The following is a 72,089-nucleotide window of genomic DNA, read 5'->3' as shown; positions in this document are numbered from 1 at the left end:
AGTGCTTACATAAATTTTTGGATGTCCGGATGTATTCAGAACGTAAGTTATGCGCGAAAGTGCAAACTTATGCACTTTTTGACACTTTTAGTCCCTGAATGAGCCAAACGTTTATTTTAGCACACCGAACCCCTCAAAGCCTATTTCTAAGCTATTTAAAGGATATTTATGGTATGTTTAACTTATGGTCATGTTCCGGAATGTCTGTTACAGTTCAAATTGGCATACTTTCGAAGTTTGTCAAGTTTAGTCCCGGTAAGCGAATTAACTAGTTTTTACCATACCAAAGCCTTCAAAATTTATTTCTAAGTTATGTAAATGTTATTTAAGGTATGTTAAGTATATGTTGATGTTCCGGAGTATTTGTCGCGTTAAATTCAGTACGTTTACGCACCAGTTTGCGTATCATTCTCCAGAAAGCGATGTAGAGTTTGAAATTGAACAAAAGTCAAAACATGAAAAATGTAAAACATAACCAAACAAACATTGGGATCAAATAACATTGTTTTATTGATAACTGAACTATTCACAATGATTACAAGCACAGGTGTTATAGTCTCCCCTACTTGTGGAAATTTCGTCCCGAAATTTATTTAGAGGAAACTCGTGGGAATAGATGTGGATACTTCGCCTTCATTTGTTCTTCACGTTCCCAAGTAAACTCGGGTCCACGTTTAGATTCCCAGCGAACTTTGACCAATGGAATGCGCTTGCGCTTGAGCCACTTGACTTCACGCTCCATGATTTCCACTGGCTTCTCAACAAATTTCAGCGTTTTATCAACACGAATTTCGTCAAGTGGTATGTGGAGGTTCTCATCAGCTAAACACTTCTTGAGATTGGACACGTGAAAGGTTGGATGAACATTTCCAAGTTCAGGAGGTAACTCAAGTCTGTAGGCTACCTTACCGATTCTTTCGACGATCTTGAATGGTCCAACGTATCTAGGTGCAAGTTTTCCTTTCTTTCCAAATCTGATCACACCTTCCCAAGGTGAGACCTTAAGTAATACTCGATCACCGACTTGAAAATCCAAGGGCTTGCGTTTTGGGTCCGCGTAACTCTTTTGACGGCTTCTAGCTGTCTGAAGGTTATCACGAACTTTTTTCATCTTATCAGTTGTCTCTAAAATGAGGGCAGGTCCAGTAAGCTGAGCCTCGCCGATCTCATTCCAGCAGACTGGTGAATGACATTTTCAACCATAGAGAGCCTCGAAAGGAGCCATGTTGATGCTGGAGTGATAACTGTTGTTGTAGGAGAATTCAATTAACGGAAGATGTGAATCCCAACTACCACCAAAATCGATCACACAAGCTCTAAGCATATCCTCTAGAGTCTGGATTGTTCTTTCAGATTGACCATCCGTTTGCGGATGATAAGCTGTGCTCAGATTAAGTTGGGCCCCCATAGCAGATTGCATGGTTCTCCAAAAATGAGAAGTGAAACGAGCATCTCTGTCAGAAATGATGTTCAAAGGAACACCATGTCGAGCTACAATTTCATCCACATAGATTTTAGCAAGTTTGTCAGCCGAAAAATCCTCACGGATTGGCAAGAAATGCGCTGACTTAGTAAGACGATCAACAACTACCCAGATGGCATCATGACCTTTCTTTGTGCGCAGGAGTTTAGTAATGAGATCCATAGTAATGTTTTCCCATTTCCAAACTGGGATCTCTGGTTGCACCAATAAACCAGAAGGACGTTGATGTTCAGCCTTAACTTTAAGATAAGTAAGGCATTTTGATACATATAAGGCAATGTCTTTCTTCATACCAGGCCACCAATACTGAATACGAAGATCCTTATACATCTTATCTGAGCCAGGATGAACAGAATAACGAGACTTATGGGCTTCATCTATAAGCAAGGTATGAAGATTATCTTGGTTTGGGACCCACAACCGGTCCATGAAGTAATACGATCCATTGTCCTTCAGTTCAAGAGCAGGTGTTATGTAATAAGGAAATTCCTTATCCATCAAACCTTGTAAAACACAAGTGTGTTGAGCCTGAGAAATGCGGGTTTGGATATCAGATTGAGCTTGAATAATAGATTGGACACGAACATAATGAAGCTTAGTACGTTCCTTGCGACTCAAAGCATCGGCTACGACATTCGCCTTACCAGGATGGTAGCGAATTTCGCAGTCATAGTCGTTTAGAAGCTCAACCCAACGTCGTTGCCTCATGTTGAGTTCTTTCTGATTGAAGATATGCTGAAGACTTTTGTGGTCCGTGAAAACCACACATTTTGTACCGTACAAATAGTGTCTCCAGATCATAAGAGCGAAGACAACTGCACCCAACTCAAGATCATGAGTGGTGTAGTTCTTCTCATGTATCTTCAACTGTCTTGATGTGTAGGCTATGACTTTGTTCCTTTGCATCAGAACACAGCCAAGACCCAATTTAGATGCGTTGCAATAAACGACGAAATCATCATTGCCCTCAGGCAAAGTCAGAACAGGTGCGTCGCAAAGTTTTTGTTTCAAAGTCAGAAACGCTTCCTCTTGCTTGAATCCCCAATCAAAGAGTTTGTTCGTCTGAGTTAGAGCAGTCAGAGGAACTGCAATCTTCGAGAAATTTTCAATGAAGCGGCGGTAATAACCCGCTAGACCAAGAAAAGAACGAACTTCAGTAGGAGTAGTAGGCGTATCCCAATCCTTAATCGCACTGATCTTGGAGGGAACTTCATGAATACCTTTTCCGTTGACAATATGTCCTAGGAATTGAACTTCTTTAAGCCAGAATTCACACTTGGAGAATTTGGCGAAAAGTTGCTCTTTCTTTAGGAGTTCCAAAGTAAGACGAAGATGTTGCTCGTGATCAGCTCGCGTCTTAGAATAAATCAAGATGTCGTCAATAAAAACAATGACGAACTGATCCAAATAAGGCTTGCAGACCCTATTCATTAAGTCCATGAAAATAGCAGGAGCATTAGTCAAACCGAATGGCATGACTGTGAACTCATAATGCCCATAACGAGTGCGGAACGCTGTCTTGGGAATATCTTCTTCATGCACACGAAGTTGATGATATCCAGATCGCAGATCAATCTTTGAAAAATAAGAAGCTCCCTGTAACTGATCAAGGAGATCATCGATGCGAGGTAGGGGATATCGATTTTTGATGGTAAGCTTGTTAAGCTCACGATAATTGATACACATCCTAAAAGATCCATCCTTCTTCTTAACAAAAAGAACGGGAGCACCCCAAGGTGAAAAGCTAGGACGGATAAAACCTTTGTCAGAGAGCTCTTGGAGCTGCTTAGACAACTCTTGCATTTCAGACGGTGCAAGACGATATGGTGCTCTGGCAATGGGATTTGCACCAGGTATGAGATCAATACGGAACTCGACTTGGCGTGCTGGAGGTAGACCAGGTAACTCTTTAGGGAATACTTCAGAATAATCCCGAACAACAGGAATATCTTGAATAGATTTACCTTTGCCCTTATCTGCTACAACATGTGCTAAAAAGGCCACATAGTTCTTTCGTAGATACTTCCGAGCTTTAAAACAAGACATGAGTTTGAGACCACCAGCAGGTTTCTCACCACGAACTTGTAGGATCTCGCCTGTCGAAAGTGGCACACGAACAATCTTCTCAAAACAAACTACCTCTGCGCGATGCTTGGCTAACCAATCCATACCCATAATAACGTCGAAGCTTCCAAGTTGCATAGGCGTGGGGTCAATGGGAAAAAGATGGTGGTCATTCATCCGCATCGCAAAGCAAACAAGCGACTCACAGTGACTAATCAAAGTAAATGGGTCAAAAATAATGTATCTCGAAGACATGCTCGCCTATAAGTGAACACTCACCCCAAGAGTTCCCAGGTAAGAGTGATTGGTCCAATTATGTGGATTTGTACGAACACTCTAGCCTTAGACAGAAAACCCAGGGTATAGGCATTCACTCTTCCAGTTTACACGTGTTCACACTATTAAAAACCCAAAACTTTGACGAGATTTTTGAAAATTCAAAGGGGTTCAAAACCTTATAACGGAGGGTTCAAAACCTTGTAATAATTCATTCAAAAACAGAAGATTATTTTTCAAAAATCGTTTCGGAAAATTAGGTTCTTGTTTTGATAATCACCTAAGGATAGGTGATGTGCATGTTTTAAGATCTAAACACAAGATAACTTGTGTTAGGGTCCTAGAAAGGTTACAGTCTAGGTCAAAGTATTACTAATAACCTAATGTCCTATAACCTTTAGCTCTGATACCAACTCTTCTGTCACACCCCGACCACGTAAAACATCAAATCGTGGCAGAAACGTCGGGGAGTGTTGTAACAGAATTATTGTTTCACAACCATGGAAATTAAAGTTACATTTTATTTATCAAACAAGAGTGTTACATTGTCTCAAAACAGGAAATAAAGAGTTCAGAACATAATTAAACTAGTTCTATCTTTATTTTAAGTCTCTAAGGCACAGGTTCGCCCTAGTGTCACGATCATCATCCTAAGCGACAGCTCCTGAAAACACATGTGAAAATAGGTACGTCAGCATAAAAATGCCTGTGAGATACATAGGTTTTTTGAAAATAGGATTCATGACTTGGGTTTTAGAAGAAAGGTTTAATAAAAATTAGTCATGAATCTTGTTAAATGTTTTCCTTTATAAATCGTATGAAAACTCGAAAAGAAATCAGATTATATAAAAGAAAGGTGTATGGTTAATGAAATAACCAAGTAAAATGAGTTGTATAAAATAAACTGTTTTGTAAAACAATGTCTTGTGAAGAATATGTTATTTGTGTAAAATGTAATATGTTTATACTGAAATGAGTTAAATAACGCTACGATATGTAATATTATACAAACACTTATATATAGGAAGTACCAGCGGCGTATCCACCATGTTTGTATCATATTACACACGCCTCGTTACTCAAATCATTTACCCAAACCAACCACCAATGTAAATTTGTTCATGTATAAATCAATTGTCAAGTGTTATTGTGTAAACCATATCAAAATGTCCATGTCTAATGTAAACCACCAAATGTGTATATCAATATCAAAAATGTTTATGTTTAATGTAAATCATATAATGTGTATCCAAAATATCATGTATGGCATGTGAAATATATCAACTAAGCCATAGGTAAAATGCACAAAAACAGGGTATTGAATTATACATAGTTTAAGTCAAAGTTATTTTTTGTGGAACAAATGCATGCTATACTGATACAAACATCTATGCGGTATTGTGAAAATGCATACATTCAAGCCTTGTGACTATGGTGATAGACCTTTAAACAAATTAAAGGTTTATCTGTGTTATGTTTATCGAATTCGGTCATTCCTTCCACCCAAACAAACCTAGGGTTCAGGAACGGGAGTTGTCAATTCCTATGGTACCACTACCTACTAACGAATGGCGTGATCAATGTTAATGAATGTATTTTTGTCCCATTTAAACAAACCAAATGTCATACAAAAAATGTAAGCATGTGAAAACAATGCACTAAGTATGTAATCAAATGAACATAGATAGCGTGAAATGTAATGAAAAACGATGTACTAGGTATGCACACAATGGACATACATAGCATAAAATGTAATGTAAAACGATGTACTAGGTATGCACACAATGGACATACATAGCATAAAATGTAATGAAATCATGTACTATAATGTACTAATGAGCATAATCAGCATATGATATGAAAACATGAAAGGCACGAAAGTAACAAGTAGGCACATGTGTTTCACCCCAAAATAGTTTGAAAACAGTAAAAGAGGGGTCTATGTATTCACTTGAGATTGCTTAGTAGTCCTTGAGTAACAACCAAACAATGCTAGAGATCACGGATATCAAACGGCACCTAATATAGGTAACTATGTTAATATACCAGACCTAAAATCAGAGGATTGGATAGAATGAGGGTTCGTAAAACCAAATGACTATGGAAACTCATGTAATATGGTTTAACAAAGCCCACATACTAAAATGAAACCTAACCTAAGTGCTTACGACCCATTACGACCCGTTTAGGTAGCTTATGCTACTTTAACGCGTCGTTCGCGTAAAACGCGTTCGGAACGCCTAACTAGCCCTATGATAAGTAAAATATGCATTAACATGTCTAATATTGTTGCCAAATCAGTTTAGATACCAAAAGTTATGTTACATATGCTTAAAATGAATTTTGGTGTTCAAAGGGTATTTTGGTAATTTACCTAAGGCATATATACTACCTATCATACAACTACTCAAACGATGTGACCATAAGGTATAACCTCGGAAGGTTATTCCCTATACAACTATGGTCACCCCTAATGATCGACCAAACGGGTCGGGTTCGAAAGTATAAGCGATTGTTTAGATCGCTTACCTTACGACCCTATATAAGCACTAAACTAAAAGTGACGAGCTAAGCATGTTAAAACATGCTTAACTAAGTTTAGAAAATAGGTTTGGTATCAAAACAAACGGTTTTGATACCTATGAGTAGTTTGGTTACAAAATACGCAAGAATGCGCATTTTGGTCGAAACTACGACTCGTCACTGAGCCTAGATAACGTGGTAATCAGTAGGTATAGTCACTAGGGACAATAACCATCGTGATTACGCTCACGTTATGAAGTTCAAACGAACTTCGCATTGACCATAAACCAGTCAATGCAGAAAGTCAAACAAAGTTTGACTTTAATGCTAAAAGAACAAAAGAACGAAGGAACGCTTACAAAGGGTCCAAGAACGGAAGGTTTGAATCCGAATACTCTCAGGTATGAAGTGTTAAACACAACAACTTAGAGAGCAAATTCAGATTTCAAAGGTGTGGGTTTTTGCAAATGAAAGGGTTGGGTATTTATAGGAATGTTGGAACCGTTAAGATCGTTAATCGAATAACGTGCTTCAATCTCAACCTTACACTTGTTGCAATTTCCATGGAACACCACAAATTGGCCCTTCATTATCCTGAAGAGACAAGTGCAAATTGGCCCCTCATTATCCTGAAGAGGCAAGTGCAAATTGGCCCATCATTATCCTGAAGAGGCAAGTGCAAATTGGCCCCTCATTATCCTGAAGAGGCAAGTGCAAATTGACCCCTCATTATCCTGAAGAGGCAAGTGCAAATTGAACTGATCTGCTATTCTGGGGACCCCCTTACGGACCGTAAGGGTCATGGCTTACGGTCCGTAAGCCATTAACTTTGGCAGAGTTACATTTTCAGTCCCTGCACCTTGTTTCGTTGCGTAACGGCACTTCTAACACCCGTCAATCACAATTTCAAGCTCCACAATGATGTTAAGACATAGGGAACATGAAATATGCTTGAAAACATCTCGGATGTCGGTTCATTTGGCCGCACGGTTGCAAGGTTCGCTTAATTACGACGGAATGCGCATAAGCGCGAAAAACGATCCAAATTGCGTGACGAATGGATTTTTCTCATGCCAAACACTAAAATAAAATATTTTAGTGCTTACATAAATTTTTGGATGTCCGGATGTATTCAGAACGTAACTTATGCGCGAAAGTGCAAACTTATGCACTTTTTGACACTTTTAGTCCCTGAATGAGCCAAACGTTTATTTTAGCACACCGAACCCCTCAAAGCCTATTTCTAAGCTATGTAAAGGATATTTTTGGTATGTTTAACTTATGGTCATGTTCCGAAATGTCTGTTACAGTTCAAATTGGCATACTTTCGCAGTTTGTCAAGTTTAGTCCTTGTAAGCGAATTAACTTGTTTTTGCCATACCAAAGCCTTCAAAACTTATTTCTAAGTTATGTAAAGGTTATTTAAGGTATGTTAAGTATATGTTGATGTTCTGGAGTATTTGTCGCGTTAAATTGAGTACGTTTACGCACCAGTTTGCGTATAATTCTCCAAAAAGCGATATAGAGTTTGAAATTGAACAAAAGTCAAAACATGAAAAATGTAAAACATAACCAAACAAACATTGGGATCAAATAACATTGTTTTATTGATAACTGAACTGTTCACAATGATTACAAGCACAGGTGTTACAGTATATATATATATATATACACTTGATAATTCTATAAGTTGTGTTTCTTGGAAGTTTGATTTCTAGTTCCGCACAATATTTTCATACTTGTTGAAATCTATTGCCATACTTAGTCAAAGAGCATCTTATATGGGATCAACATTGCAACATTAAAGGTAGAACTATTTTGTTTCTCTGGTAACATTATTAATTTTGGAACTTATCTGCCTTAGTCTAAATACATGTGTTGATGCGTAGCGACATTCCTCCGTCGTGCGACCTGGAGTAGGACATACGAATGACGAAGACACCAGAGCAATCCAGTTGAATATTGATGACATCATCATGACATCAATATACTAAGTAGAAATGGAAAGATAGAATCTTTGCCATGTAAGTATCAAAATAGAAAGATGAATTTGAAATAGACTATGAATTCGAAATAGACATTTTGAGAGTCTATTTCGAATAATGAACAAGGATATTTTGCTTTATTACATATATCCTATTTCGATACATACATAGAAGTGTATTTCGATACACCTGTGAATGTATTTCGACGTGTTCCGTGTCTGTTTCTTATGTTTCGATGTACTTTGCTGGTTTGCGTATAAATACCAGCAGAGGCTTTGTTTTAGAAGTGAGAGCATGTTTCAGTGAGAGTGAGAGCTTATAATGTACAACCTTGTAACGTTACTCTGCTGAAATCAATATCATTGTGCTTTGAAGTGATATTAAGTTATTGATTGTGCTCTTGCTTGATTTATATACAAACTTGGATTCCGCACTTGTAAAAGTTAGAAACTACATGGACTATATGTGTTAAAAAACCAAACTTGTTAAATCAAACAAAAAGAAAGCCCGCCTTTCAGGGGGTCTTCTCCCGAAAAGTCGTCGGATTCTGGCCTTATCGGATCCATAAAAACTGTCCATTTAACTCGTTTTTTTTTCGTTAATATTTATCTCCATCATAATTAAAACTAACAACTCATTTGTGTCACGTGTAAACTGCAAGTTATGCTTATTTGCTAACCCGTTTAACTCCGAAATTCCCATCATCCTATCGATCTGTTATACTTTCAATTCGAGTATAAATATACGCCTCTTGACCTGTTGTGACCTCATTCCCACACAATTTCACAGCCAATATCATCTCTACAACTGATCGGACCCGCAAAGGCATACCGGAACTCCGGCGATGTAATTCTTGTATATTACATTACAAACTGATACGAATATTACATGCTATTTGTTTGGTTTATCATACAAAACCAAAGCCCCGTATATATTATAACTTACAGAAGTGTTATATTCGTAGATCAGAAATTTATTTTAGTTATTTTTATAAATCTCAACTTCATTTATTATTTAGATTAAGTTGAAAAGTTTATTTTACTGGCATATTATTTATAAACTCAAAGTTTATAAATAAATAAACTTCAACCCGTTTAATTTTATTAAAAAATTATAAATAAAACAGAAAACAATACTTTAAATTATTTTCGTCATATATAATTAATTAAAAATAGACCCTCTAGTTATTAAAGGGCATTTTAGTCATTTTTGTAAGAAATAACAAAAAAATTAACAAGGTTTAGCCTTAATACTCAACAATGTGACAAGGTTTGGTCTTAGTACTCAACATTATGACAAACTAGAATGTTAATACCTGATTTTGCAACAAAAAACTATTAGTACCCAATATTGAAATTTAGCAGAAACCATAAAGACTAACGGTATAATTTTTTCTATTATATTATATCAGGATCTCTGGTTGTATAAGCTAGAATGGTCTTCATGGTTTAAATGACCAAAATATAGGGAACTCCTCCAACTGATTTCCAGTAAAAAAATTTAATTTGGATTTCAAATATATTGATCGAGAGTCTGCTACTATGCAAATTAAAATTTCAGTAAAAACAAATAAATATGGGTACAATCTGCATCTTGTATTGTTTAACTTTTAGCTCTTTAACTATAGAGTACACCACTTACTACCATAACGTTCCATTGGAGACACTCACAAATAAATGACTTGTTAATGTTGAGAACTATATGAATATAGTGCCTCCTAATGGGACGTATACAAATAATAAGGTGGGCCATAACCCACAGGTGAGTCTTGTACTGTTCCCCCTTGTTTTATATATTTTTGGGATGAATACATGCTAACTTAAAATACTTTAGTCGCAAAATTAATTATGATATGAAAGGATCATGACTAGAGAGGCGTCAGAGGTTGCAATATTAAAGGAAGAACTATTTTGTTTATCAGGTGAAATTATTAATTTTGGAACTTATCTGCCTCAGTCTAAATACGTGTGTTGATGCGTAGGGACAATCCTCGGTCGTGCGACCCGAAGTAGGACCCACGAATGACGAAGACACGAGAGCGATCGGGTTGAATATTGATGACATCATCATTATGTAATTGTGACATCAATATACTAATTAGAAATGGAAAGATAGAATCTTTGCCATATAAGTATGGAAATAGAAAGATGAATTCGAAATAGACATTTTGAGAGTCTATTTCGAAAAATGAACAAGGCTATTTTGTTTTGTTATATATATCCTATTTCGATACATACATAGAAGTGTATTTCAATACCCCTGTAAATGTATTTCAATGTGTTTCGTGTCTGTCTCTTGTGTTTCGATGTACTCTGCTAGTTTGAGTATAAATACCAGCAGAGGCTCTGTTTTAGAAGTAGAGGCTCTGTTTTAGAAGTGAGAGCATATTTGATTGAGAGTGAGAGCTTATATTGTACAACCTTGTAACGTTACTCTGCTGAAATCAATATCATTGTGCTTTGAAGTGATAGTCATTTATTATTGATTGTGCTCTTTCTTGACTTACATACAAACTTGGATTTAGCACTTGTTTGTGTGTTCAACAACAAGGAATAGGTTTTATAAGATCCTCCATTTTAGGAACCTTCAACATGGCGTGGAAATGCTTCTGAGATGGAATTACACTTATCAACGAACAAGGCTGATGTCTCAATTTTTCCAAGAGCACAAGAACATCTTGAACATGAAAGGCAATTGCTTTTCTATCTGAATTCGAATGTGAGCTTGTGCAATAGATGATCAGAAAATCCATATGACGAACATAGAGGATGAGCATGTCTTAACATGCGTCTTGGAGCTGTGGATACGTGAGATCTTGCTACCATTCGCATCGGCAAATTCCACGTTGTAGAGCTACTATAGGTCGACTACGAATCCTAATTTGCATCCCCTTTCGGTCAGTAAGCCCAAAACAATGGGTAGTTGGCGCCTAGTTTCTCGGTTAACAAGATAGTTTGTTGCATGTGGCCTTACAGACCGTTAAAGTGGACATATTGGTCGGTGATGCACGTATTTTCGGAATCTTCACTTTAAGTCTTTGGAAATTGCGCCTTTACAAACAACCACAATATTGATCCCTTAACTTATCAAATTTTAATTTTGCACATTCGAAAGTTGCACACGTGTCATGAATGTTGGTAGTATATACGAATATACGTGCTTACAAAAATACGGGATGTCACAACAAGTAAGCTTCTTTGGGTATAAGCTAAATCCTTAAAAGCCTTTTTACTTCCATTATTCTTTGTTTTGCTAATATGACAATTTAATTCATATTCCAGTAATCTTGTACCATTATGTAATAAAAATTAAACTTATTTCTTAACATTATGTAATAATAACTAAAGTTATTTCTTAAACTGAAATGATAGAATTCCATGGTTTACTAGATAATGCTTTTTAAAAAGTGTGATTAGATGTAATAAATATTAACTTTGATCATATGTACTAAATATTTTCACAAATGCATTATATTGTCTTAAAATGGACTAATCATGTTTAAATTCATTTGGGATTTCCTTTGACCAGCGGTAGCCTAAATGTGGGTGGAGAGGGCTAGAGATGGGTTTCATTTGGGATTTTCTTTGACCAGCGGTAGCCTAAATGTCGTCAGAGAAGAATAGAGAGAAGCAGTGGAGAAGAAACAGAGAGAATGAGAGAGAAAGGTAAGAGTGAGGGTATGAAGGTCATTTCACATACAATTAACTGAGAAAACTAACTCCATCCGTGCCAGGGACTATTCGGGAACGAAATTGCAAAAGTTGGGGACTATAAATTTAATTTTAGAAGGTTAGGGAATACAGGTGAAAAATGGGGAAACTACAGGGACTCTATCTGGGCAATTTTCTCTAATGCTTTTTAGAAAGTGTGATCAGATGTATTAAATATCAAGTTTATATGCATAAAATATTTTCCCAAATGCATTATAATGGATTATTTATATTGAGGTTCACCCACTCACGAGATAATCAGCTAGTTGTGCATCACTTCCTTCTTCTCGAACATGTTTCAGATTTTTTAAGCTCATGAAGTTATTGTTTACTATTATTAATGAAGTTACCATATATTAGTATTTAAATAATTCTGATTAATGGGTCATGTCACCTTTTTACATCTATATAGGGACACAATAATGTCGAATACAACGCTAAAATACGTCATCTTCTTATCAGAATCAGGGGTGCAACTTTGGGGGGTGGGGGAGGGGGCGCCCGACCCCCTGAACTTTTCTCTCACTAGTGCAGTGCCCGATATGTATTTTTCGTATATAATTTTTTAGGTATATACGTTTTCGAGCCCCCAGTTTTATAACTTTTTAGGTACATACGTTTTCGACCACCCGGTCGGAAATCTCAAGCTTCGCCACCATTCATCAGAATACAACTTGTTTGTGAAATATTGTATTAAATTTTTTTTAATTACAGAATCCACATTAATAATGCAATTTAGAGGATATATGGATGTTGATAACTGGTGTATTTAATGTATATAGTTATATATGTAAGGATCCTGACTCGTGTAGCCACATAAACTATCATTTTTTTATTTTTATATAAAAATTATTATCACTCAATATCACTGTTATGACGTTCACATTGAAGTATTCTCTTCTCTTGATAGTTTTGTTGTTTGCATTTCTTCTCACATTGAAGTATGAGAAGTTTCTTTAATTTCCAGTGATCAAGACAAAAGAAAACAGTCAGAAAATGCCAGTCTGATGAGTTTGAAGATAAATCCAAAATCTTGTAAACCCGCTCACTAGTTAATCAATCGGCAAGTTGTGCATCCCTTCCTTGTTCTCAACATATTTCAGATTTTTTAAGCGTGCGGCCAAAGATAAATAGTCATTTAAGATAAATCCTCAAATTAATTTAAACTATATAAATTTGTGGTTCGCTATAATGTATCATGACGTTATTGTTTACTATTACTAATGAAGTTACCATTTATTAATATGCACCCATGGCATTATAGCCTAGTGATATCTTGGGGGTGGGATAAGGCTTATGACCATTAGGTCATGGGTTCGATTCCCACAAAGGGGATTTTTCCCAGATTTATTGAGTTTCTCCTGAATTGGTGTATAGGCATTATTGTCTAGTGGAGATGGATATGATCGGGTGGTTCTGCTGGTGGCACAATGATACTCCAGTGGTCCATCAGTGATCCAAATTTGCCGTTCAAAAAAAATTTATTGGTTTTCTCCTGAATTGGTGTATAGGCATTATTGTCTAGTGGAGATGGATATGATCGGGTGGTTCTGCTGGTGACACGATGATACTCCAGTGGCACGATGATACTCCAGTGGTCCGTCAGTGATCCAAATTTACCGTTCAAAAAAAAATTATTAATATGCAATTAATTCTGAGTCACATCACCTTCTAACATCAGGGTGTGCTATGGGGACACAATAACGTCAAATACAACGTTAAAACACATCTTCTTCTTCTTATCAGAACACATCTTGTTTGTGAAATATTGTGTTAATTTTTTTTTAATTACAGAATCCACATTAATAGTGCAATTTAGGGAATATATTGATGTTAATATTTCATGTATTTAATGTATATGGTTACATATGTAAGAGTCCCGACTCGTGTAGCCACATCAACTCTGATCTTATTGATCTTCATATAAAAATTATTATCACGCAATATCACTAGAATGGTGTTCACATTGAAGCATTCTCTTGTCTTGACATTTTTTTGTTGGCATTGCTGTTCACGACAGTTGTTCCGTCTTATGGTATGAGAATTTTCTTTAATATTCCATATATCTTTAAAATTCTAGAATTATTTCATAAACATTACAATGCTGAAATGCACTAATCGAATGTTTTGGTATGCAGCTCTTGCTCCAGCATGTCTTGGAAATTGTAACGTATTAAAAGAGGATTGCAAGTTATGCTTATTTGCTAACCCGTTTAACTCCGAAGTTCCCATCATCCTATCGATCTGTTATACTTTCAATTCGAGTATAAATATACGCCTCTTGACCTGTTGTGACCTCATTCCCACACAATTTCACAGCCAATATCATCTCTACAACTGATCGGACCCGCAAAGGCATACCGGAACTCCGGCGATGTAATTCTTGTATATTACATTACAAACTGATACGAATATTACATGCTATTTGTTTGGTTTATCATACAAAACCAAAGCCCCGTATATATTATAACTTACAGAAGTGTTATATTCGTAGATCAGAAATTTATTTTAGTTATTTTTATAACTCTCAACTTCATTTATTATTTAGATTAAGTTGAAAAGTTTATTTTACTGGCATATTATTTATAAACTCAAAGTTTATAAATAAATAAACTTCAAACCCGTTTAATTTTATTAAAAATTATAAATAAAACAGAAAACAATACTTTAAATTATTTTCGTCATATATAATTAATTAAAAATAGACCCACTAGTTATTAAAGGGCATTTTAGTCATTTTTGTAAGACATAACAAAAAAATTAACAAGGTTTAGCCTTAATACTCAACAATGTGACAAGGTTTGGTCTTAGTACTCAACATTATGACAAACTAGAATGTTAATACCTGATTTTGCAACAAAAAACTATTAGTACCCAACACTGAAATTTAGCAGAAACCATAAAGACTAACGGTATAATTTTTTCTATTATATTATATCAGGATCTCTAGTTGTATAAGCTAGAATGGTCTTCATGGTTTAAATGACCAAAATATAGGGAACTCCTCCAACTGAATTCCAGTAAAAAATTTTAATTTGGATTTCAAATATATTGATCGAGAGTCTGCTACTATGCAAATTAAAGTTTCAGTAAAAACAAATAAATATGGGTACAATCTGTGTAAGGCCTCCAATCCAAGATCTCACTCAGCTAAAGCAACCAACAGGTGTGCGGAATCCACCTGATGATCAACCACTGTAGATGAAACACAAGAATGCAAGGATTTGAGAGAGAAATCAAGAATACACTGAGTATTCTTGATGAAGATGAATGACGTCACTCACACAAAGCGCCGCCAGACAAAACACAATGATTAGGGCACAGAAATTCACACAGAAATCGTTACCTTGTCTATTCCATATTAAAGTATATATACAAGGTGAAACCCGGACTTTCAAGACTAACTAGAAAGCCCGGACAAACATAAAGCACAAAGCTCAGAGCTTTTGCCACAAAACTCAGACAAAAGCTATAACTATACAAAACTCTGACTAAACAAAAATCCTTCCAAACCTTGGACAAATTGTCCCTAGGAACTTCTTGGGACCAAACTTTACATAAAACTCTGACCAAGAAATTCCTTCCAAAACTTGGACAAATTGTCCCTAGGAACTTCTTGGGACTAAGTTTGGACACTTGTTCAATAATGACCCTAAACTATGGAAGCCTTGCACTTATCACCAAAAGTGCATTAACAAACTCCCCCTTGATTAGTGCATGGTCTTCATTGAACTTGAGATCATCAAACTCTCTTCGAGAAGCGGCTTCCTGCCCAGACCTTGTTCTTCACACAGAACTGAACCACCATGATGAACTGGTCCGCAAGAACACGATCTTCTTCATTGTATTTTAGGGGCAGGCGCCGGAGCTTCTTCAACTGAGCTTCTCCAAATCTTCCATCTTGTGAAGAACGATCCAGATGCACACAGCTTCTCCAAATCTTCCATCTTGTGAAGAACGATCCAGATGCACACAGCTTCTCCAAATCTTCCATCTTGAGATGAACGATCCAGACCTGAAACACTTAACCCCGGATTAAGAAACTTGACCTCGGAGACATCGGCCCAAACCTGGATCCCAAGAATAAATTCCAATACCCCAGAATAAACAATTGAAATATTAAACAACCAACATTTAATAACTTATATAAACAATTTTCACAACCCCAGAGTATTCTTAATAAGATAACTCGCACATAGAAACAAGAAAGCGAAATCTTTTTTGTGGTTTTTTTTTTTTTCAATTTGAACTAAATTAAATAGGTTAAACCTAAGAACATATTTACACTAATTATCTTTTTGTGAAGTCGGAGCAAAGGAATCATATCGGTTTTACTGTCAGTATCCAACACAAGAACCATAGCATTTAAAGTTAATCTTTTAGTATGATGTTGACAGATCAAGACGTTCAACGGTATTGTGGTCCACTTAAGTTTTAGCACGCTTTCGAACACTGTTTTCGAGATATGGAATTAAGTGTATTAAGCTGACAGTAACTATGTTTACCCACCTCAGAATATACTCCCGTATCAAGGTATGCGCGAGAGATCATCTTACTGGTGAGTATACCATTTATCATCTGTTTTTGACGTATAAGCTAATGTGAGATGCTCACTTATTTGGATTTCAGATGCAAAGGGCACAGGAGCAAGTCATTTGTGATAAAATCACTTATTGAAGATAGACTTGACTCCCGCAAGATTTTGTGGGACATGTGATTGTTTATCACTAATTTGGGTCGGATGCATCATGTATTGAAGATATTTACACGTATGTATGGTATCATGGAAGATCTAGACTTGCGTCCCCGTTGTTTTCCGGTAAAAGAAACAACCATGATACCCAGATGATAAACAGCATAAAGACCACGTATCTCAGAACCTCGGCAATCTATCAAACGAAATTACGGTACCAAGACCATATATCCAAGAGATGCGCCACACTAGCTACGCAGTTCATTATGTTTATATACCAAAGACAGGTTCTTATTTACGCGTAAAACCTACCGAAGCAACGTATAAAGAAGCTGTCACATTTAACGGTTAATTTTATGCATATAACCATAGTCCTGCACCAGACACGACTAACCGATGTACTATCATTTTCCTTATATCTCAACACGACTTCATTTTAAATTTTTATATGTTTTTTGTATTTTTCTGAAAATTATCCTACAACTAAGTAAAATATTTTTGGAGTTTTTCAGTTTTTCGAAAGCGGTAACAACTATACAGAAAAGATAAAATAAAGTTTCTATGCGAGTTTAGAAAGCATTTTACTCTGGGTTGATCATGCCAATCATTCGGACCAGATTTTCAAATCTAGCCCGATCGAATGTTTTCGTAAACAGGTCGGCAAGATTATCCAAGGTGTCTACCCTAACCACTTCTATTAAACCCTTCTCAGCATAGTCGCGAATAAAATGATGCCTAACATCTATGTGCTTAGTGCGTGAGTGATTTACCGGATTGTTTGTTATGGAAATGGCAGAGTTATTATCAACAAGGATAGGAGTTCGAGTAAAATTCAAACCGTAGTCCCTCATTTGCTGCTGAATCCACAAAACCTGAGCACAACAGCTTGAAGCAGCAATGTACTCGGCCTCGCACGTGGATACAGAAACGGCAACTTGCTTTTTGCATTGCCAAGAGACAAGACGATTTCCAAGAAGTTGTGCGCCGCCAGAGGTTGACTTTCTATTCATCCGGCACCCTCCGAAATCTGCATCAGCATACGCCATCAAATCCAGACCACCTTCAGCTGGATACCACAATCCAAGCTTAGGCGTCCCTTTCAGATATCTGAAAATACGCTTGACAGCTTTCAAGTGCGACTCCTTCGGAGTTGATTGGTACCTAGCGCACAAACAAACAGAGAACATAATATCTGGTCGAGAAGCAGTTAGATACATCAATGAACCTATCATTGCTCGATATAGAGTCGGATCCACTTCAGGATCTTTCTCATCATCGGGTGAAAGCTTGAGATTTGCTGGTAGAGGCGTGTCATAGGGTAAGCTATCTTCCAATCCAAATCTTTTGAAAATCTCGTGGACATACTTTGTCTGATGCACGTACGTCCCGGTTTTTTCTTGACTCACTTGAAGACCTAAGAAGAATGATAACTCGCCCATCGCGCTCATTTCAAACTTTGACTTCATCACCGTCTCAAACTCACGACACAACTCTTCATTTGAAGAACCAAAGATTATGTCATCAACGTAAATTTGCACGATCAGAAAATCTCCCCCTTTCTTCAAAATGAACAGTGTGGAGTCGATTGCACCATGCGAGAACCCATGCTCCAAAAGATGCTTTGACAACGTCTCGTACCAAGCTCGAGGGGCCTGATGGAGACCATAGAGAGCCTTGTCCAACAAATAGACCTTGTTGTCTAACCCTGGAGCTTCGAAACCCGGTGGTTGGGACACATACACAGTTTCATGGAATTTCCCGTAAAGGAAGGCGCTTTTCACATCCAACTGATAGACTTTGATACGCATGTGTGCAGCAAAGGCTAGAAACAAACGTATAGCTTCCAGTCTTGCCACCGGTGCATAAACTTCGGTATAATCAATCCCTTCCTCCTGATTGAAGCCTTGAACAACCAACCGTGCTTTGTTTCTGACAACGACACCCTTATCATCTTTCTTGCACTTGAAAACCCATTTCGTGTTGATTACATGTTGGCCCTTTGGAAGATCGACCAAATTCCACACTTTTAACTTGTCGAACTGAGCTAACTCTTCTTGCATCGCCTCACACCAAGAATTATCCTTCAGAGCCATTTGATAGTTCTTCGGCTCTACCTGAGAGATAAAACATTCATGCAGGCTAAGATTGTAGATTTCCTCTTTCTTGATAGCAGAGAACAGACATTGCATCTCTGAAATACTCCTTCGCGTTTGCACTCCCGCATTTGGATTCCCAATAATATTATCAACAGGATGATGAATATTTGTTCTTGGAACTGGGATTGCCGGAGCTTGAAGGTTGTTTCCCAAATTTGATTGAATCTCCCCCTCAGCATTTGCATTACTAGAAGAAGCTTGATCATTACCAGAAGACGCATTAGCATTTGGATATGCTGAAAAGTCAACGTATAGATCACCACGTGTAGTTTGAGCCGCTGCATTGGGGATCTGCTCAGCAACAACATCATTTACGGTCGAAGAATCAGCGACTGGAACATTCGAAGACACATTAGTAGGAATACTTGCTCTGTTGGTGCAGTTGTCTGTCGACTACATCTTCGTTCGAGTCTTAGGATAGGGCTGATTGTATAGTGATAGGAAAATGAGAAAGCTTGTATAGAATTAAAGTAATTGGACCGCTCTTAAGTCCAATTAGAGATTAGGGTCGCTTGTGTGTCAATTAGATTAGGACCGTTTTTAGTGCATGATGATGGACCGCTTATGTGGTCATCATATGTGAACTGCTTATATGGTAGTCATGTGGATCGCTCATATGGACATGTCCATATAAGCGGCCCATAACTTCTATATAAGTGGTCCCTATGAGCGGTTCAAGTTAGAGAAGTGAGCATCAGAGTACGGATGTGTGTGTAAAAAGGTGTAGCTCTGTCCGTTTGTCTCCACATTCTTGTAACTTGTTAGCGGATCAATAAAGGAGACAGTTAAATAGTGAAATCAAGCTTTACGAAGACTAATTCAATGAATTCCGCCTCTGAACTAGTCTAAGTGCTCTTCTGATCGACTCATCGGGTCAGCAAACGATCCTACATGTGGTATCAGAGCTCAGTAAATCAGTTGGACTATCACAGCACGCTAAAGAAATGTAATGCAAAAGGTGATAAACGATCTCACTAAAGATGTGATGATAGGCTCAGCTAGACTAGTAGATTTGCGATAACGATACAAACTTAAAATGTAAAAGCCTAGTTCTAGTGGGAAACATGGTTGAAAGCATAGTACTTAGTTTTGTCCTTCTTGACTGTGTGCCTACTCGGTAATCGCTGAATGCCAAAAAGCATAAAACTGGTTGAGTTTGTGAACTTTCACAACTTTGCTGAAAAGTCGCTGTGATTGTGCATCTCATTTTGCAAAGATTTAAACTTGTTTGATTTCTTTATTTTGTTTAAGCATCGGACATCCTCTGCGTATACGGAAGTATCGACCTGGATGTTGTTGCCTAAACGTTCTGCTTTATTTTCTTTGGTGTTTCGTTTAAGCTTTGGACCTCCTCTGCGTATACGGAAGTATCGACCTGGTGGTTAAAGCCTAAACAACTTCAACTTGTTTTATTTTTCTTATTTTGTTTAAACATTGGACTTTCTCTGCGTATACGGAAGTATCGACCTGATTGTTAATGTTTAAACATTCTGCTTTGTTTTCGCACAAATCACAGTTGATGAAAGTTTAAAGGCATTACTTGAGTTAGTGTATTGCATGATGAGGGGATATGCTGAGATCGTGGGGTCCATAAGAACTTAGTGCATAATTAATATACCTTAACGTATCGGTAAGCATTTCGAAAGTTTTTAGATTGAGCTTAAGTGGACAACAATATCGTCAATCAACGTGAATCGTTTAGAACTTAAAACGATTAAAAGCTTAACGGTGCTTGTGTTATGTCTCAAAAGCTGATATGATTCTCTTGCACAATCTCACAAAAATATGTTGTTTTGCATTTAAATTTCTGTTTTTGAGTTTACATTTCATATTTTGAAAAATTCAAAAAGATTTTCGACAACTGATGGTGAAGGGCTGATTTTCAAAAATCTCAAAGGCTAAACTTGATGAACAGACAAATTGATTTGAGTAAAAGTGTTAGATTGTGAAGATTTAAAATGCAAAAGTGGTTCATTAACTTGATGACTATAGTTAATGATAATCAACAGTTTGATCTTCATAATTTTTCTTATATGATTTGCTGATTCATTAAGTTGAATTGCAAATTGTATTAGTTTGTAATAGTATGGTTGAGTTTTGCAGGTTTCTGATCCTGTTGCTACGAATAGCCAGGAGATACATCAGAACCAGAGGAGAGCTTAAACAGAGAAAGCCAGGAGTTGATTTCAATGGTGATAACGATTTCCAGACAGAGATCTCAGCATTATGTTAGGGGGAGTCTGATGAAAGTTAAAGCCAGAGGATGATCCAGGCATGTGATTCCAAGAAGAAATTCTTGAAGAAAATTTGATTCCAGGCAGAGTTCCTGAAGAAGACCGAACAAGAGTGAAGAGCTGAAAATGATTGAAGACTCTCACTAAAGATTCCGTCAACATTCAAGGGGGAGTCTGTTGGTGCAGTTGTCTGTCGACTACATCTTCGTTCGAGTCTTAGGATAGGGCTGATTGTATAGTGATAGGAAAATGAGAAAGCTTGTATAGAATTAAAGTAATTGGACCGCTCTTAAGTCCAATTAGAGATTAGGGTCGCTTGTGTGTCAATTAGATTAGGACCGCTTTTAGTGCATGATGATGGACCGCTTATGTGGTCATCATATGTGAACTGCTTATATGGTAGTCATGTGGATCGCTCATATGGACATGTCCATATAAGCGGCCCATAACTTCTATATAAGTGGTCCCTATGAGCGGTTCAAGTTAGAGAAGTGAGCATCAGAGTACGGATGTGTGTGTAAAAAGGTGTAGCTCTGTCCGTTTGTCTCCACATTCTTGTAACTTGTTAGCGGATCAATAAAGGAGACAGTTAAATAGTGAAATCAAGCTTTACGAAGACTAATTCAATGAATTCCGCCTCTGAACTAGTCTAAGTGCTCTTCTGATCGACTCATCGGGTCAGCAAACGATCCTACATGCTCTCCAGCTCGCATCCACTTCATCTTTGTTCACAAGATGTGTGTATACAACCTCCGAATCTTCTTCTGAAACATCAGGAAGATCAAACGAATCAAACAATTTATCATAATCATGTCCGCTTTTGGGACCGAATTCGGACGGTGGAGGATCGAAACTCAAAGGAGTTATATCAAACACGATCTCCACTGTTCGCTTCTTGATGTTATAAACGCGTTTGTTTGGAGTTCCATTGGCATAACCCAAAAAGAACCCAATTTCACCAACTTCCCCCATTTTCGGAGTATCTTTGGTGCGTTTGATAACACACTTAATCCCAAAAGGTTGAAAACCAGATAAGTTAGGTTTCCTGTTTTCAAGTAATTCATAACATGTTTTATCTTCTCTTTTGACAGTAAGCACATGATTTAACACATAACATGCAGTGTCTACCGCCTCGGCCCAGAAGAAAATTGGCAATTTTGATTCAGAAAGCATAGTGCGGGCCGCCTAAATTAGGGTACAATTCTTCCGTTCTGCAACTCCGTTCTGTTGAGGAACATATGGAGCGCTGAACTGATGAATGATTCCCATTTCCCGACATAACTCATCCATATACTGATTCTTAAACTCAGTGCCGTTGTCACTTCGGATTTTCTTAATAGGAAGTGAATAATTTTTCTCAAGTTGTTTGAATAAGTCTCTTAAAATACCAGCGGTTTGATCCTTTGTTTTTAAGAAAAATACCCATGAATAACGTGAGAAATCGTCAGTGACAACTAAGCAATAAGACATACCACCAATGCTAGCAACATGGATCGGGCCGAAAAGATCCATGTGAAGCAATTCAAGTGGTTTTTGGATTGAGTTAACTGATTTCGGTTTATGAGGCTTTCGTTTAATTTTTCCTTTTTCACATGATTCATATTTGTTGTGCATATTGAAACTACGTAAAGGAACCCCCAACACCAAGTTGTTTTTCACTAAGTGGTTCATTTTTCGCAGATGCACGTGGCCCATTCTCCTATGCCAGAGATACGATTGATCTTCAGTCGCCTTTGAAAGTAGACAAGTCACTGGAGCAGACGAGTTAACCAACGGGCGCATGTCCATGACATATGTGTTATTCACCCCTGGAGCCCTCATAACGATCCAATCTTCAGGAACAGCAAATCCCGGACGCAAAACGAAGCAAGCTTTATCAGTGAAAAGCATCGTGTACTTGTTATCACAGATTTGAGAAACCGACATCAAGTTATGCTTCAGCTCTTCAACGTAGTTCACTTTATGCAGCGTGATTTTTCCATTTGACACAGAGCCTTCACCGGTGATGTAACCACCCTTTTCACCGGCAAAATTCACATAACCACCACGAAATTGTTTAAAATTGTCCAATAATTCTTTATTTCCTGTCATGTGTCTGGAACAGCCACTATCGATATACCAAATATAGATAGCCCTCTTCAGCTGCTACTACACTCCCCAACAAAAATTTAGTTAGAGTGTGGGACCCAAGCCATGATGGTCTTGGGTCGTCCTGATTCGTCAACATAAGAAAACTCTTTGAAATAACCATCATCGCCTCTGTGTCCACCATTTCCATTTCGGAAATTGTTGGAATGAGTCCCCGCAAATCGTGGATTATACGGAGTTGACGATCTGTTGGTATAACCAGAGTTTCCATACCCTCGGCTTCCATAGTTTTGGTAATTGTAATTTTGATTCCTGGGAGGCTCAAAATTCCTACCAAATCTAGGAGCATCTTCGTGTCTTGAGAATGATCGTGGATGATTATCCGAATGCGGTCTTTGATTTGGAAATCGGGGGGGTGACCCATTTTGATCATTCACGAATCTGTTCTGTGCATGAGGTCTAGCATAGTTGTTGTTCGAACCTCCAGAACGTTTGTCATTCTCAACGCCTTGAAAGGTGACATGATTTTGTCGTCTGTGAGGGGTTTTCTCACGAGTATCATGTCTTTGAGGTACATTTTCTGATCTGTCCCCACGGTTAATAACAGTGGGTTTCTCCTCTTGATCCTGATTTTGTTGTGATTTAACATTTGGTTTAACAACTGGTTTTACTTCTTGTTTAATCACTTTGTTTTTCTCAACCTTTTGATTTTTACCATTTTTCTTTTCAACATTAACTGATTCATTTTGTGGTTTGTCAACAAAAGGTTTCTTTTGATCAGGATCAACAAGTGATTTACCCCTGTCATCTGGACAGTCTGCTGCTAAGTGTCCTTTCCCACGACACTTGTAGCATTTGCGAATTTTCGGACGTTCCTCATGATCGGTCGAAGATGAAGAGGCATTGGTGGGATTTTTCAAAATTTGGTTCACAAACTGAGAGTTGGAACCTGTTTCAATTTTTACTTCTTCTTTGATAAAATCCTCCCCTTTAACAAACTCGGTTTTAGGAACATTTTTCAAAGCCTTTTTATTTTTCCCACGTGACTTTGGTTTTGATTTCTCATTTTGAACTTGATTGAAAATTTCCAAAATCTTGTTGCTTATCAAATTTTCAATGTTTTCAAGGTTCACCTCATTTTTCTTAGAAATTCCACTCTTCTTCGACTGATCTGAGTCTGTGACTTCATCTGGCTCAGATTCTGACTCACTTTGTGGTTCAACTGTCAGAGGAGTCGTTGGCACAAAGTTTGCCAATTCAGGATCAATGCTTGGCATCGATGTATAGTTATGGTTTACCGGAGGAGGCACCTTGGTATAACCAATGCCAAACATTCCTTCCTCAGATTCTTTGAGACGTTGGCTGTTAATACAGAAGTTCATCACTTCGGATGAATCCCTGAACTTTTCGATCTTTCGTTGCAAATCTAAAATCAGATTATCTTTTTCCAAAATGATTTTGTTCTTTTCCAAAACACAATTTTGATTCATTTCAAGTTCAGATTTTAATTCCTGATTTCTAAGATTACCCACAGCCACAAGTCTCTCAAATTCAGAGATATCATTTTTCAGTGCTTTTATCTTAATTCGGTGTTCTTTATCCGAATTAGACAAAACAGCAATGAGTTCTCTGGATTTTTCTAAATTTGCAATTAAGTTTGTGTTATGAAGTGCATATCTATCAATCTTAGTCACAAACTCAACACATCTAGCACATCGCTTATCTACAGAAGATGATTTTACCTCAATGCCAGCCATGAATGCACAAGCCTCGTTTTCTATGGAGTTTTCTTCCAACCTTTTAGCTTCTGCATCCGCAAATTGCTGCATTTCGGCTGTGGAGATGTTGAATTCAAAGCGTTCTCCCTTTTCTCCATCTTCTGTCTTGCTAGACTTCTCAACAGACTCTTCGATCGAAGGACTTTCACTCTCAGCAACATTCCCCGAATCCAATTCTTCCCCAATAACCTCAGCTACAACTGCAAGCTCCTCAATGCTAGTCTCTTCGACAACCTCTTCACACACTTCTTCGTTCACAATTTCAGCTATAAATGCTTGTGACACAATAGCTCCCGAAATGTCTTCCAAGGCACAACCCCGTCATAAGGCTCAGTCACACTCTGTAGAGGTTGAGCCACCATAGCGTTGTTTGTCGAAGGTGTAAGATTTTCAGACCCACTTGAACGAGCACTTGAGTTAGAGGTACCAGCTGATGAATTGTTGTGAGGTCTTGAATTATTTCCTCGGGAATTGTTGTCAGATCTTTCCATTTTCGGCTTTCGACAATCACGTGCGAAATGCCCGTAGATACCACAGTTGTAACATTTTACTTTGGACATGTCGACTCCCATTCGAGTCTTTGTCTGACCTCCTATGAACTTCCTACCAGTCTTCAACAGAAACTTCTTCGCTCTTCGGACTAACAGTGCCATATTGAGTTGTAGATCAAGTTCTTCCATTTCGTCTTGATCTATCTGATCAAAGTCCTCATCGAGACTTGACGGTTCAACGAGCTTTCCAAGACAGAAGTTCTCGTAGGCAGTCATGAAGGATGCCAACAGACTCATGTTTTCTTCAATCATCTTTAAACAGCTTGCATCTATCTTAGGAATGTTCAGGCTTGTTCCTTGAGATTTCTGAGCTCCACTAGAAGAGTACATCCCTTGATTTGAATTGTTTGTTCCACCTGAACTGTCATTGTTGCTTATGAAGGCGTGTTCACTTGCAGGACCTTCATTTTCCGAATACAAAGCAACACCGACTCCACCATTACTACCCTTATCCGTTGGTTTCGAAGCCTTATACAACTGAGGATCTTGGATCTTCTCGAAATCAGATGCTTGATCTTCCATATTCCAAGCGTAACCCCTCAGCTTCTGAACAGCTTCTTCCAATGAAAGCTCTTCGTAGAGAACACCCTCTCTGATCAAAGCGGTGTACATATTCCATTCTTTCGAAAGACAATTCAGAAACTTCTCAACCTTCTCGAATTCAGTGTAGATACCCTCTTTACTTCTATCAAGTTCGCTCAGCAGATGATAAAATCGATTCACAGTGTCATCAAATGATTCATTCTTCAACGCCTTGAACACAACGAATTGAGTCTTCAAACGTTCGAGACGTCGTTTCTTGTACATTTCATTTCCTTCATATCGCTGGATCATACTATCCCACAATTCCTTTGAGCTATTTCTCTTACGAAACGTATGAAGTATAGACTGTGTCATTGCCATCGTTATCATTGACATAGCTTTCTCTTCACAGTCATAAAACTTCTTTTGGTCATCAGTGAGTGCCAAATACGTATCAATCGTCAATGTACGTACTGGAGTAGCTCCACATCCTTTAGCGATACACAACCAAATTTTGATGTCTTTTGCTCGTACATATCTTTCGAAACGCTCCTTCCACTCAAGAAAATCAAGTTCGTTGATCAACAAAGGAGGTTTGTCGTTACTTCCTACCTCAGCATTGTGCTTGAGGTTTTGCACCATTGTAGTCAGATTGTTGTTTGCCATTTCAGAAAACAACAGAGAACTTCCAAGCAGTGAAGTGAGCTTTAGTCAGAGTGTGAACCCCGGATCACAGAAACCTGAAATAGAACACAGACAAAAGAACTCGGACACAACACTGTTAGAAATTTAACTCAGACACCCTTAAAATTCGGACTTACCAAAAAAAAATCACACACCAAAATTAAAAGAAAAACTCGGACTAATCAAAGACTTAAATCTCGGACTAATCAAAAAGCTCGGACTCTATAAAAATTCGGACTCACTATGGAATACTCTACTAAACTCGGACCAAAGACTCAGAGTATTAAACTCGGACACTATAACACAAAATAAAAGGAAAAACTCGGATCTAGAATAATAAGATGAAAATCGGACTTTAATACTTTAAAAAAAAAAACTCGGACTCCCTATCCTTTGGATAAAACTCTGACTAATGGATAATGAACACTAAGGCTCAAACTCGGACTAAATAAATAAATTATAACTCGGACTTTAATATATGTAGTAAAACTCGGACTCAACTTAACCTAAAACTCGGACTCTAGACTATATCTGAAGTTCGGACTCTATATATTTGTAATTAAAAACAAGAAACTCGGACTCAATGAACTTAAAAATCGGACTCTAATATCTATAATAAAATCGGACTCCTATGAATGTTAACAAACAAACTCGGACCCAAAAACATAAAACAACAACCTCGGACTACACTTAAACCTAAAGAATTCGGACTTAATATATTCCAAAAAAGGTCGGACAAGGATATTATAAGGTCGGACTATATAATATAATAAGGAAACTCGGACTAAAGTAATTTAAATAAAACTCGGACAGGACTAAAATAACTAAACTCGGACTAGAATATTTTTATATTTAAATAAAAGAAACTTGGACTAGAAATTTTAAAAGAACTCAGACCCAAAATAAAAACCAGACTCAGACTTATTAACCTTAAACTCGGACCTAACAAGGAACTAAAACTCGGACCTAATATAGTGAACTAAAACTCGGACAGGATAAAAACTCAGACACTAATTTACCTAAAAATGGAAAAATTCGGACAAAGCTAAAAGAGAAACTCAGACTCTAATAACTCTAAAAGGAAAACTCAGACTAGGAGAAAGCTCAGACTGAATGAATTGAAACTCAGACAAGTCTCAAAACTCAGAAGGAACCAATCTTCGGAGTATCTCCCCAATGTGACTACACACTGGTTCAACAATACCCCGGAGACACAAACACAAAGTGTAAACCACGGACCAAGCTTCCAAAGATCAAAACTCAGAATCTTTATCTCCTTCAAACCTCTGATGAACAAGAAACAAAACCCCTGTAAAACCCAGATGAAGAAAACACTAAAAACTCACTAAACTACTCAAAATCCATCATCAAATCACTAGAAATGAATGAAGAATCATGAATAAAACACAAAAACTCACTAAAATCTCACTAAACCCAATCAAAGTATGAACTTTTCTCACCAAAACCTTCAAACTAAGAAACACCTGCAGTAGTATGAGCACACTGCTCTGATACCACTTGTAAGGCCTCCAATCCAAGATCTCACTCAGCTAAAGCAACCAACAGGTGTGCGGAATCCACCTGATGATCAACCAGTGTAGATGAAACACAAGAATGCAAGGATTTGAGAGAGAAATCAAGAATACACTGAGTATTCTTGATGAAGATGAATGACGTCACTCACACAAAGCGCCGCCAGACAAAACACAATGATTAGGGCACAGAAATTCACACAGAAATCGTTACCTTGTCTATTCCATATTAAAGTATATATACAAGGTGAAACCCGGACTTTCAAGACTAACTAGAAAGCCCGGACAAACATAAAGCACAAAGCTCAGAGCTTTTGCCACAAAACTCAGACAAAAGCTATAACTATACAAAACTCTGACTAAACAAAAATCCTTCCAAACCATGGACAAATTGTCCCTAGGAACTTCTTGGGACCAAACTTTACATAAAACTCTGACCAAGAAATTCCTTCCAAAACTTGGACAAATTGTCCCTAGGAACTTCTTGGGACTAAGTTTGGACACTTGTTCAATAATGACCCTAAACTATGGAAGCCTTGCACTTATCACCAAAAGTGCATTAACAATCTGCATCTTGTATTGTTTAACTTTTAGTTCTTTAACTATAGAGTACACCACTTACTAACATAACGTTCCATTGGAGACACTCACAAATAAATGACTTGTTAAGGTTGAGAACTATATGAATATAGTGCATCCTAATGGGACGTATACAAATAATAAGGTGGGCCATAACCCACAGGTGAGTCTTGTACTGTTCCCCCTTGTTTTATATATTTTTGGGATGAATACATGCTAACTTAAAATGCTTTAGTCGCAAAACTAATTATGATATGAAAGGATCATGACTAGAGAGGCGTCAGAGGTTGCAATATTAAAGGAAGAACTATTTTGTTTATCAGGTGAAATTATTAATTTTGGAACTTATCTGCCTCAGTCTAAATACGTGTGTTGATGCGTAGGGACAATCCTCGGTCGTGCGACCCGAAGTAGGACCCACGAATGACGAAGACACGAGAGAGATCGGGTTGAATATTGATGACATCATCATTATGTAATTGTGACATCAATATACTAATTAGAAATGGAAAGATAGAATCTTTGCCATATAAGTATGGAAATAGAAAGATGAATTCGAAATAGACATTTTGAGAGTCTATTTCGAAAAATGAACAAGGCTATTTTGTTTTGTTATATATATCCTATTTCGATACATACTTGGAAGTGTATTTCAATACCCCTGTAAATGTATTTCAATGTGTTTCGTGTCTTTCTCTTGTGTTTCGATGTACTCTGCTAGTTTGAGTATAAATACCAGCAGAGGCTCTGTTTTAGAAGTAGTGGCTCTGTTTTAGAAGTGAGATCATATTTGATTGAGAGTGAGAGCTTATATTGTACAACCTTGTAACGTTACTCTGCTAAAATCAATATCATTGTGCTTTGAAGTGATAGTCATTTATTATTGATTGTGCTCTTTCATGAGTTACATACAAACTTGGATTTAGCACTTGTTTGTGTGTTCAACAACAAGGAATAGGTTTTATAAGATCCTCCATTTTAGGAACCTTCAACATGGCGTGGAAATGCTTCTGAGATGGAATTACACTTATCAACGAACAAGGCTGATGTCTCAATTTTTCCAAGAGCACAAGAACATCTTGAACATGAAAGGCAATTGCTTTTCTATCCGAATTCGAATGTGAGCTTGTGCAATAGATGATCAGAAAATCCATATGTCGAACATAGAGGATGAGCATGTCTTAACATGCGTCTTGGAGCTGTGGCTACGTGAGATCTTGCTACCATTCGCATCGGCAAATTCCATGTTGTAGAGCTACTATAGGTCGACTACGAATCCTAATTTGCATCCCCTTTCGGTCAGTAAGCCCAAAACAATGGGTAGTTGGCGCCTAGTTTCTGGGTTAACAAGATAGTTTGTTGCATGTGGCCTTACAGACCGTTAAAGTGGACATATTGGTCGGTGATGCACGTATTTTCGGAATCTTCACTTTAAGTCTTTGGAAATTGCGCCTTTACAAACAACCACAATATTGATCCCTTAACTTATCAAATTTTAATTTTGCACATTCGAAAGTTGCACACGTGTCATGAATGTTGGTAGTATATACGAATATACATGCTTACAAAAATACGGGATGTCACAACAAGTAAGCTTCTTTGGGTATAAGCTAAATCCTTAAAAGCCTTTTTACTTCCATTATTCTTTGTTTTGCTAATATGACAATTTAATTCATATTCCAGTAATCTTGTACCATTATGTAATAAAAATTAAACTTATTTCTTAACATTGTGTAATAATAACTAAAGTTATTTCTTAAACTGAAATGATAGAATTCAATGGTTTACTAGATAATGCTTTTTAAAAAGTGTGATTAGATGTATTAAATATTAACTTTGATCATATGTACTAAATATTTTCACAAATGCATTATATTGTCTTAAAATGGACTAATCATGTTTAAATTCATTTGGGATTTCCTTTGACCAGCGGTAGCCTAAATGTGGGTGGAGAGGGCTAGAGATGGGTTTCATTTGGGATTTCCTTTGACCAGCGGTAGCCTAAATGTCGTCAGAGAAGAATAGAGAGAAGCAGTGGAGAAGAAACAGAGAGAATGAGAGAGAAAGGTAAGGGTGAGGGTATGAAGGTCATTTCACATACACTTAACTGAGAAAACTAACTCCATCCGCGCCAGGGACTATTCGGGAACGAAATTGCAAAAGTTGAAGACTATAACTTTAATTTTAGAAAGTTAGGGAATACAGGTGAAAAATGGGGAAACTACAGGGACTATCTGGGCAATTTTCTCTAATGCTTTTTAGAAAGTGTGATCAGATGTATTAAATATCAAGTTTGATCATATGCATAAAATATTTTCCCAAATGCATTATAATGGATTATTTATATTAAAGTTCACCCACTCACGAGATAATCAGCTAGTTGTGCATCACTTAATTGTTCTCGAACATGTTTCAGATTTTTTAAGCTCATGAAGTTATTGTTTACTATTATTAATGAAGTTACCATATATTAGTATTTAAATAATTGTGATTAATGGGTCATGTCACCTTTTTACATCTGTATAGGGACACAATAATGTCGAATACAATGCTAAAATACGTCATCTTCTTATCAGAATCAAGGGTGCAACTTTGGGGGGTGGGGGAGGGGGCGCCCGACCCCCGAACTTTTCTCTCACTAGTGCAGTGCCCGATATGTATTTTTTCGTATATAATTTTTTAGGTATATACGTTTTCGAGCCCCCAGTTTTATAACTTTTTAGGTATATACGTTTTCGACCACCCGGTCGGAAATCTCAAGCTTCGCCACCACTCATCAGAATACAACTTGTTTGTGAAATATTGTGTTAAATTTTTTTTAATTACAAAATCCACATTAATAATGCAATTTAGAGGATATATGGATGTTGATAACTGGTGTATTTAATGTATATAGTTATATATGTAAGGATCCTGACTCGTGTAGCCATATAAACTATCATTTTTTGATTTTTATATAAAAATTATTATCACGCAATATCACTATTATGACGATCACATTGAAGTATTCTCTTCTCTTGATAGTTTTGTTGTTTGCATTTCTTCTCGCATTGAAGTATGAGAAGTTTCTTTAATTTCCGGTGATCAAGACAAAAGAAAACAGTCAGAAAATGCCAATGAGTTTGATGATAAATCCAAAATCTTGTAAACCCGCTCACTAGATAATCAATCGGCAAGTTGTGCATCCCTTCCTTGTTCTCAACATATTTCAGATTTTTTAAGCGTGCGGCCAAAGATAAATAGTCATTTAAGATAAATCCTCAAATTAATTTAAACTATATAAATTTGTGGTTCGCTATAATGTATCATGACATTATTGTTTACTATTACTAATGAAGTTACCATTTATTAATATGCACCCATGGCATTATAGCCTAGTGATATCTTGGGGGTGGGATAAGGCTTATGACCATTAGGTCATGGGTTCGATTCCCACAAAGGGGATTTTTCCCAGATTTATTGAGTTTTCTCCTGAATTGGTGTATAGGCATTATTGTCTAGTGGAGATGGATATGATCGGGTGGTTCTGCTGGTGGCACGATGATACTCCAGTGGTCCATCAGTGATCCAAATTTGCCGTTCAAAAAAAATTTATTGGTTTTCTCCTGAATTGGTGTATAGGCATTATTGTCTAGTGGAGATGGATATGATCGGGTGGTTCTGCTGGTGACACGATGATACTCCAGTGGCACGATGATACTCCAGTGGTCCGTAAGTGATCCAAATTTTCCGTTCAAAAAAAATTTATTAATATGCAATTAATTCTGATTAACGAGTCACGTCACCTTCTAACATCAGGGTGTGCTATGGGGACACAATAACGTCAAATACAATGTTAAAACACATCTTCTTCTTCTTATCAGAACACATCTTGTTTGTGAAATATTGTGTTAATTTTTTTTTAATTACAGAATCCACATTAATAGTGCAATTTAGGGAATATATTGATGTTAATATTTCATGTATTTAATGTATATGCTTACATATGTAAGAGTCCCGACTCGTGTAGCCACATCAACTCTGATCTTATTGATCTTCATATAAAAATTATTATCACGCAATATCACTAGAATGGCGTTCACATTGAAGCATTCTCTTGTCTTGACATTTTTTTGTTTGCATTGCTGTTCACGACAGTTGTTCCGTCTTAGTCTTATGGTATGAGAATTTTCTTTAATATTCCATATATCTTTAAAATTCTAGAATTATTTCATAAATATTACAATGCTGAAATGCGCTAATCGAATGTTTTGGTATGCAGCTCTTGCTCCAGCATGTCTTGGAAATTGTAACGTATTAAAAGAGGATTGCTTACAGCTTTGTCGAAGAGTTGGTTTCTTGACCGGTGCTTGCACACCAGGAATTCCTCCTATGTGTTGTTGTCATGATTAGTTTGTTAACTAAACGTTGGTAGTATTCCTTACACCATTATGTTAGTAGTCATCTTATGTAATCCTCCTTATGAGGATTTTAATTAATACTACCATCGTCATAAAATAAATATATTCTTATCGTCAAAGTTATTCATCTTTTCATTTCTGTCCAATGGTATTGCTTCCCTATTTTAGTTGTCTCATACTATATTTACATGCTATATATTAATCATCATTGGGAGAAGTAAAAAAGCTATTGTATGCAAAGATAGATGGGTTTATCATCTTCTAATAGTTGCTGACACTACAATAGTAGAAATAATGTAGTAATAGAAAACAAAAATAAAAATGTAAAAAAAAAAGACGGGTTTAGATTATTTAAAACAAAATTTGATTTAAGGTAGGTTGCCATCACCGACGAATGATCTTTATTATATTATATCAGGATCTCTGGCTGTATAAGCTAGAACGGTCCTAAGACCATGTGTAGTGTGGCATTATGGGGGCATTATTTTCAAAAAAAACGCCCACTCCCACTAGTACAAAAAGGAGCAAATAAGACGGTTTAGAAAAGGCTTTTAAGAAGATTTTATGGAAAGTGACATATTTGAGATTTGGAATAAAACAAATTTTATTGGACCGTCTTATTTTGATAAATGAAACCGTCATATTTAAGATTTAGATTATGAAATCTCCATTAAACCGTCATATTAGATCTAATATATTAAACCCTCATATTAGTCTTATTTTATTATATGGAACCGTCATATATTTGTCATTTTATTATTAAAATCTATACTATATAATAAAAGAAACCATTTTTAGGACACTTGTCATTCTCTCATTTAATTGATTAAAATTATTAATATTACTAATAATAATAATAATAATAATTAATATAAAGCTAATATATCGTCTATGCACTCCCCTTTATTTGATCTTGAAATGATTCTTTCCTTCATTAAAAAAAATATAAAGTCGTAAAAGTTAATTTTATTTAATAAATATAACAATACAATTATTATATTTATTCAAATTATTAATCTATATAAAAATGATGTATTCTCTATCCATTATATGGTAACCTATTATTTTTCGTTTATATAATTCACTTAACTTAATGTGTAATATCTATCTATTTTTTTTTGAACGGCATGGAACGACGTGTCAATCACCGTGATATCGGGTGCTGTGGCCAAGGTCGACTACTCGACCACCGCCATCCCCTTGGCTCTTCCTAGATGTGCGGAAACCCGACCTCCACCCGCCCGAATGCACGATAGTGGAATAATCGGTAAAACCTCGCCTCCCATCCAAGTCGAACCGGTGCCACCCGTATTCGCTCTTCACCTGGATGCCGTAGAAAATAATGAGGAGAGTGAGAATCGAACCTGGGTCACAAGGAACACCAATTCTTTCCCCAACCACTACACCACTACTTCATTGGCGTAACTATATCTATCTATATCATATAATAAAAAGAAATTAATGTGTGATTTAAACATATATAACTTTTACATTATTTATAATACAAAATTATATTTATTAAACTCGTGTAATAAATGGTTTTATACATATAATTTTTTTTATTATTTTGTGTATAAAATTATATTTATTCAGCCCACACAATTTTAAAAATATATCTTTTTTTATTATTTAATATATAAAATTACATTTAATAAACCCGTGTAATACACGGGGTTCTAACCTAGTTTTATATATAAACAATACTAATTCCCCTAAGTCTTGGTGCAAATATTGATTGAGAAAAAAAAGTGTAGACAATCCTTGCACTCAATTTATGACTCATCTCTACACATACAGTTTAATTATTATTCTCAATGTCAATATTATAATTAATAAGCAATCCTAATTATTATTCTCAATGGCAATGAGCCACAATTATCTGCCGATAACCGTCTATTATTGTTATTTTAATATCAGAAAAAAATCCTTTTAACTTTAAATAAAAAATCATACTAATCCTTTTATCATTAAACAAAAACAAAGATAATACTTTTAAAATTTAAACAAAAAATATCTATCATTATTTATTCTATAAGAATAGAAGAATAGAAGAACTTATTACAAATTCTAAAGTTCAATTCAAGTTAAAGTTCATTTTTCATTAAAACCACACCTACTCAAGTTGTTTATTCCTAGTTTCCTTCATTGTGGATCTTCACACTTCAAGGTAACACTTCTTTTAACTAAGTTTTTAATTTATTATTTAATGAAATCACTAATTTAATGAGATATAACAATCAAAAAGTGGGTTGGATTTAGGGGTGCTCACGGTTTGGTTTGAAACCGTGAAACCATCTAAGCCGGTCATCGATTTGGTTTCACGGTCGGTTTATTTCTTTCACTTTCGGTCGGTCGGTTTCAGGTATTTTAAGCTGTAGCTAACGGTTTGGTTTGCGGTTTATACCAAAAACCGATCGTATAAAACCGGGCCGGACCGTAAAATTTGATTAATTTTTATTTATTAAATATTTAGCAATAGATACATTAAGTTATTTATATTACGAGTGTAAGCTCCAATGCATTAATTTGGATACTTTGTGTGTGTAAATGCCACTTTGTTCTTGGAACTGGCCCTATAGGAGATAAGAGGTTAAGATGACAGCTATTTAAAAATTTTAAACGAAAAGAAGTTCCTTTTTTCTATTAACTATCGATCTCATATAACGATAATTATTTCTAAATCAATTAAAAAGTCTGCACCTTGTAATATTAGATAAAATAAAGATCTACTTAGATCGTTAGTTAGATTAGGAGCGATTAAAGGTATACTTAGATCGTTAGTTACTATTTTAACTAAGTTTAATTTATTATCGAAGTCTAAACCGTGAAACCGAACCGGAACCAAACCGTTAGTAATGGTTTGGTTTGGTTTGATTTTAATTCCTAACGGTTCGGTTTTGGTTTTCAACAATAAAAAACCGTTACTAACGGTTTGGTTCACAGTTTGACCTAAAAAACGATAAAACCGGACCGTGAACACCCCTAGTTGGATTCACCACTTTATATTAATCTTCGTTGATTCACCCACATCATACTTAATATTTCAATTCAAATCTATTTTTTTTTTGTTTGGTTATGCACTTCAGATGGATCGTAACTATTGGATGTATGAAATTAGACGTACTGACCCAAGATTTGTGACCAACATGAAACTTTTTCTTAAGATTGCTCAAGAGGATCGTGTGAAAAAAGGAAACGAACTTGTTCCGTGTCCTTGTATGGAATGTAAAAATTTTACCGACTTCAAGGATATACGAGATATCGAGTATCATTTGTTGAGAAATGGATTTATGTTTAATTATACTTGTTGGTCAAAACACGGGGAGTCACTTGCTAATCGGAGCACAACCTCAATAAATTTAGGCTCTAATTATAATGATGAGAACAACGCTCCGCATATTAGAGATGACATTGATAATTTAAACGAGGGCTATGATAATATAAACGAGGTCAACGATAATTTAAATGACATGCGCGATGATTTGGAAGCCAATGCTGATGACAGTGATCTAGAAAAACTACAACAATTATTTGCTGACGAAGAGAAACCGTTATATGTTGGTTGTACAAAATTTTCTAAGCTTAGCGCTGTGTTAAAACTCTTTAACTTAAAGACAAACTACAGTTGGAGCGATAAGAGTTTTACATGTCTACTGGAGTTATTGCACGATATGCTACCCACAGACAACGAGCTACCCATATCTGTGTACCAAGCTAAGAAATTAATGTGTCCAATGGAATTAGAGGTGGAAAGAATACATGCATGTCCCAATGATTGTATGTTGTATAGAAATCAGTACGAGAAAGCTCATACGTGTATTACATGCGGTGAATCAAGGTACAAACGTAAAAATGAAACTAATGATTATGACGACGATGTGATGAAAAATGGGCCTCCAGCTAAATTATTATGGTATTTCCCAATTATACCAAGATTAAAGCGTTTATTTGCTAATCCTAAAGGTTCAAAGTTGTTGCGTTGGCATTCCGAAGAGCGTAAGGATGATGGAAAGTTAAGACATGTGGCGGATTCACCTCAGTGGAGAAACTTTGATTACGATTATCCCGATTTTGGAAACGAGGTTAGAAATATACGATTTGGCCTTAGTTCAGATGGTATCAATCCTTTCGGAAACATGAGTAGTCGTCATAGTACTTGGCCGGTTCTTTTATGCATCTACAACCTTCCTCCATGTCTATGCATGAAAAGAAAATACATAATGATGTCATTGTTAATTCAGGGTCCAAAACAACCTGGTAATGACATTGATGTTTATTTGTCTCCTTTGATTGATGACCTTAAAACCCTATGGAGCCCAGGTGTAGACATGTACGATGCTTATGAAAAGACGAACTTTAAGTTACGCGCCATGATTTTTTGCACTATAAGTGATTTCCCAGCATACGCCAATCTGTCAGGATATAGTACAAAAGGTAAACTAGCTTATCCTGTGTGTGAAAACGAAACAAGCTCTATAAGATTAAAACATTGCAAAAAAACTGTGTATATGGGACATCGACGATTTCTTCCACGAGATCATTATTATCGAAGACTCACAGAAGAGTTTGACGGAAATGAGGAGCTCGGAAGGGCTAGGAAAGGTTTTGATGCATTTTCACGAGTAGAAAATATGAATACCGTTCTAGGAAAAAGATCTAGTACCGAGACCAGAGACAATTGGAAAAAGAGGTCAATTTTTTGGGATTTGCCTTACTGGAAAAGTTTGGAAGTTCGACATTACCTAGATGTTATGCATATTGAGAAAAATGTGTGCGATAGTTTGTTGGGCCTATTGTTAAACATTCCTGGAAAAACTAAAGATGGGATTAATGTTCGTAAAGACATGGAAGAAATGGGAATACGTAAAGACCTTGCCCCTGTTGAGAGAGCTAAGAGTATTTATCTCCCACCGGCATGTTATACCATGTCACGTGAAGAAAAAAGGAAGTTTTGTCAATGTTTACACGATATTAAAGTTCCATCTAGTTATTCAGCAAATATTAAAAGGCTGGTGTCGATGAAAGAATGTAAATTGCTCGGTATGAAGTCTCATGATTGCCATGTTTTGATGACACATATGATTCCTATTGCAATTCGCGGGTTGTTACCTAAGGAAGTCCGACATACAATCACAAAACTTTGTTTGTTTTTTAACATGATTCATTCAAAGGTTATTGATCCCGAAGTGTTGGATAGTTGGGAGAAGGATATTTATATTACCCTTTGTGAACTAGAGATGTACTTTCCACCGTCCTTTTTTGATATAATGGTTCATCTAGTATCTCATATCGTAAAAGAGATAAAGTCTTGTGGTCCTGTATTCCTACGATACATGTATCCCTTTGAAAGATACATGGGTGTGTTAAAAGGTTATGTGAGAAACACTAATCGACCAGAAGGTAGCATTGTTCAAGGGTATACATCTGAAGAGGCGACTGAGTTCTGCACAGGTATTGATATCACAACATTTATAAAATAATTGAGTTTTGTTAATCACAAATGACATTGTAATACTTGATTTATTTACAGGGTATTTGGAAGGCGTTAAAAGTATTGGTGTTCCTAAATCACGTCATTCAGGTCGACTTGCAGGCGTTGGAGGAGTTGGTAAGAGATTAATCACCCCACCACCTGATGAGATAAAAATTGCTCATTTTACAGTTTTACAACACATGACATGTATTGCTCCGTATGTCAATGAACATAAGCGTATACTACGGTCGACACACTTGCACAAGTCAGATAATTGGTATACCAAACAACATAACGAGGGGTTTTGTGATTGGTTGAAGAAAAAGGTGGAGGAAACTTATGGTGAACCAAATGTTGATAAAACTGTTGAGAAATTGGGGATGGGGCCAGATTTTAGAGTAATATCTTACCAAGGGTATGATATTAACGGTTATACATTTTACACTAAAAAACAAGATGATAAAACTGCAACGCAAAATAGCGGAGTCACACAAATAGCCTCAAGTACAAAGGGTGACAAAATGATAATCGCCAAAGAATCATATTACGGTGTCATACAAGAAATTTGGGAGTTATCATATGATTCATTCACAATACCTTTGTTTAGATGTAAGTGGGTCAATAATCGCACAGGTGTTAAAGTTGACGAACATGGTTTTACACTTGTCGACCTTACAACGGATGGGTATAAATCAGAACCATTCATTCTCGCAACTCAAGCCAGACAAGTATTTTTTTGTCAAAGACCCATGCAATCCAAGATACCATATAGTATTGCAAGGTAAGCGACGTATTCTTGGTGTTGATGATGTTGACGACGAGGAAGAATACAACCAGTTTGACGAATTACCACCATTTTCTGTCGGTATTCAACAGGGTAACGACTATATCACCATTGGCACCTCATACTTACGACGATCTGACCACGACGACGGGATATCTATAGAAAAACCAACGCAAACCAAGAAGTCAAAGGTTTGATATATATATATATATATATATACACACACACACACACACACATTATATCTATATAAATAATTAAACTAAACTAAAGTTATAACAAAAACTTTTTTTTACAGGATAAACAATGATGAACACTTACGATCTGAGCACAAAGAAGAGATGTTTGTAAACCAGTTATATTCCATGTTTTTAGTTTACAACTATGTTTTTCTTTTATGAATTTATGAACTTATAATATTATTATCGTACTTCGACATTTACTTAAATTTCCGTACTTATGCATTTACTTAAATAAATAGATTAGTATTCTTCATAAAGTTACCTCAAATCTATACTATATAATAAAAGAAACCAATTTTTGGACGCTTGTCATCATATTAGGCCATATCTCATGGATAATTATTATTTAGTTTAATTAATCTCTTTTAATTAATTATAGATAACTCTCATATTAAATATTATTTAGTTTAATCTCTTATAGATAATTATTATTTAGTTTAATTTTAATTTAATCTCTTCTAGAAAAAAATTCATAATTTTTTATTAACGAAACATATTTTTTTAATAAAGAGTAAATTGCCATTTTAGTCCCTGAGGTTTGGTCCAAATTGTCATTTTAGTCCAAATAGTTTTTTTTTTCTCCTCTGGATCCCTGACTTTTCCATTTTCTTGCCATTTTGATCACATTGACTAACTCAGGCTAAAAATATGGTTATAACCAGGGGTATTTTTGGCATAACTATTGTGTAGTGATAACCAGGGGTAGTTTACAACATAATTTATAAACTTCATAATAATTTAATGCCAAAAATACCTCTAATTATAACCTGGTTTTTAGACTAAGTTAGACAATGTGATCAAAATGGCAAGTAAAAGGAAAAGTCAGGGACCCAGAGGGAAAAAAAAACTATTTGGACCAAAATGGCAATTTGGACAAAAACTCAAGGACTAAAATGGCAGTTTACTCTTTAATAAATTATCTAACCATAAATTTTAAATTTCATTTGACGAAAAGGGAACACACTCAAATATATTAACTCATTTATATCAATTTGGTATATAAACGTCTCCATCTTTGGTTTACATTTACAAGAAATATTTATTATATAGTTTAGATTGTTCAACCCGTGTAACACACGGGAAACTAACCTAGTAAAATATGTATAAATCCTATAGTAATTCAACTTGGCAATTGATAGCTGGCAGTCACTCCTCACCAATATCTTATTAATTATTAATTGAAAACTACCGAACCATAAAACAGAAATTGTGCATCGATTAATTGTCTTTATCAACTGATATACTACACGTATGAAAACCAATGACGTCCCATGTTTTGAAATTGTCGTAAATATAGATAATATAATATAGTAATTTGGGTGTTTTTATAAGTTTTTTTTTTTTAAACGAGCAGTTCCACTTCCAAAGCAATAATGAAACAAGTTATTGTTAGGCTTTTTTAATAAATTATAATAATAATGTGGGTTTTGGGGTGGGACATTTTTTATCAAGCGGGAATTCGCCAATTCGGTTTCATCTAAAATTATTCCCCCCAAATTAACATTGCTCTTTTCACAACGATCGCCCCAAATTAACCGCTAGACCATCATCAATCGATAATCTCCAACCTCTCATCTGCAATCATCGTAAGTTATAATCGCTTCCTTGCTGGATGCGTATGATTCTGTTTAATTTCAATCTTATTGTTTGATTCCTTGCTTAATCTCTTAATGTTCTATCGGATGGTTATACTATTTGTTGCAGGGCAAAGTCCAAAACTTTTCTTTTTTACTCTACTGAGTGAAGGTGTGGATTTCTCAATTGAATTATTTAACTTTTAGTTGAGTTTTAATTCTTTTTAATTTAATTAGTTTTTTTTTTTGAAGTAAACCCTTCAGCATGCTACTAAAAACCAAATATCATCACAAAAGGTAGCAGCAAAATGATGATGATTGTTCTTCTATTTTTCATGATTTATATTTAAAGATGGTTAAAGTGTCATAATCAATTTGACCTCTACTTGTCTCTTTGTTACAAGCAACACATCACTTTCATATTATGTTTTTTTTAGAAACCAAGTTTAAAAATGTCGGAGAAGAAAAAGAGGGGAGTTTCTAAATGCAAAAAGAAGCTTTCAAATCCGGATCAATCTAAAGTTGATTTTAATGAGGAGGGTATAGCGATCGGTAAGAATGCAGGGAGCTTTATGTCTTGGATTGGTGTCGAATGTAAAAGAAAGATCCCGTACCATAAACGTGCTAGAAAAGTAAACCCTAAAATATACGAAGACATTTGGGAATACGCTAAGGTATTGTTTCTTCTTTTTTTCTTTTAGCTAGTGGGATTCCCCGCACTACGCGTCGGAACCCGGTCGGTATCGATTAGGTTCTTACGATACCGGCACTTGCTATAGTTTACTATAACAAAAAATGCTATATTTTTAATTATTTTCATCAAAATTAGACAAAAATAATAAATCGCAAGTTTTCTTTGCTCCATGTTAAGATTCCACTTTTCGTATTAATAAAGAACTCCATCTAATTTAGTCACATTTTTAATATAGAATAAAAAAGAGAGTAAAAGGAATAGATGTAAAAAATGCCATGGCTGATGTGATGGACCCCAACCTGATGTAAAGTGAAATTCAATCTCATAGGGCTAAACTTGTGTGGGCACATCATAAATTCTAAGTCATATAACAGCCCAAAATTTAAGTAACAACTCCAATTACACCCAATCCAAAGCATATACCCAAACAAAAAAAAATCCTCATTATAATCGGTGGCACTATAGCCACCAACATAGCTTTTTAATATATATATATATATATATATATATATATATATATATATATATATATATATATAAGAATTTGAAAAAAATATATATTTATTAATTTTTTGTTTATTAAACTGGAAATAGCTTTGGAATTTTTTGTTGTCGTCTTTAATTAATTGATTCTTCTTGCTAATGTTTGATTGTTAATTTTGTTCTGTAGCAAATTTGGGATATTTCTAACGACCTTGGGAAAAAAAAACTTTAAAAAAGGGGAAGAAGATAATGAGGCAATTTCGTTATGAACTTAGAAAAAAATATATCTATAAAGAAGAATCTTCCGATAAAGATAAAAATGAAAACCCCGTTAAAGAGAAAGGCGAAACTCCCTTTGAAGATTACGATTATCTAGACGGGGAACCATGGAAGTCTTTCGTTGCAAGTGTTGATACCGAAGAGTGGAAGGTAATTTGTGATTTATTTATTTATTTGTTATTATTACTATTATTATTAACACTTATTATAATGATTTTGAAGAAAATAAGTGAAAAAGCAAAGAAGAGCGCAAAAGAAAACATTAACCCCGCGTGTGTAGGGAGATGTGGTTTTGTTGGACTGGAGCCCCACATTGAAAGTAGATGGAATCAACTTGTTTCAAGCTATCCACATTTAGATGCTATTGAACATCCTAGCTCTATAAGGAATACAGTAAGTAAAGCACGTTTTAATCCGGTCACAAAGCTATATGAACTTAGAGAAAATCTTATATCAAATGGGGATTTGACAGGATTACTTGAATTATTGGTAAGTATTTATATAATTATTGTATACATTTATAGTAATCAAAATTTTAACCTTCACATCTTTTTAGCAGGATAAAAAAGAAAAACAGAAACAACTGAAGGATGATGGCTCTTATTCCACAAAGAAAAACAGGAGCGAGGCTATAGAGACAACGGCTGGGGAGATTCTTGCTAGTCCTGGCATGGGCCTTGTGGCCGGTAGTTCGTCAGAAATCTTGGTAATATATTATCAAAGTTTGTTTATTTATTTATTTTAGTTATTTATATTAAAAGATACCTTTTACAGTCTGTTCAAAAATGTGAACTTCTGCATCTTGACGACCAAGGTGCTCTTAAGGTTGTAGCAATTGGTCGTGTTCATCCTACTGAAGATAGGTTTGTACATGGATGCCCAATAATAGATGGTTTCGTCAAAGTTCAAATAGATAGAGTTGTAGAAGGTTGCGGGTCGACTCGTCTTTTGCCAGAGTCATGTATTTATGGTGAAATAGAAGTTTTGAAAGATGCGAAAGGAAGTTTTATTCAATGGCCCGTTAAATTAATAAAGGTATATGTTATATGAATAATATTTGTATATTGATATCATTATTGGTATACTAATATTCTTTACAACGTACAGATTTTGAACAAAGACTCTCCTCAAACTGTAGAACCGCGTCACCACTTTATAAGTACACCTTATAGGCCGCAGGTTGTGTTTAATATATATTATTATTTTTTAATTACTTGTATTAAAAACAATTTGCTTTGCCATTGTAGTTTGAGGCAACGCCTGCTGACCCACAACAAGCGATTTCAAATGAAAGAAACGAGTATCAAATATACTCGTATGCACTGCAAGATGATGAGACTTTTAATCAATTGGTAATCACATTATTTATATATATGCGTGTGTTTGTGTTTCTATTTATGTTTGTTTACTAATAACATTGTTATTGATTGATGTATTTCATTGATAAACAGTTTTCTGAGAACACAACGGTCGAGCATGTTTCTTTTCGTAAACCTATTGAGCCTGTTCATGCTTATCAACAGACTAAGCCCGTTATTGCTAATCAACCTACGAAGACCGTTCATGCTAATCAATCTACTGAGCCCATTCGTGATTGTCAGCATACTAAACCTATTGTTGCTTCTAAACCTTCAACAGAAAAAACAAAAGTATCAAAAGAAAAAACAAAAGTATTAAAACTTTTAGAAATGGCGAGGTCCAGGCCTCAAAACATATATGGATTAGCACAAAAACTGGCACTTCAATCTGAAAAAGCCTTGTTTACGGTTTTTACTTCGCCAACTGGGATGTATGAGGAACGTGTTCAAGAGACGGTTGAATTTGAGGCGGTTATACAGTTATGTGTCAACGGTTGGGCAGATGTTTGCTTTGTGCATTGGTTCACAATGTATGTTCCACTAATTTTTATTTAAATATTTATGCTAGTATTTTTACAATATAATCAAGGGTTACTAATCTTATTACATTTATTTCTACTTTTATGTCAGGTACTTATATGTAGCTGGGGAACGGGAGGATTTAAATAATACTGCATATTTTCATCCCCGTTATATTGAAGGTGAAGTTGTCTCAGATGATGGTGACTTTGTGATTGACCACATCAAAAAGGTCATCTCTTTTCATAAGGATAAACAATGGTTTATTGCACCATACATAGCCGGGTATTCAATTTGTTTCATATCAAGATCATTTATATTAATGCTTCAACTTTCTTTTAGTTATGTTAGAATATTGTTTTCGTTTTTATTTGTTAAGTATTTCTTAAATCAGACCATTTTATGCAGGAAACACTGGGTATTAATTATACTTCAACATCATCCGGTATATAAAACTTGGAAAGGTTACATATTTGATTCACGTAAAGGTAAAGATGATGATGATTTTTCATGTTACAAGATTATAACATTATTCGAACAGGCCATAAAACAAAATATGACGTGGGCTAAGGTTAAAGTAAGTTCTGATTCATTTTCTATAGTTTGTTTATTTTTAGATTTTAGTTAACTAATTGTAAGTTCAATTAACTATTTAGTGTCGTCTACAACCTAATGGATGGGAGTGCGGTTATTGTGTTATGTTGGCTATGTATGATTTTGTGATTTGTAACAGAGAACATATGGTAAGTATATTTTGTACATTCCGATTTATATACCTTTAACATCAATGTGTATTAAACTATGGCCTAACTTTTATCTATTTTTATGTTTTAGTTGGTAAATAAAACTACAATGGTCCGTCAAGGTGAAATTGATAAATTTATAGAGCGTACTTTAAAGGTGTTTATATCATCTTTTGGTGACGTTGAGGACGAGAATGATCAATGAAGGTAAGTGTATTAGTATGCGAATCTATTCATAATATTTTTTTTAAAGTTTTTCTAATTTTTATAAATATTTGATGTGTTTTGATCAGTGGAAACGGAATTCTAGTTAGCTGGTGTTACTTAGAGCTTGTGGTGGATGAAGGAAGTTGCACAAAATCAAAGGTTTTTTGAGTGTTTTTTGCATGGGTGTAAAACTGAATGATTCGATGTTTTTTTATGTTTTTTCTTTGTTAAGTTGAATGCTTCAGACTAATGGGTCAAGATGGATTCTTTAACTATTTATAAAACGGTTCATTGTTTAGTATATCCTTTTCATATATGTGTTTGTAAATCTCATGAATCAACATGAATTGGGTGAAATATATGGATGCACCACCTAACCAACCGGCTATTAGCCCCACCACAAACCGTCTTATTAGGCTTTAATATAATGCTTTATAAATATGGCGGTCAATACACCGAAACCGTCTTATTAACACACCACAAACCGTCTTATTAGGCTTTAATATGACGCTTTATATATATTAAATATGACGGTTAACAAACACAAACGTCATATTAGGCTTTAATATGGAACCTTAAAACATATCAAATATGACGGTCTATTGAAACGTCTTAAAAGGTTTTAATACCAAATATGACGGTAATGACCAAAAATGACAGTGTCTTTTAAGACGATTAATATACCGTCATATTTGACTGAAAAACTGACATATTAGATGTCTCTTTTTGTACTAGTGTCCCCCATTATATAGGGCAGGGCCGTTCCAACGTTTTTGGAGGCCCTAAGCGAACTACAAAGTCAGGGCCTATTGAATTGGTATAAAGGAATTGAGATTGAGATTTGAGACATTGAATAACCATAGCGATGATTTTTCCTAATATTGGCCCTAATTTCGCTCAATCCGCAATCAGTTTCACATTGATTACTCAAAAGACGTCGCAAGTAACGAGGGTTGATGTGGTGTGCGTGGACAATACAGACTCCTAGTGTAAATCCAAAATCTTGGGCCTAGAAATGTTGTTTAAATGGCAAAAAACAAGTCTAATATATGAAAGGAAACAAAATTGGAGGCCCTTATTTTTTGGTGGCCCTAGGCCTTAGCCTAGATTGATAAGCCTTATGGGCCGGCCCTGATATAGGGCATTATGGGGCATTATTTTTGAAAAAAAAAATTGCTTGGGCATTATAATTAAAACTCCTAAATTGGAAGAAGGAAGGTTTGACTGGGTTTGACCCACCAATGAGAAAATAGTTTGCTTTTTTTTTTTGTTTAATGATTGAAAGGGGCATTATCAGGCATTATTCTCACTACGCCACTTTTACAAGAACGCCCCATGCTGACTGGGATGACATGTGTCGGATAATGCCCCATGGTGAGGGCATTATTTTTCTAAACCACTACGGGTGGTCTAATGGTATAAATGACCAAAATATAGGGAACTCCACCAACTGATTTCCAGTAAAAAAAAATTAATTTGGATTTAAAATATACTGATCAAGAGTTTGATACTATGCAAATTAAAATTTCAGTAAAAACAAATAAATATGGGTACATGTGATTTCTCAAAACGTACCATTCGGAATTCACATTTTCGAATTTTATCGGATTTATAATCCAAGTTGAATAAAGCTTGAAAGATCCGATTCAAATAAGCCAAACCAAATTGAAAAGAACCCCCAAATTCTACTCTATATTTATTTCCATGCTCTCAAATATATTTTTTAACAATATTTCATATATTTTATAGGGTTAATACAATACAATCTGCATCTTGTATTGTTTAACTTTCAACTCTTTAACTATAGAGTACACCACTTACTACCATAATGTTCCATTGGAGACACTCAAATAAATGACTTGTTAATGTTGATAACTATATGAAAATAGTGCACCCTAATGGGACGTATACAAATAATAAGGTGGGCCATAACCCACGGGTGAGTCTTGTGACGTTCCTCCTTGTTTTATATATTTTTGGGGTGAATACATGCTAACTTAAAATGCTTTAGTTGCAAAACTAATTATGATATGAATGGATCATGACTAGAGAGGCGTCAGAGGTTGCAATATTAAGGAAGAACTATTTTGTTAATCAGGTAACATTATTAAATTTGGAACTTATCTGCCTCAGTCTAAATACATGTGTTGATGCGTAGGGACAATCCTCGGCCGTGCGACCCGAAGTAGGACACACGAATGACGAAGACACGAGAGCGATCTGGTTGAATGTTGATGACATCATGATGACATCATCATTATGTCATCATGACACACTAGTACAAAAAGAGACATCTAATATGTCAGTTTTTCAGTCAAATATGACGGTATATTAATCGTCTTAAAAGACACTGTCATTTTTGGTCATTACCGTCATATTTGGTATTAAAACCTTTTAAGACGTTTCAATAGACCGTCATATTTGATATGTTTTAAGGTTCCATATTAAAGCCTAATATGACGTTTGTGTTTGTTAACCGTCATATTTAATATATATAAAGCGTCATATTAAAGCCTAATAAGACGGTTTGTGGTGTGTTAATAAGACGGTTTCGGTGTATTGACCGCCATATTTATAAAGCATTATATTAAAGCCTAATAAGACGGTTTGTGGTGGGGCTAATAGCCGGTTGGTTAGGTGGTGCATCCATATATTTCACCCAATTCATGTTGATTCATGAGATTTACAAACACATATATGAAAAGGATATACTAAACAATGAACCGTTTTATAAATAGTTAAAGAATCCATCTTGACCCATTAGTCTGAAGCATTCAACTTAACAAAGAAAAAACATAAAAAAACATCGAATCATTCAGTTTTACACCCATGCAAAAAACACTCAAAAAACCTTTGATTTTGTGCAACTTCCTTCATCCACCACAAGCTCTAAGTAACACCAGCTAACTAGAATTCCGTTTCCACTGATCAAAACACATCAAATATTTATAAAAATTAGAAAAACTTTAAAAAAAATATTATGAATAGATTCGCATACTAATACACTTACCTTCATTGATCATTCTCGTCCTCAACGTCACCAAAAGATGATATAAACACCTTTAAAGTACGCTCTATAAATTTATCAATTTCACCTTGACGGACCATTGTAGTTTTATTTACCAACTAAAACATAAAAATAGATAAAAGTTAGGCCATAGTTTAATACACATTGATGTTAAAGGTATATAAATCGGAATGTACAAAATATACTTACCATATGTTCTCTGTTACAAATCACAAAATCATACATAGCCAACATAACACAATAACCGCACTCCCATCCATTAGGTTGTAGACGACACTAAATAGTTAATTGAACTTACAATTAGTTAACTAAAATCTAAAAATAAACAAACTATAGAAAATGAATCAGAACTTACTTTAACCTTAGCCCACGTCATATTTTGTTTTATGGCCTGTTCGAATAATGTTATAATCTCGTAACATGAAAAATCATCATCATCTTTACCTTTACGTGAATCAAATATGTAACCTTTCCAAGTTTTATATACCGGATGATGTTGAAGTATAATTAATACCCAGTGTTTCCTGCATAAAATGGTCTGATTTAAGAAATACTTAACAAATAAAAACGAAAACAATATTCTAACATAACTAAAAGAAAGTTGAAGCATTAATATAAATGATCTTGATATGAAACAAATTGAATACCCGGCTATGTATGGTGCAATAAACCATTGTTTATCCTTATGAAAAGAGATGACCTTTTTGATGTGGTCAATCACAAAGTCACCATCATCTGAGACAACTTCACCTTCAATATAACGGGGATGAAAATATGCAGTATTATTTAAATCCTCCCATTCCCCAGCTACATATAAGTACCTGACATAAAAGTAGAAATAAATGTAATAAGATTAGTAACCCTTGATTATATTGTAAAAATACTAGCATAAATATTTAAATAAAAATTAGTGGAACATACATTGTGAACCAATGCACAAAGCAAACATCTGCCCAACCGTTGACACATAACTGTATAACCGCCTCAAATTCAACCGTCTCTTGAACACGTTCCTCATACATCCCAGTTGGCGAAGTAAAAACCGTAAACAAGGCTTTTTCAGATTGAAGTGCCAGTTTTTGTGCTAATCCATATATGTTTTGAGGCCTGGACCTCGCCATTTCTAAAAGTTTTAATACTTTTGTTTTTTCTTTTGATACTTTTGTTTTTTCTGTTGAAGGTTTAGAAGCAACAATAGGTTTAGTATGCTGACAATCACGAATGGGCTCAGTAGATTGATTAGCATGAACGGTCTTCGTAGGTTGATTAGCAATAACGGGCTTAGTCTGTTGATAAGCATGAACAGGCTCAATAGGTTTACGAAAAGAAACATGCTCGACCGTTGTGTTCTCAGAAAACTGTTTATCAATGAAATACATCAATCAATAACAATGTTATTAGTAAACAAACATAAATAGAAACACAAACACACGCATATATATAAATAATGTGATTACCAATTGATTAAAAGTCTCATCATCTTGCAGTGCATACGAGTATATTTGATACTCGTTTCTTTCATTTGAAATCGCTTGTTGTGGGTCAGCAGGCGTTGCCTCAAACTACAATGGCAAAGCAAATTGTTTTTAATACAAGTAATTAAAAAATAATAATATATATTAAACACAACCTGCGGCCTATAAGGTGTACTTATAAAGTGGTGACGCGGTTCTACAGTTTGAGGAGAGTCTTTGTTCAAAATCTGTACGTTGTAAAGAATATTAGTATACCAATAATGATATCAATATACAAATATTATTCATATAACATATACCTTTATTAATTTAACGGGCCATTGAATAAAACTTCCTTTCGCATCTTTCAAAACTTCTATTTCACCATAAATACATGACTCTGGCAAAAGACGAGTCGACCCGCAACCTTCTACAACTCTATCTATTTGAACTTTGACGAAACCATCTATTATTGGGCATCCATGTACAAACCTATCTTCAGTAGGATGAACACGACCAATTGCTACAACCTTAAGAGCACCTTGGTCGTCAAGATGCAGAAGTTCACATTTTTGAACAGACTGTAAAAGGTATCTTTTAATATAAATAACTAAAATAAATAAATAAACAAACTTTGATAATATATTACCAAGATTTCTGACGAACTACCGGCCACAAGGCCCATGCCAGGACTAGCAAGAATCTCCCCAGCCGTTGTCTCTATAGCCTCGCTCCTGTTTTTCTTTGTGGAATAAGAGCCATCATCCTTCAGTTGTTTCTGTTTTTCTTTTTTATCCTGCTAAAAAGATGTGAAGGTTAAAATTTTGATTACTATAAATGTATACAATAATTATATAAATACTTACCAATAATTCAAGTAATCCTGTCAAATCCCCATTTGATATAAGATTTTCTCTAAGTTCATATAGCTTTGTGACCGGATTAAAACGTGCTTTACTTACTGTATTCCTTATAGAGCTAGGATGTTCAATAGCATCTAAATGTGGATAGCTTGAAACAAGTTGATTCCATCTACTTTCAATGTGGGGCTCCAGTCCAACAAAACCACATCTCCCTACACACGCGGGGTTAATGTTTTCTTTTGCGCTCTTCTTTGCTTTTTCACTTATTTTCTTCAAAATCATTATAATAAGTGTTAATAATAATAGTAATAATAACAAATAAATAAATAAATCACAAATTACCTTCCACTCTTCGGTATCAACACTTGCAACGAAAGACTTCCATGGTTCCCCGTCTAGATAATCGTAATCTTCAAAGGGAGTTTCGCCTTTCTCTTTAACGGGGTTTTCATTTTTATCTTTATCGGAAGATTCTTCTTTATAGATATATTTTTTTCTAAGTTCATAACGAAATTGCCTCATTATCTTCTTCCCCTTTTTTAAAGTTTTTTTTTCCCAAGGTCGTTAGAAATATCCCAAATTTGCTACAGAACAAAATTAACAATCAAACATTAGCAAGAAGAATCAATTAATTAAAGACGACAACAAAAAATTCCAAAGCTATTTCCAGTTTAATAAACAAAAAATTAATAAATATATATTTTTTTCAAATTCTTATATATATATATATATATATATATATATATATATATATATATATATATATATATATATTAAAAAGCTATGTTGGTGGCTATAGTGCCACCGATTATAATGAGGATTTTTTTTTGTTTGGGTATATGCTTTGGATTGGGTGTAATTGGAGTTGTTACTTAAATTTTGGGCTGTTATATGACTTAGAATTTATGATGTGCCCACACAAGTTTAGCCCTATGAGATTGAATTTCACTTTACATCAGGTTGGGGTCCATCACATCAGCCATGGCATTTTTTACATCTATTCCTTTTACTCTCTTTTTTATTCTATATTAAAAATGTGACTAAATTAGATGGAGTTCTTTATTAATACGAAAAGTGGAATCTTAACATGGAGCAAAGAAAACTTGCGATTTATTATTTTTGTCTAATTTTGATGAAAATAATTAAAAATATAGCATTTTTTGTTATAGTAAACTATAGCAAGTGCCGGTATCGTAAGAACCTAATCGATACCGACCGGGTTCCGACGCGTAGTGCGGGGAATCCCACTAGCTAAAAGAAAAAAAGAAGAAACAATACCTTAGCGTATTCCCAAATGTCTTCGTATATTTTAGGGTTTACTTTTCTAGCACGTTTATGGTACGGGATCTTTCTTTTACATTCGACACCAATCCAAGACATAAAGCTCCCTGCATTCTTACCGATCGCTATACCCTCCTCATTAAAATCAACTTTAGATTGATCCGGATTTGAAAGCTTCTTTTTGCATTTAGAAACTCCCCTCTTTTTCTTCTCCGACATTTTTAAACTTGGTTTCTAAAAAAAACATAATATGAAAGTGATGTGTTGCTTGTAACAAAGAGACAAGTAGAGGTCAAATTGATTATGACACTTTAACCATCTTTAAATATAAATCATGAAAAATAGAAGAACAATCATCATCATTTTGCTGCTACCTTTTGTGATGATATTTGGTTTTTAGTAGCATGCTGAAGGGTTTACTTCAAAAAAAAAAACTAATTAAATTAAAAAGAATTAAAACTCAACTAAAAGTTAAATAATTCAATTGAGAAATCCACACCTTCACTCAGTAGAGTAAAAAAGAAAAGTTTTGGACTTTGCCCTGCAACAAATAGTATAACCATCCGATAGAACATTAAGAGATTAAGCAAGGAATCAAACAATAAGATTGAAATTAAACAGAATCATACGCATCCAGCAAGGAAGCGATTATAACTTACGATGATTGCAGATGAGAGGTTGGAGATTATCGATTGATGATGGTCTAGCGGTTAATTTGGGGCGATCGTTGTGAAAAGAGCAATGTTAATTTGGGGGGAATAATTTTAGATGAAACCGAATTGGCGAATTCCCGCTTGATAAAAAATGTCCCACCCCAAAACCCACATTATTATTATAATTTATTAAAAAAGCCTAACAATAACTTGTTTCATTATTGCTTTGGAAGTGGAACTGCTCGTTTAAAAAAAAAAAACTTATAAAAACACCCAAATTACTATATTATATTATCTATATTTACGACAATTTCAAAACATGGGACGTCATTGGTTTTCATACGTGTAGTATATCAGTTGATAAAGACAATTAATCGATGCACAATTTCTGTTTTATGGTTCGGTAGTTTTCAATTAATAATTAATAAGATATTGGTGAGGAGTGACTGCCAGCTATCAATTGCCAAGTTGAATTACTATAGGATTTATACATATTTTACTAGGTTAGTTTCCCGTGTGTTACACGGGTTGAACAATCTAAACTATATAATAAATATTTCTTGTAAATGTAAACCAAAGATGGAGACGTTTATATACCAAATTGATATAAATGAGTTAATATATTTGAGTGTGTTCCCTTTTCGTCAAATGAAATTTAAAATTTATGGTTAGATAATTTATTAAAGAGTAAACTGCCATTTTAGTCCTTGAGTTTTTGTCCAAATTGCCATTTTGGTCCAAATAGTTTTTTTTTCCCTCTGGGTCCCTGACTTTTCCTTTTACTTGCCATTTTGATCACATTGTCTAACTTAGTCTAAAAACCAGGTTATAATTAGAGGTATTTTTGGCATTAAATTATTATGAAGTTTATAAATTATGTTGTAAACTACCCCTGGTTATCACTACACAATAGTTATGCCAAAAATACCCCTGGTTATAACCATATTTTTAGCCTGAGTTAGTCAATGTGATCAAAATGGCAAGAAAATGGAAAAGTCAGGGATCCAGAGGAGAAAAAAAAAACTATTTGGACTAAAATGACAATTTGGACCAAACCTCAGGGACTAAAATGGCAATTTACTCTTTATTAAAAAAATATGTTTCGTTAATAAAAAATTATGAATTTTTTTCTAGAAGAGATTAAATTAAAATTAAACTAAATAATAATTATCTATAAGAGATTAAACTAAATAATATTTAATATGAGAGTTATCTATAATTAATTAAAAGAGATTAATTAAACTAAATAATAATTATCCATGAGATATGGCCTAATATGATGACAAGCGTCCAAAAATTGGTTTCTTTTATTATATAGTATAGATTTGAGGTAACTTTATGAAGAATACTAATCTATTTATTTAAGTAAATGCATAAGTACGGAAATTTAAGTAAATGTCGAAGTACGATAATAATATTATAAGTTCATAAATTCATAAAAGAAAAACATAGTTGTAAACTAAAAACATGGAATATAACTGGTTTACAAACATCTCTTCTTTGTGCTCAGATCGTAAGTGTTCATCATTGTTTATCCTGTAAAAAAAAGTTTTTGTTATAACTTTAGTTTAGTTTAATTATTTATATAGATATAATGTGTGTGTGTGTGTGTGTGTATATATATATATATATATATATATCAAACCTTTGACTTCTTGGTTTGCGTTGGTTTTTCTATAGATATCCCGTCGTCGTGGTCAGATCGTCGTAAGTATGAGGTGCCAATGGTGATATAGTCGTTACCCTGTTGAATACCGACAGAAAATGGTGGTAATTCGTCAAACTGGTTGTATTCTTCCTCGTCGTCAACATCATCAACACCAAGAATACGTCGCTTACCTTGCAATACTATATGGTATCTTGGATTGCATGGGTCTTTGACAAAAAAATACTTGTCTGGCTTGAGTTGCGAGAATGAATGGTTCTGATTTATACCCATCCGTTGTAAGGTCGACAAGTGTAAAACCATGTTCGTCAACTTTAACACCTGTGCGATTATTGACCCACTTACATCTAAACAAAGGTATTGTGAATGAATCATATGATAACTCCCAAATTTCTTGTATGACACCGTAATATGATTCTTTGGCGATTATCATTTTGTCACCCTTTGTACTTGAGGCTATTTGTGTGACTCCGCTATTTTGCGTTGCAGTTTTATCATCTTGTTTTTTAGTGTAAAATGTATAACCGTTAATATCATACCCTTGGTAAGATATTACTCTAAAATCTGGCCCCATCCCCAATTTCTCAACAGTTTTATCAACATTTGGTTCACCATAAGTTTCCTCCACCTTTTTCTTCAACCAATCACAAAACCCCTCGTTATGTTGTTTGGTATACCAATTATCTGACTTGTGCAAGTGTGTCGACCGTAGTATACGCTTATGTTCATTGACATACGGAGCAATACATGTCATGTGTTGTAAAACTGTAAAATGAGCAATTTTTATCTCATCAGGTGGTGGGGTGATTAATCTCTTACCAACTCCTCCAACGCCTGCAAGTCGACCTGAATGACGTGATTTAGGAACACCAATACTTTTAACGCCTTCCAAATACCCTGTAAATAAATCAAGTATTACAATGTCATTTGTGATTAACAAAACTCAATTATTTTATAAATGTTGTGATATCAATACCTGTGCAGAACTCAGTCGCCTCTTCAGATGTATACCCTTGAACAATGCTACCTTCTGGTCGATTAGTGTTTCTCACATAACCTTTTAACACACCCATGTATCTTTCAAAGGGATACATGTATCGTAGGAATACAGGACCACAAGACTTTATCTCTTTTACGATATGAGATACTAGATGAACCATTATATCAAAAAAGGACGGTGGAAAGTACATCTCTAGTTCACAAAGGGTAATATAAATATCCTTCTCCCAACTATCCAACACTTCGGGATCAATAACCTTTGAATGAATCATGTTAAAAAACAAACAAAGTTTTGTGATTGTATGTCGGACTTCCTTAGGTAACAACCCGCGAATTGCAATAGGAATCATATGTGTCATCAAAACATGGCAATCATGAGACTTCATACCGAGCAATTTACATTCTTTCATCGACACCAGCCTTTTAATATTTGCTGAATAACTAGATGGAACTTTAATATCGTGTAAACATTGACAAAACTTCCTTTTTTCTTCACGTGACATGGTATAACATGCCGGTGGGAGATAAATACTCTTAGCTCTCTCAACAGGGGCAAGGTCTTTACGTATTCCCATTTCTTCCATGTCTTTACGAACATTAATCCCATCTTTAGTTTTTCCAGGAATGTTTAACAATAGGCCCAACAAACTATCGCACACATTTTTCTCAATATGCATAACATCTAGGTAATGTCGAACTTCCAAACTTTTCCAGTAAGGCAAATCCCAAAAAATTGACCTCTTTTTCCAATTGTCTCTGGTCTCGGTACTAGATCTTTTTCCTAGAACGGTATTCATATTTTCTACTCGTGAAAATGCATCAAAACCTTTCCTAGCCCTTCCGAGCTCCTCATTTCCGTCAAACTCTTCTGTGAGTCTTCGATAATAATGATCTCGTGGAAGAAATCGTCGATGTCCCATATACACAGTTTTTTTGCAATGTTTTAATCTTATAGAGCTTGTTTCGTTTTCACACACAGGATAAGCTAGTTTACCTTTTGTACTATATCCTGACAGATTGGCGTATGCTGGGAAATCACTTATAGTGCAAAAAATCATGGCGCGTAACTTAAAGTTCGTCTTTTCATAAGCATCGTACATGTCTACACCTGGGCTCCATAGGGTTTTAAGGTCATCAATCAAAGGAGACAAATAAACATCAATGTCATTACCAGGTTGTTTTGGACCCTGAATTAACAATGACATCATTATGTATTTTCTTTTCATGCATAGACATGGAGGAAGGTTGTAGATGCATAAAAGAACCGGCCAAGTACTATGACGACTACTCATGTTTCCGAAAGGATTGATACCATCTGAACTAAGGCCAAATCGTATATTTCTAACCTCGTTTCCAAAATCGGGATAATCGTAATCAAAGTTTCTCCACTGAGGTGAATCCGCCACATGTCTTAACTTTCCATCATCCTTACGCTCTTCGGAATGCCAACGCAACAACTTTGAACCTTTAGGATTAGCAAATAAACGCTTTAATCTTGGTATAATTGGGAAATACCATAATAATTTAGCTGGAGGCCCATTTTTCATCACATCGTCGTCATAATCATTAGTTTCATTTTTACGTTTGTACCTTGATTCACCGCATGTAATACACGTATGAGCTTTCTCGTACTGATTTCTATACAACATACAATCATTGGGACATGCATGTATTCTTTCCACCTCTAATTCCATTGGACACATTAATTTCTTAGCTTGGTACACAGATATGGGTAGCTCGTTGTCTGTGGGTAGCATATCGTGCAATAACTCCAGTAGACATGTAAAACTCTTATCGCTCCAACTGTAGTTTGTCTTTAAGTTAAAGAGTTTTAACACAGCGCTAAGCTTAGAAAATTTTGTACAACCAACATATAACGGTTTCTCTTCGTCAGCAAATAATTGTTGTAGTTTTTCTAGATCACTGTCATCAGCATTGGCTTCCAAATCATCGCGCATGTCATTTAAATTATCGTTGACCTCGTTTATATTATCATAGCCCTCGTTTAAATTATCAATGTCATCTCTAATATGCGGAGCGTTGTTCTCATCATTATAATTAGAGCCTAAATTTATTGAGGTTGTGCTCCGATTAGCAAGTGACTCCCCGTGTTTTGACCAACAAGTATAATTAAACATAAATCCATTTCTCAACAAATGATACTCGATATCTCGTATATCCTTGAAGTCGGTAAAATTTTTACATTCCATACAAGGACACGGAACAAGTTCGTTTCCTTTTTTCACACGATCCTCTTGAGCAATCTTAAGAAAAAGTTTCATGTTGGTCACAAATCTTGGGTCAGTACGTCTAATTTCATACATCCAATAGTTACGATCCATCTGAAGTGCATAACCAAACAAAAAAAAAAATAGATTTGAATTGAAATATTAAGTATGATGTGGGTGAATCAACGAAGATTAATATAAAGTGGTGAATCCAACTAGGGGTGTTCACGGTCCGGTTTTATCGTTTTTTAGGTCAAACTGTGAACCAAACCGTTAGTAACGGTTTTTTATTGTTGAAAACCAAAACCGAACCGTTAGGAATTAAAATCAAACCAAACCAAACCATTACTAACGGTTTGGTTCCGGTTCGGTTTCACGGTTTAGACTTCGATAATAAATTAAACTTAGTTAAAATAGTAACTAACGATCTAAGTATACCTTTAATCGCTCCTAATCTAACTAACGATCTAAGTAGATCTTTATTTTATCTAATATTACAAGGTGCAGACTTTTTAATTGATTTAGAAATAATTATCGTTATATGAGATCGATAGTTAATAGAAAAAAGGAACTTCTTTTCGTTTAAAATTTTTAAATAGCTGTCATCTTAACCTCTTATCTCCTATAGGGCCAGTTCCAAGAACAAAGTGGCATTTACACACACAAAGTATCCAAATTAATGCATTGGAGCTTACACTCGTAATATAAATAACTTAATGTATCTATTGCTAAATATTTAATAAATAAAAATTAATCAAATTTTACGGTCCGGCCCGGTTTTATACGATCGGTTTTTGGTATAAACCGCAAACCAAACCGTTAGCTACAGCTTAAAATACCTGAAACCGACCGACCGAAAGTGAAAGAAATAAACCGACCGTGAAACCAAATCGATGACCGGCTTAGATGGTTTCACGGTTTCAAACCAAACCGTGAGCACCCCTAAATCCAACCCACTTTTTGATTGTTATATCTCATTAAATTAGTGATTTCATTAAATAATAAATTAAAAACTTAGTTAAAAGAAGTGTTACCTTGAAGTGTGAAGATCCACAATGAAGGAAACTAGGAATAAACAACTTGAGTAGGTGTGGTTTTAATGAAAAATGAACTTTAACTTGAATTGAACTTTAGAATTTGTAATAAGTTCTTCTATTCTTCTATTCTTATAGAATAAATAATGATAGATATTTTTTGTTTAAATTTTAAAAGTATTATCTTTGTTTTTGTTTAATGATAAAAGGATTAGTATGATTTTTTATTTAAAGTTAAAAGGATTTTTTTCTGATATTAAAATAACAATAATAGACGGTTATCGGCAGATAATTGTGGCTCATTGCCATTGAGAATAATAATTAGGATTGCTTATTAATTATAATATTGACATTGAGAATAATAATTAAACTGTATGTGTAGAGATGAGTCATAAATTGAGTGCAAGGATTGTCTACACTTTTTTTTCTCAATCAATATTTGCACCAAGACTTAGGGGAATTAGTATTGTTTATATATAAAACTAGGTTAGAACCCCGTGTATTACACGGGTTTATTAAATGTAATTTTATATATTAAATAATAAAAAAAGATATATTTTTAAAATTGTGTGGGCTGAATAAATATAATTTTATACACAAAATAATAAAAAAAAATTATATGTATAAAACCATTTATTACACGAGTTTAATAAATATAATTTTGTATTATAAATAATGTAAAAGTTATATATGTTTAAATCACACATTAATTTCTTTTTATTATATGATATAGATAGATATAGTTACGCCAATGAAGTAGTGGTGTAGTGGTTGGGGAAAGAATTGGTGTTCCTTGTGACCCAGGTTCGATTCTCACTCTCCTCATTATTTTCTACGGCATCCAGGTGAAGAGCGAATACGGGTGGCACCGGTTCGACTTGGATGGGAGGCGAGGTTTTACCGATTATTCCACTATCGTGCATTCGGGCGGGTGGAGGTCGGGTTTCCGCACATCTAGGAAGAGCCAAGGGGATGGCGGTGGTCGAGTAGTCGACCTTGGCCACAGCACCCGATATCACGGTGATTGACACGTCGTTCCATGCCGTTCAAAAAAAAATAGATAGATATTACACATTAAGTTAAGTGAATTATATAAACGAAAAATAATAGGTTACCATATAATGGATAGAGAATACATCATTTTTATATAGATTAATAATTTGAATAAATATAATAATTGTATTGTTATATTTATTAAATAAAATTAACTTTTACGACTTTATATTTTTTTTAATGAAGGAAAGAATCATTTCAAGATCAAATAAAGGGGAGTGCATAGACGATATATTAGCTTTATATTAATTATTATTATTATTATTATTAGTAATATTAATAATTTTAATCAATTAAATGAGAGAATGACAAGTGTCCTAAAAATGGTTTCTTTTATTATATAGTATAGATTTTAATAATAAAATGACAAATATATGACGGTTCCATATAATAAAATAAGACTAATATGAGGGTTTAATATATTAGATCTAATATGACGGTTTAATGGAGATTTCATAATCTAAATCTTAAATATGACGGTTTCATTTATCAAAATAAGACGGTCCAATAAAATTTGTTTTATTCCAAATCTCAAATATGTCACTTTCCATAAAATCTTCTTAAAAGCCTTTTCTAAACCGTCTTATTTGCTCCTTTTTGTACTAGTGACATCAATATACTAATTAGAAATGGAAAGATAGAATCTTTGCCATGTAAGTATCGAAATAGAAAGATGAATTCGAAATAGACCTTTTGAGAGTCTATTTTGTTACATATATCCTATTTCGATACATACATAGAAGTGTATTTTGATACCCCTGTAAATGTATTTCAATGTCTTTCGTGTCTGTTTCTTGTGTTTCGATGTACTCTGCTAGTTTGAGTATAAATACCAGCAAAGGCTCTGTTTTAGAAGTGAGAGCATGTTTCATTGAGAGTGAGAGCTTATATTGTACTAGGGGTGTGCATAAAACCGAATTAACCGACCCATAACCGAAATAACCGAAAAAACCGAACCAAAAAAACCGAACCGAATGGAAAACCGACGGGTCGGTTTTTGATTTTTTTGAAAACCGATAATAATGGGTCGGTTATGGTTTTCTACATTTCCATAACCGCCATAACCGAACCGACCCGCTAGTTAGTAAAGTCATGGTTAACCGACCCGTATAACCGACCCATATGTATAACCGATCCGATCTTGTATATTATTCAAAATTTGAAATAGCTGGAGCCTGGAGGAATACCAAAGGACCATCATTAAATTAATTAAACCCAAAAAAAATATCCCTGCTTAGGCTATAAAGTTGTATGATCTTGTTATACATTGACTGTTGGAAACACGTGCACAGACTCATCCAATATACATCACTGTGTTTATACATCGCTTCTTAGGCTATAAAGTTGTATGACATTAATTGATTAGTTGTATTTATCGGCTGCATAAAGCCATAAACTGTTGTTTGTGGTGTTATCAGCTGCACCTTTACATATTATCTTTCGTCGATTGATTAACATTTTGGTTGAACATGAAAGGTAATTGCTTTTCTATCTGAATTCGAATGTGAGCTTGTGCAATAGATGATCAGAAAATCTATATGTAAAACATAGAAGATGAGCACGTCTTAACATGCGTCTTGGAGTTGTGGCTACGTGAGATCTTGCCACCATTCGCATCGGCAAATTCCACGTTGTAGAGCTACTATAGGTCGACTACGAATCCTAATTTGCATCCCCTTTCGGTCAGTAAGCCCAAAACAATGGGTAGTTGGCGCCTAGTTTCTGGGTTAACAAGATAGTTTGTTGCATGTGGCCTTACAGACCGTAAAAGTGGACATATTGGTCGGTGATGCAAGTATTTATGGAATCTGCACTTTAAGTCTTTGGAAATTGCGACTTTACAAACAATCACAATATTGATCCCTTAACTTATCAAATTTTAATTTTGCACATTCAAAAGTTGCACACGTGTCATGAATGTTGGTAGTATATACGAATATACATGCTTACAAAAATATGGGATGTCACAACAAGTAAGCTTCTTTGGGTATAAGCTAAATCGTTAAAAGCCTTTTTACTTCCATTATTCTTTGTTTTGCTAATATGACAATTTAATTCATATTCCAGTAATCTTGTACCATTATGTAATAAAAATTAAACTTATTTCTTAACATTATGTAATAATAACTAAAGTTATTTCTTAAACTGAAATCATAGAATTCCATGGTTTACTAGATAATGCTTTTTAAAAAGTGTGATTAGATGTATTAAATATTAAATTCAATCATATGTACTAAATATTTGTAGGACCGGTTTTTTACGCCGTTCGATTGCGTAACGAACGTTTCACGTGCGGAATCCGTGAACGTGCGTGACCGAACACACAATATCGTACTACTAACGTGATTCCATTGAGAAATACGACTTGAACGGTACAAGAATCACGATTACAACTACTTTCTCTCTCTAGACTTTCTCTCTCTAGAAAGTCTTTCTCCAAGTCTTCTACTTCACCAAAAGTCTCTCCAAAATCTTTTCTAAAAATCTTGACATAACCTCCTATTTATATGGTCAAGGCAACTTAATGAAAGTTCTCATTAATTACAAGTTTGCCACCTTGCCATTTCTAACTAAATATGACATTATGCGCTTGATTTCTTCCGGCTTCTCACTACGACTCGGATTTCTTCCGGTTTTTCACTACGACGTGAATTGACGAAGGCGATAAACAATAAATGCATCAACAATATTTTCACAAATGCATTATATTGTCTTAAAATGGACTAATCATGTTTAAATTCACCCGCTCACTAGATAATCAATTGGCAAGTTGTGCATCCCTTCCTTGTTCTCAACATATTTCATATTTTTTAAGCGTGCGACCAAAGATAAATAGTCATTTAAGATAAATCCTCAAACTAATTTAAACTATATAAATTTGTGGTTCGCTATAATGTATCATGACGTTATTGTTTACTATTACTAATGAAGTTACCATTTATTAATATGCAATTAATTCTGATTAACGAGTCACATCACCTTCTAACATCAGGGTGTGCTATAGGGACACAATAATGTCAAATACTGTTAAAGCACGGGATCGATGACGAACATCAAACATTGCCCTTGAATGAAGACATGAAGAACAAAATATGAACAGGATAGAAATATGTAGAAGATGAATCTCTTTATTGATGAATCAGTCATGTAACACCCCGCCCCGATTAGGGCTGACGTGTTACACAATTCGGTAATCAGAGATAATTAATAACATAATTAAAACATAAATTCCATAGGTTTAAAAACAAAAATCCCCAAAATGACATAACGGTCTCAACAGAAAAACATAAGTGTCTAAATTTATTGAATATAAGGTTTTATTAAACTCCTTGTTCCAACTCTAGCTTTTTATTATCACTCTTCACACATTTCCCCGATTTCCCTGAGTACCTGTTTAAGACATAATAAAAGGAAACAACAAAAAGAAACGGTTGAGCCAAAACTTGCCCAGTAACGGAGAAACAATAGCACTCACACATAAATGATAGAAGCAAATACACTAAACACTTTAACGATGCAAACAATACCATACGCTGAATGATCACTGATGAATACCATAAAGGTATATTAGAAATACCCATGTGAGCCACTAACAATAAACACTAACACTTTGTACATTAGCTGCAGTTCCAATGCACCATTATGTAGAGGGGATGTGGGCACTCACACCTATCCCACTACCACTAACACTTACACTTACACTCCTAGGATCGATCCATACGCCTCTTAAAACTCAATAAGTGCAATCACTTAGCACACAATACAATATAGAGACGCCGTGGGCCTTTCGCACCGCCACGGATGGTGCACGTCAACTGTGCCTATGATGACGCCCTATGTCCCCATAGGTGGATATGCTCGGGTATTGAGGTCAATAAAACGATTCACTCAAGTCAAGGCAAATACACTAAGGATACACTAAGGCTATATCACATCTAACCAATGATCAATAATAAATAATAAAAACTTTTGGGAACATGCGACAATGAGTAAAAAAAAAAGAAATGTAACCTATCGCATGCGTATTAAAGGCAATAGCTCAATACGAGATGTGTAACAATAAATCATAGAACGGTGACGATGGATACTTCAACATTATGAAGCGAATAAACACTTTACGCTACGAGTGACGGACCGAATATCCGTGCACTATGAGAAAAAAAAACAATATTATGCTAAAAACAAGAGACCACAAAATCCGTACCTTAGCTTAAACGTAAACAATGTAGACATAACAAGTCCTCACTTGAGACAAAGTCCTACATATTAATCATGTTTTAAATTAGATTGGTTACTAAATTTTACATTTATTTAATTTGTGGACCCAGTGAACGGATTTAGTTTTCTCTCTCTCTTTTTTTTTTTTAATTTGTTCCCACTAGTCTCGTAATATTAAAACATAAATCATCGATCTATTTTTCTTGTTTTTTCTTATCAACAGAAACAACTTTTTAGAAAAAAAAAAACTAAAGGATTATATTATTATTTTATCATATGTGCATAAGTTTGTTCAAGTTGACAGCAAGAACCATGCATGACCCTATAATCAATTCCTTAATACTAAATTTTATTTGCTTTGAGTAAACATACTGAATTTTAGGATTTCACTTTCAAAACACTTTTATATCATAAAAAAAAATGCAGATCATTTTAAGAAAGTTATCTTATGAACTGGTGGTGATCACTAGTAAAAGCAACTTTTAATACAAATTTTGAGTTACATTTTCATTTTCTTTGTTTCAAACACATAAGATCTCCACATTGTAGGTTGAATCCACAAATGGTGGGTTACACCAGTTAACAAAAAAACAAGCATGAACAGCCAGAAACGATCAACAAATGCTCACTTCTGTCGACTTGAAGGAAATTAAGTTTATGTATGCGAAATAATTTTGTTTGTTCATAGCGACTATTTTATTCACCAGCTTCGTTTTCATATATTGTTTTCACCAACAGGTTAGTGTCAATACCTTATGTCGAAGAGAAAAGACGACTGGCGTGGTGCAAAACAGGTTCGTCACAGATATTTATATCACCACTAGGCGATGGGTATGGTGATGGCTCGAAGATATTGGGCTTCCAAGTGTACAACGAACGACCGATCAACGTGGTAGCGGTGCTCAATGGTCTTTTGCAGCGTTCAACACACGGACCGCAAGCGGAACAAGCAAGTTTGGTCGGTTCGGATGGACTGGTGGTCGGCAGCGACGCTTTCGTCTGCGCACTCGAAGATTAACAGAAAGGTTTAACGGAGATGTGGGTTGGCTTTTGGAAGGGTTGTATAAGGAATGATATCATTGAATGAGATTGATTAATAGGGAATATAATTTTGTTTGGTAAATTGGAAAGGATCGATGATGACAATCTCCAATATAATTTCTTAATCCATTCCCTTATTTAGTTATTGTATACTTTATTTAACTTTACTATTTTGTTTTTTTTTTCTTTTTTTTTTCGTCTGTCGGTTCCTACAATTTCTAATACAATTGTGTTTAGAAAGTAGTATAATAATTCATATGATTATTTATTTTGATTCTTCGTAGAAACATAAATAGACACAACAATCTTAACTACTACTCACTACTAGAAAATCTGAAATTTCTTACACCAGTTTTCCTAGGAAATGCCTCATAAAACTGGTTTTTCTACGCATTTATGACCAACACCTGATGTAGGAAAACAGCTCGTAGGAAACCTGTTTTCAACGCATTTCCTACGCAACTTCCTACACATTTTCTACGAAACTATTACGTCGCAAATTGCTACGAATCTCCTACAATATATTTAATTATTATCTTTTAGGATTTATTTTTTGGCTACACATTTCTGACCAAAAAAGATTAACAAATTTTAATACAACATTATTTGTGACGCACTTTCTACAAATAAATCAGAAGTATTGTTACAAATTTCCTAGGAAGCTGAGTATTTTTTGTGACCCACTTCCTACAAATAAATTAGAAGTGTTCTTACAAATTTCCGAGGAAACCGTGTATTTTTGTGACCCATTTTATATAAATAATTTAGAAGTGTTGTTACAAATTTCTGAGGAAACAGAGTATTTTTTGTGACCCATTTCCAACAAATAAATAAGAAGTGTTGTTACAAATTTCCTACGAAAACTGAGTATTTTTGTGACGGTTTTTTGACGAAACTGGAGTATGTTTTGTGACAAATTTCTGACAAAATAAAGAAAAAAGGTCTACTATTTTTGACCGTTTTCTGACAAAAGCTATTTATGTTGTGACACATTTCCAACCACCTAATTTATTAAATAAAAAAAACTGCAAAAAAAATAATTAATATTGCTGCATTTTTCTGGCGAAAAATTCCAGAAATAATTTGTAATACTAAAAACTTGTTTTACAAAATTCACCAACGTTACAATGACATAAATTCAAAAATCATGCGTCACAACGCAAGATCCAATACGTTTAAACCATAAGCTAATACAAGTCAATGTAATTCCAAAAAGATATTAAAAACTACAACTAACTAGAGGGAGCACGCCAATTTATCGTAAATTCTTGAAGTTGTTTTTGAAGTTCTTCCCTTGCTTCCTTTCTTCGTCAAGACGAGTTGCAAGTAGATTCTTTTCTTCTTCAAGACGAGATGCAAGTATATTCCTTTCTTCTTCAACCCGAGCTTCAAGATCAACCATTCGGGTTCGCATAACTTGAGCCTAAAAAGTTGTACAATCACACGTGCCCAGAAATTTGTAACATCCTTAAGAACAAGAGAACCGAAAGCAATCCTTGCACCTTCACCAATTTTAATATTCCCAATTCCCCCAAAGTTACACCCTGTAAAAAAACAATATTTACGCTCACAAGTGTATAGTTGAGATGGCTAACTTTACTGACCTTGCAGATGAATTGATTAAATTAGCTATAAACTGAACTTACCTGCATTTGTGAAACTCTATCCCCAATAACGGCAATTTCTCCAATAACCAAGCCCGTTCCATGATCCAATAATATCCCCTCCCCGATTTTGGCAGCCGTGAACACAAAAGAGAAACAGTTATTGGTAAAATCCAATAAAAATATAGTATTTATGTTAAGAAATCATTTTTGAAACAATACCTGGATGAATATCGACTCCAAATACCTAGACAGAAGTAGAAGTTTGTAAATAAAAAGCAACTTGCATTATATAAATTACAAAAATGTACTGTAAATAAGATAAATTGACAACATTTAAACAAATGTTACCTCGCTAACTCGACTTTGTAGTGCAAGAGCCAACACCTTGCGCCATTGGTTCCACAATGCATGCGCTACTCGATGTGTTTGTAAAGAATGGTAACCATACAAAAGTATTTTGAACTCAATAACTGCCATTTAATTTAGCAGTTCACGTCAAAGAAAGTTCTAGAAGCCGTTGGCGAAGAAAAACAATTTGGTAACAATTTTCATGAAAGTAAATAAATCGATACAAATCTATAAAGATATACATATACATAAAAGAAGTTATATTCTAATTGAAATACCTTTAGGTATAAAAGAGCCGAGCAATAAGACAAGCATGAAGGATCTCTTTCTTTAAATGCCTGTGGAAGAACATTAATTGAACAATAAAATCGTTATTCTACAAAAGCAACAACTAACCGAATATGAGCCAGCGCCTCAGGGGGTGTTTTGGTACATATGCCTCTATTTATTGAGGTGGCAGATTCTGAAAGAAGCGGGGCGATATACAGAGGAGGTAAAAATTAGCGGGGGTTTTTTTCCTTTTAAGTATAAATAGCAACGTACAGAGTTTGTAGTTTTTTTTGGTGGCGACTCAATTTTTACTTTGAAATTAAACATTGGTTCATGTCTTCTTCCATTCTTCCTCTAATCATAAGTTTCTTCCTCTCCTATAATTACTTTTGAGTTTATGTTTTATTGGTTTATAGTCATCCAGATGCAAGTAAATTGTTTGTGTTCAAAATCTCTTTAATAACTTCTAAGTTCTATATGTTTTAAATTGTTTTGATTCACATAAATTACCTTTCAGTTTCAGTGTGCTAGTTTGCTGTGTGATTAGTTACCTATTCCTATTGGTTGATTCTTTGTTGTTTAATTTATACAAGTAAATGATAATATGATGTCTTTTCTATGAGACTGTGTTTATGACATTTAGATTTTTATATGGGATCAAGAGTTTTGAAAGATAATAATTCCTAAATACTTTTGGCTCTAAATCTGTAGCAACATACAATATCAAATTGCCACAAATAATAATAATAATAATAATAATAATAATAAAGAAGTCAGGACATGGTGACCAGGGATGCAAACGAGCCGAGCCGAGCCCGAGCTCGACCAGGCTCGAGCTCGATTAACTTATGAGAGCTCGGGCTTGAGCTCGGCTCTATTCGAGCTTTGTTTTCAAAGCTCGAGCTCGGCTCGTTTGTATTTTCTCAAGCTCGGGCTCGGCTCGTTTATTATCTATTAATTAATATATTAAATAAAAATAATATAAATAGTAGACTTTTTAGGCTCGCGAGCTCGATAAGTGAAGCTCGGGCTCGAGCTCGTTTACTAAATAAGCTTATTTTAGGTTCGAGGCCGGCTTGTAAACTAATTTAAATAAGCTCGGCTCGTTTACACTAAGACTCGATAAGGCTCGACGAGCCTAACGAGCTTCACATGTGAGGCTCGGGCTCAGACTCGATAAAGAAACGAGCTTTGTTTTAATAAACAACTTTTTCTTCATGAAACTACATAACCAATCAATATTTGCCTACAATTAAACTAAAAAATGGACATCACAACAGCTTAGGCAATGTTAAAGCAACAGATTTGTTCTATATACCTTATCAAAATTTGAAGCAACAAGCTATAATTAATGGGAATTCAACACAAACAAAGTAAATGAACAAACGAGTACCTGATGGTTTGGCCAGAATACAAACGATAGACCAAGGTCTGTGCTGTGAGTAGGGAGGCACTGGTACATGTCGAGATACGAGCCACTGGTACAAGTGCTAGGGTTCCAAATCGTGAAAATGATACTTTTGTAAATAATCGAAGCAAACAGGTAATAATTAGTGTGTAATAGAAGCAAATAAAGACTATGAACAACCGTATACCTGATATTTTGGACAAAAACAAACAAGTGACGGTCGAGTGTGTCGAGGGGCGAGCGTCACAGCAAGGAAGCCAACAAACAAACGGTGTGGAGAGAAACAAATGACAATAGATGGTCGACGGTGGACGGTGGACGGTGGTCTGAGACAGGAGTAATCCTAGCTTTGCAAAATGTGAAGTGTAGTCTGAGATGGGAGGCACTGGAATAGCCCTAGTTTTGGGGGGAAGAGTAATTGGGTGAAATATGAAAATGTTAAGCGGGAATTGGGTTGGGGAAAGAATAATTGGGTGAAAATCTTAAGCTAGAACTAGTTTCTATAATTAAATTATACAAAATTAAATAAATTCAAATTATACAAAATTAAATAAATCACTAATTTAGTAATTTGATGAAAGATAAGTTTATAAAAACTAATAAGTTTATAAACAATAAAATAATACTTATATAATATATATAAAGAAAAAATATAGGTACAAAAAACTTTATTTGATCATTATTTAAGCTATATCTATACAATTATTTTTAGTCTGTCTGTTCGTGCAAAGCCAACAGCAAGCAAACCGTGCCCCTTCTCTTCAACTGCTGATTGGCTTCGAATTTTATTTAGGGGTATTGTTCCTTGAATAAAACTGAGCACAAATGCGTAAAGCAAGCTTACGGGTTGCAAAGTGAACTCAGGATTCGAACGGTGGCCGGCGGTGGAACACTCCGACGAACTTGCAGACGATTGGGGAATTAAAAGAGTGAAAGTAATTGTGTCTAAAGAGGGTGGTTGTGGGGCGGGTGATTGTGGCACGTGAAAAGAGGGTGGGTTGTGGTGTTTGAGCGATAGGGGCCGAGGTTGAAACATCTTTAGTGGTACCAGCTGTTGTGGGTGCTGCGGGTTATGGATACATGTGGTGGAAGGCTTAGTTGTTTTCCTTGTTCTTTGTAGTTATCATAGTAGCTCAGAAGAATATACGATCCATGATTATGTTCCTAATATAAATTATACGACTCATTATGGACGAATTTTAGGAACTAACCTCAATTATATGACGAAATCTGAAATATATGCTTGTAAAATATCAAATCCCTGAGAAAATGTCACTCCAAATGCTTCGAAATGGTGAACTGATGACGGTGAATGTGATTATGTATTTGAGTCGATGATGTAATTGTTTGTAACAGACGAACTGATTCGATATGATGGTGAAATGTTGAGATAATCGTGAAAGAGAATCAGATTCAGATTGGGTTTATTTCTCGGATGTGAAAGATAATATTGGATATAGTTAATTTTCTTATTGAAGTCCGATAATATGCGCTTGTTTTAAAAGTTGTTTGGGTATTTACAAAATTGCCCCCTGTTCACATTGGTTCTCGCGGTTCTCGCAATAAGGGTGGTTCTCGCATGAACCTTACCCTATATATATATATATATATATACATACACGAACACATATAAATACATACACATGCATATACACACACACCCATACATACACCCATATATACATACATACGTACATACATACATACATACATACATACATACATACATACATACATACATACATACATACATACATACATACATACATACATACATACATACATACATACATACATACATACATACATACATACATACATACATACATACATACATACATACATACATACATACATACATACATACATACATACATACATACATACATACATACATACATACATACATACATACATACATACATACATACATACATACATACATACATACATACATACATACATACATACATACATACATAGATACATACATACACACACACGTATGTATACGTACGTACGTATACATACATACATACTACTACATACATACACACACACAGACGTACGTACATACATACATACATACACACACACACATACACACACACACATACATACATACTACATACATACATACTACATACATACACACACACAGATGTACGTACGTACGTACCTACAAACATACATACATACATACATACATACATACATACATACATACATACATACATACATACATACATACATACATACATACATACATACATACATACATACATACATACATACATACATACATACATACATACATACATACATACATACATACATACATACATACATACATACATACAGACTAACCAACTGGGGTGTCCCAGTTGGCCAGTCCCACCCTTTCTCTCCTTAGAGACCCGGGTTCGACTCCAGGGAAGGTCACCAGCCTCCCACCTCTTCCATGGGGAAACGGATCGACTCGGTATAGGGTATTAACCCCCAGGTGGCTATGGGACTAAGCTAACCTGCGGAGTGTCACACTCCGACGGTTGGGAGGACCGTGGAATATCCCCCCTACATACATACAGACATACATACATACATACATACATACATACATACATACCATACATACATACATACATACATACATACATACATACATACATACATACATACATACATACATACATACATACATACATACATACATACATACATACATACATACATACATACATACATACATACATACATACATACATACATACATACATACATACATACATACATACATACATACATACATACATACATACATACATACATACATACATACATACATACATACATACATACATACATACATACATACATACATACATACATACATACATACATACTACATACTACATACTACATACTACATACTACATACTACATACTACATACTACATACACACATACACACATACACACATACACACATACACACATACATACATACCGACATACACAAACACATATATATAGATACTCACGTTATACTCATATGCATACGTCCACATAGTTACGTACATTTAATATTTAAAATAAGGATAATTATATAGGTTGTTTCTTACACATTTGTGACAAATTCTTAAATGTCATAGGAAATGTGTCACAACTTGTATTGGATTTAAGCATTTTGTCATAAATCAGTAGGCAATTGTATTGATACATGGATTGTTTCCTACGCCTTTGTGACAATTTGCAATAGATTTAAGCATTTTGTCATAAATGCGTAGAAAATTGTATTGATACAAGGATATTTATCGGAAATGT

General features: G+C 34.9%; 4 protein-coding genes and 1 long non-coding RNA gene across 7 annotated transcripts; 2 read left to right on the top strand and 3 right to left on the bottom strand.

Moving 5' to 3' along the window:
• The first annotated feature begins 36,404 nt into the window (after window positions 1–36,404).
• On the top strand, window positions 36,405–39,825 carry LOC110906577. Its single transcript, XM_022151688.1, has 4 exons — window positions 36,405–38,709; window positions 38,789–39,340; window positions 39,504–39,706; window positions 39,814–39,825. Exons 1-4 carry the CDS (start codon window positions 36,405–36,407, stop codon window positions 39,823–39,825), a joined length of 3,072 nt encoding a protein of 1,023 aa, XP_022007380.1.
• Window positions 39,826–41,767: 1,942 nt separating this feature from the next.
• On the top strand, window positions 41,768–45,446 carry LOC110906578. Its single transcript, XM_035982927.1, has 11 exons — window positions 41,768–42,005; window positions 42,696–42,937; window positions 43,010–43,297; window positions 43,347–43,493; window positions 43,562–43,822; window positions 43,895–43,966; window positions 44,035–44,139; window positions 44,239–44,675; window positions 44,776–44,949; window positions 45,073–45,241; window positions 45,321–45,446. The coding sequence occupies exons 2-11, from the start codon at window positions 42,758–42,760 to the stop codon at window positions 45,444–45,446; spliced, it is 1,959 nt and encodes a 652-aa protein (XP_035838820.1). The 5' UTR covers window positions 41,768–42,005; window positions 42,696–42,757.
• Window positions 45,447–48,792: 3,346 nt separating this feature from the next.
• LOC110906579 lies at window positions 48,793–52,475 on the bottom strand. Its single transcript, XM_035982926.1, has 11 exons — window positions 52,238–52,475; window positions 51,302–51,543; window positions 50,942–51,229; window positions 50,746–50,892; window positions 50,417–50,677; window positions 50,273–50,344; window positions 50,100–50,204; window positions 49,564–50,000; window positions 49,290–49,463; window positions 48,998–49,166; window positions 48,793–48,918 (listed from the first exon to the last, which is right to left on the bottom strand). The coding sequence occupies exons 2-11, from the start codon at window positions 51,479–51,481 to the stop codon at window positions 48,793–48,795; spliced, it is 1,959 nt and encodes a 652-aa protein (XP_035838819.1). The 5' UTR covers window positions 51,482–51,543; window positions 52,238–52,475.
• A 1,942-nt stretch (window positions 52,476–54,417) lies between these two features.
• LOC110906580 lies at window positions 54,418–57,840 on the bottom strand. Its single transcript, XM_022151691.1, has 4 exons — window positions 55,536–57,840; window positions 54,905–55,456; window positions 54,539–54,741; window positions 54,418–54,429 (listed from the first exon to the last, which is right to left on the bottom strand). The coding sequence occupies exons 1-4, from the start codon at window positions 57,838–57,840 to the stop codon at window positions 54,418–54,420; spliced, it is 3,072 nt and encodes a 1,023-aa protein (XP_022007383.1).
• An 8,381-nt stretch (window positions 57,841–66,221) lies between these two features.
• On the bottom strand, window positions 66,222–69,210 carry LOC110908247. 3 transcript variants are annotated; one of them, XR_002574351.2, is made up of 6 exons: window positions 68,953–69,210; window positions 68,751–68,874; window positions 67,366–67,425; window positions 67,088–67,209; window positions 66,779–66,983; window positions 66,222–66,676 (listed from the first exon to the last, which is right to left on the bottom strand). It is a non-coding gene; the product is annotated as an uncharacterized LOC110908247 (long non-coding RNA). The 3 variants fall into 3 exon arrangements; XR_004878618.1 differs by having other exon boundaries at window positions 67,366–67,550; window positions 68,751–68,847; XR_002574350.2 differs by having other exon boundaries at window positions 68,751–68,847.
• Window positions 69,211–72,089: the final 2,879 nt, after the last annotated feature.

This window comes from Helianthus annuus, chromosome 14 (assembly GCF_002127325.2).
Source record: "Helianthus annuus cultivar XRQ/B chromosome 14, HanXRQr2.0-SUNRISE, whole genome shotgun sequence".
Classification (NCBI taxonomy): domain Eukaryota; kingdom Viridiplantae; phylum Streptophyta; class Magnoliopsida; order Asterales; family Asteraceae; genus Helianthus; species Helianthus annuus.
Note: the sequence above shows the minus strand (reverse complement) of the source record. Positions and strands in the feature narration are given on the sequence as shown.

Bases quoted from the DNA above. Each gene is read 5' to 3' on its own strand.
- LOC110906580 (XM_022151691.1), bottom strand. From the start codon at position 57,840: ATGAAACTTTTTCTTAAGATTGCTCAAGAGGATCGTGTGAAAAAAGGA. The intron at 55,457-55,535 runs GTATTGATATCA...ATTTATTTACAG, and splicing joins GGCGACTGAGTTCTGCACAG to GGTATTTGGAAGGCGTTAAA. The intron at 54,742-54,904 runs GTAAGTGGGTCA...GATACCATATAG, and splicing joins CACAATACCTTTGTTTAGAT to TATTGCAAGGTAAGCGACGT.
- LOC110906578 (XM_035982927.1), top strand. From the start codon at position 42,758: ATGAGGCAATTTCGTTATGAACTTAGAAAAAAATATATCTATAAAGAA. The intron at 42,938-43,009 runs GTAATTTGTGAT...ATGATTTTGAAG, and splicing joins TTGATACCGAAGAGTGGAAG to AAAATAAGTGAAAAAGCAAA. The intron at 43,494-43,561 runs GTAATATATTAT...TACCTTTTACAG, and splicing joins GTAGTTCGTCAGAAATCTTG to TCTGTTCAAAAATGTGAACT.
- LOC110906579 (XM_035982926.1), bottom strand. From the start codon at position 51,481: ATGAGGCAATTTCGTTATGAACTTAGAAAAAAATATATCTATAAAGAA. The intron at 50,678-50,745 runs GTAATATATTAT...TACCTTTTACAG, and splicing joins GTAGTTCGTCAGAAATCTTG to TCTGTTCAAAAATGTGAACT. The intron at 50,205-50,272 runs GTTGTGTTTAAT...TTGCCATTGTAG, and splicing joins GTACACCTTATAGGCCGCAG to TTTGAGGCAACGCCTGCTGA.
- LOC110906577 (XM_022151688.1), top strand. From the start codon at position 36,405: ATGAAACTTTTTCTTAAGATTGCTCAAGAGGATCGTGTGAAAAAAGGA. The intron at 38,710-38,788 runs GTATTGATATCA...ATTTATTTACAG, and splicing joins GGCGACTGAGTTCTGCACAG to GGTATTTGGAAGGCGTTAAA. The intron at 39,341-39,503 runs GTAAGTGGGTCA...GATACCATATAG, and splicing joins CACAATACCTTTGTTTAGAT to TATTGCAAGGTAAGCGACGT.